The sequence below is a fragment of the Phyllostomus hastatus genome, unplaced genomic scaffold (assembly GCF_019186645.2).
Source record: "Phyllostomus hastatus isolate PE091 unplaced genomic scaffold, TTU_PhHast_1.1 phas_contig_41, whole genome shotgun sequence".
Taxonomy (NCBI): domain Eukaryota; kingdom Metazoa; phylum Chordata; class Mammalia; order Chiroptera; family Phyllostomidae; genus Phyllostomus; species Phyllostomus hastatus.
In genome coordinates, this window is record NW_025333876.1 from 10488351 (window position 1) to 10560439 (window position 72089).

The window sequence follows — 72089 nt, forward strand, 5'->3', positions numbered from 1 at the left end:
TTCTTATGCCAGTACCAGGCTGTTTTGATTACAGTGGCCTTGTGATACAGTTTGATATTAGGTATTATCATCCCTCCTATTTTACTCTTCTTTCTCAAAATTACTGCAGCCAATCAGGTCATTTATGGTTCCATATAAATTTTTGAAGTGTTTGTTCTATGTCTGTGAAATATGCCATTGGAACTTTAATAGATATTACATTAAATCTATAAATTGCTTTGGGTAGTATGGATATTTTGATGATGTTAATTCTTTGAATCCATGAACACAGTATATGTTTCCATTTGTTTGTGTCTTCCTTAAGTTCTTTCTTCAGTGTTGTGTGGTTTTTTGAGTACAGGTCTTTTACTTCCTTGGTTAGGTTTATTCCTAGGTATTTTTTTTTTCTTATTGCTATATCAAATGGGTTTTTTTCCTGATTCCCATTTCTGATATTTCATTATTGGTATAGAAAAATGTCTTTGACTTCTGAGTATTGACTTTGTGTCTTGCTGTTTTGCCAAGTTCACTTATTAGGTCGAGCACTTTTTGGTGGAGTCTATAGGATTTTCTATGTACTCTACCATGTCATCGGCAAACAATGACAGTTTTGCTTCCTCTTTTCCAATTTGGATACCTTTTATTTCCCTTTCTTCTCTAATTTCTGTGTCTAGGACTTCTAACACTATGTTCAATAGAAGTGGTGAAATTGGACAACCTTGTGTTGTTCCTGATCTTAGTGGGAAAGTTTTTAGTTTTTGCCCATTGAGTATGATGTTGGCTGTAGGTCTCTCATACATGGACTTTATTATATTGAAAAATGCTCCCTCTATTCCCACCTTGCTGAGTGTTTTTTCATAAATTGGTGCTTTACCTTATCAATTGCTTTTTCTACATCTAGTGATATGATCATGTGATTTTTGTCTTTGCTTTTGTTTATGTGATGTATTACATTGTGAATATTGTATCATCCTTACATCCCTGGGATGAAACCCACTAGGTCATGAAGTATGATCTTTTTAACGTATTGTTGGATGTAGTTTGCCAATATTTTGTTGAGGATTTTAGAGTGTATATTCATCAGCAATATTGACCTGCAGTTTTCTTTCTTTCTTATGTTTTCCTTTGGTTTTAAGATTAGGATGGTGCTGGCTTCTTTAAAAGAGTTTGGGAGTCTTCCATCCTCTTGGATTTTTTGGAATAGATAATCCAGACTATTCTTGATGATGAAAAACTTAGGTCCTTATCCTAATGAGCAAGCATAACATAAATTATTCAAGTGATAAAAAATTTAGATTAGGTTATTCTTAATTTTTTGGTCTTTCATTTTAAAAAAATATTATGAAGTTAACACATGAATACTTAACTCTTCCTCCCTTCTAAATCATTTTTATATTCTATTACTGTTTTCCCAATTTTCCCCCTTTGTCTCCCTTCATTCATCCCAACCCCTACTCCCACAGTCAATTCCCACACTGCTGCCCATATCCATGGGTCATTCATACATGGTATTTTACCAGTCCCTTTCCCTTTTTTCCACCATTTTCCCCTCCCCTCTGGTCACTGTCAGTCTGTTTCATGTTTCCAAACCTGTGGTGGAACTGGAGAATATTAAGTGAAATAAGCCAGTAGGTGAAAGACAAACAGCATATGATCTCACCTAGAAGAGGAACCTAATGAACAAAGTAAAGTAATGAACAATATAGAACCACAGTCATGAATAATTAACTTTTGACATGAATATCTTTATTGTATTACTTACTTTAAAGTTAATTTTTTTAGATAGGAAGGTATGATAAAATTACAATCTGAGGCTCTTTAACCAGTAGAAGTATAGATTGAATATCTATCTCTTTCTCTTGTGATTTTATTTTTTAAGTATAAGTAAATGACTTGTTTTAGGGAATACAGTAACATGAATTAGAAGAGATATTTTAAGCAGAAAATGTTTAAAGATATTAATGCTGGGAAAAATTGTAGGACAACTGCCTTGGGCCAGTGGCTAGTTGGTTAGGGTGTTGTGCCATACACTTTAGAAGATTCATTCCTGATCAGAGCACATAACTAGGCTGAAAGTTTGATCCTCAGTCATTGTGTGCATGGGTGGCAATTGATATATGTTGCTCTTTCACATCAATGTTTCTCTCTCTGTCTCTCTCTCTCTAAAATAAATAAACATACCCTTAGATGAGAAGTTTTTAAAAGGTGTTAAAAAATCTGTAGGGCAGACAAGGTAGAGTTCTTCATTATTCTGCATTTTGAAAGTGGAGTTCATAAAAATGTCATAGACATAGTCCTAATTGACTGAGGGATGTCCAACTTCCAATCTTATGTCATGTATCCTCAGACTTTTTTGACAAATGGACAAACACAGCACATATTGTAAGCAGCTATTAGAACCCCCCTTACATCTGTTCTACAGAGACAGAAGACTGCAGGTTTATTACAATCTATTTAGAAAATATGTACACATTTATTTCTAATCAACAGGATTATGGAACAAGAATATAACCTTAAAATTCCAAGTGAAAGATTTTATGAAAAGTAAAAGTTCATAAATTTATCATTGTTTTCAATATATATTTTATTTTCAACTTTTGTTTGATTTTATTTTTCAAATAAAAGAAAAAAGCAACAGTGTTTCTATATTGTTTGTTTTTTAAAGTAAAATCAAAAGAAAAATACAATACAGAGTAGAAATTTCTATAAATGAGGCACTCGAATTCTTAGTTTCGTATGCATTTTTTTCTGTCTGATATTATAATAAAAAATAGTTTTGGTCTTTCTTAAAATTTCTCAGTCTTAATCATGATGATATTTGCAATATTTCAAATGAGAACCATATGTTCTTCTCAAACCTACTTAACAGTGGTATCCAGATGTTTGAACACAGTATGAGAGAGCTCCAACAGCTTGCCCCAACAGTTAAGCATAATTCTGACTACTAATTAGCTCTCACAATCAATATTCACCTTGGTTAGTTAAAGAAAAAGAAAAATCCACTTTTAGTAACATAGATGCCTGAGACTCAAAATTTTTATCAATGTTAAAAGATGACAAACTTTCTTAGAAGTAGACAAAATACCTTTTAAAATATTTATTGAGTTCAGATGAGTTATGAAAACCAGTGTCTTGATTGTAATTATACTAAAGTCTGAGGAAAATTCACAATAATTTTACTATAGTTGATAATTTCCTTTAATTTCATAGTTGATAATTTCTTTTAATTTATTATAGTTGACACCTAAGGTTCCACGTCTTACTATGTAACAGCACACATAGACAAAAACTAAGGCCCAAATGAAATAACAGATCAGAGCTCCAGAAGAAATATGACTAAGCATGAAGAGAAAACCAACCTATCAAATGAAGAGTTCAAAACATTTATAATCAGGATGCTCACAGGAATGGTTGAGCATGGTTGCAAAATAGAGGAAAAAGTGAAGGCTATGAAAAGTGAAATACAGGCAAATGTACAGGGAATCAACAGAAAAGGGAAAGAAATTGAGACTCAAATCAACAGTTTGGAACAAAAGGAAGAAATAAGCATTCAGCCAGAACACGATAAAGAAACAAGAATTCAAAAAAGCCAGGAGAAGCTTAGGAACCTCTGGACAACTTTAAATGTTCCAACATTCACATCATAGCAGTGCCAGAAGGAGAAGAGGAAGAATAAGATATTGAAAACTTTTTTGAAAACACAATGAAGCAGAACTGCCCTAATCTGGCAAAGAAAATAGACTTCCAGGAAGTCCAGAAAGCTCAGAGAGACCCAAAGAAGTTGGACCCAAGGAAGCACACACCAAGGCACATCATCATTACATTACCCCAGATCAAATATAAGGAGTGAATGGTAAAAGCAGCAAGAGAAAAGGAGAGAGTTACCTACAAAGGAGTTCCCATAAGACTATCAGCTGATTTCTCAAAAGAAATCTTACAAGCAAGAAGGGACTGGAAAGACATATTCCAAGTCATGAAAGGTAAGGACCTACATCCAAGATTACCATATCCAGAAAAGCTATCATCTAGAATGGAAGGGCAGATAAAGTGCTTCTCAGATAAGGTCAAGTTAAAGGAGTTTATCATCACGAAGCCCTTATTATGTGAAATATTAAAGGGACTTATCTCAGAAATAGAAGGTCAAAAATACAAACAGTGAAATGACAACAACTATCAACAACCAAAATAACAAGAATAACAAAAATAAAACAAAAAATAATAATAACAAACTAAGCAAACAACTAGAACAGGAACAGATGCACAGAAATAGAGATTGCATGGAGGGTTATCAGTGGGGGAGGGAGGCGGGGATAGAGGAAATGGTGCAGGGAATAAGAAGCATAAATAGTAGGTAGAAAATTGACAGAGGGAGGTTAAGAATTATATATATACATATGACTCATGGACATGAACTAATGTGGGGGAATGATGATGGGAGGGGGGTATAGGGCAGAAGGGAATAAAGGGGAGAAAAATACGAAAAAAAGAAAAACATTATTATAGTTAATAATTTCTTTTCTTTTGATTCTGCAATAATTCAATAATTTGAATTTCTTTTGATTCTGCATTTTCAATAAAAGATTGCTTAATGTTAAAGGCTTTTCCTGTCAAAGCTATGAGAATATAAAACAGATTAGACATTATCTCATGAAGCAAACACCTAAGGTAAATAACTAGACATGTAACACATCATTATTTCCTTCTAAACATCAAAGATTAGATTTGCTTGTGATTGTAACTAATTGTAACTAGTTATTTACTTAGAACTATTAATAATTTGAGAAAATGCACATACTTAAGGTATACAATGATCCCTCACCTATTGCAGGAGTTACATTCCAGAGACCCCTGCAATTGGTGAAAATCCTCGAAGTAGCAGTGTTATATTTATTTTATTATTTAAATATATTTTAAGGCTTTATAAACCCTTCCCACACTCCTATAAACCTTTCCCACTCTCTTATTAACCTCTCCCACACTCTTATAAACACTTCATATGCTCTTAAACTCTTTCTACACTCTTAAACCTACGTAATTTTAACAACATATAAAATTCTATGTGGGTACTCACCAGTGAAGTATACAAAATCCCGCGATATAGCGAAAACTCCACAATACAGAATTAGATATATTTTTTTAAAAAACCCATGATGCAGTGAAGCCACAATAAGTGAACTGTGATATAGCAAGGGATGATTGTATTTTTTAAATAAACAAAGCAATAAATACTTTTATAGATGTGCTTACTAAGAGTTGAGGATTTAAGTAAGCAAAATCTCCAGCAATTACTATAAAAGATGGTATGTGACTTAGAAGTCACTTATATACTATATGATTGCGTATTTTTTAACATTTCAAAATTAATCCACATAACCGACTATATTAGCAGGATATTCTCTTTATTCAGGGAAAACATGATGAGGTAGGGAGGAATTAACAAAGAAACTACTAGAACCAAATAAGTGGATTAGCAAGGAGGATAGAGGAGGGTAAAAAGTAAGTCAATATACTGCTTTTTAATAGTAGCATTGAAGAATAAAGTGTTACCATAATATGTTCAATATTTAAAGATGAATTTAATACAATATTTGTGAGCCCTGTAGCTTCTCACAAAATAGCACTAAAAAAGCATGAAGGAACCAATGATATATAACCCAATATGGACGAACCTAAATGAAAGACAGACACAAATGATCAAATATTGTATGAATTGATTTATAGGAATTTCCTGCAAAAACTCTCTTTATTGATATTGACCATATCATTAGTTCTCAGGGCAGGTTTGGGTAAAACTGAAAGCAAATAGGCATCAAGGAACATTTTGGGAAGATGGAAGTTTTCTACACATTTGGTGTGGTCATACTTACCTGGGTGTGTACATTTGACAATCTAATACCGCCATACACCTGAAATGGCATGAACAGAAAAAGAGACAAAATTTCTATGCCTTCCTGACTTAGAAAATATAAATAGACAGAAGAAACAAATATTGCATCCAAGAAGATAGTTCACAACAATGTGGTTGGAATTTCACTTTTAACAAAACCATCCTCCCACTGAGAAAAAGTGTAAACACCAAGGGGTCATTATGGAAGGGACAAAGGAAATTCAGTGAGTAAGCCTGACACATTGTGCTACTTTTTTCCTTGGAGCATTTGAAAATTCATTAGTTTTATGGCCAGAGAGGCAAAGATCTCAGAATAAGGTAGATGCTAAAAGGAAGGAGAGCTAAGAAGATATTTCAGCAGCTGTGTGGGATGTGAGATAAAAAAATGGTAGTTCAGGTGTCCAGAGACATAGAAGGACAGAGAAAAAAAAAATCTGATGATCTGAGTCACTTTTCTCTTTTCATTAATTCTTTAATTCATCAGTTTTTAAGCAGGGTAAGCTAAGAGGAAGAAAAGTCAACTAAAAAGTGATTGCCAACAGTCTTTTTTTCTTTGTTTAATCTCTTCTTACCTATCCTCCAACCCCCTCTCCTCTGACAACTGTCAGTCTGTTCTCCATCTATGAGTGTGTCTCCACTTTACTTTATTTTGTTCATTATATTCCACATATAAATGAAATCATATATACTTGCCTTCCTGTGACTGACTTATTTCAATCCTTGAAGGGTACTGGGGAGAGGTAGAAGAGAGTAAAGGGGAGATAAATGGCAATGGAAAGAGACTTGACTTGGGATGGTGAACACACAATACAATATATCTGTGCACCTAAAACATGTAATTTTATTAACCAATATCACCCCAATAAATTCAATAAAATATAAAGTAAAAAAAAGGTGATTGACAAGAATTCATGGTTAAAACGGAGAGACTGCCAATGATAGCAGCATGGTGAAGTGATCATGCAGCTAATAGTGATAAATATAGATGATATATTAATATATAAGAATTGTGCATTTGTAGCTGACTTGTCCTAGAGTGTTCAGCAACCTCTGTGGTGACTGAGAGGAGAAATGGCAGTTAAAAATCAGCCTTACTTGGTCATGTTGGATATCACTGTTCAGGACCAGAAAAGCAGCTGAATATTTGGTAGGGGGAGTTCTAACAGCAACAGAGCTGCCAAAGAGGTAACATCCTAAATCTGAGTATAAAATCTGCCTAAATCCATAACTATCAAAAATCAGTGGTACACAAGGCAAGACACCAGAAAAGCAGACTCCTATTATAGAGGAATCTACCCTTGAAAGACATAGTTTGGTAATAATTGTGAGTTTGCTGCTTTTTAACTAAATGCACCTAACACTGTACATAGTCCAGAAAGCAGACATCTGAATCCTTACAGGCCTGATAAATCAGAGGGCAAAAGTAGGATTGCAGAATAGCTGGAAGTTAGCAGGAAAACCACAGAGAGAGTAAGCCCCCGAACATAAGTTTACTCACACCCATCACTGACCATGAAATAAACACAGGCCTAATGAAGATCCCCCAGAGGACTGGGCTACAAAAACAGCAGTTGAGAGCCATAAAAACAGATCTGAGGTATGACAGCTGCAAGCTTAGAGAAGGGAGAAGGAAACAAAGTTTAAATCTGAGCCAAAGCCTGTGATAACTAAAACAATCACCAGAACACAACAGAATACAGAGTTGCTACAATATATGATCTACTCACTCTACAATGTCCAGTTTTCAACCCCAAATCATAAAGCCTGCAATACAAAACTAAACACCAGATGTGGTACCTATATGCAGGGAAAATGCATTCAAAATGACTGAAAAAGTAGATCAACAAATCATAAAATTTTTCATTAAGCTTGAACATTCCTATGCAGAAACCATTTGGATGATTCAGAAGAACTGCAGATGTGGGCAACTGAAGATTGGCAGCTTTATCACAACAATGTGCCCACTCATGCATCACATCTTATGCAGAGTTTTTTTTAGCAAAACATCATATCACCCAGGTGACTCAGCCCCCACTACAGCCCAGATTTGGCACCCTGACACTTCTGGCTTTCTTTAAAACTAAAATCAGCTTTTAAAGGGAAGAGATTTCAAACTGGTGGTGAAATTCAGGAAAATATGGTGGGGCAGCTGATGGTGATTGGGAGAACTGTGTAAGGTCCCAACATTGAAGGAAACTGAGGGATTATTATTCTATGTACAATGTTTCTTGTATTTTGTATCTTCTTCAATAGATGTCTCTATTTTTCATATTACATGGCTGGATACCTTCTGAACAGACCTTGTAAGTCAGAAGCAATATTTGAAACTGTAAGCCAAGTATGTTCCAAACCCAATAGTACACAGACTTCTAGCATGGCCCCCAATTTTTTTTTCCCTACCAACCCATACCTTGTATACTTGAGAGTAGGTGTATTATGAATATCATGAATACCACACCTATAAAAACAATCACTAGAATATTTTTAAAATCCCCATCCATCCTACTATTGGCCTCAGCTCAGTTTATGAATGACAATCATATGCCTATTTCTATTACTTGAAATTATGGTCTGCAAACAAATACAGAGAATGCAGGTCCCAACAGAAGGAAATGTTAGAGAAACTCTGAGTGGAGAACAGAGAGAAAAAATCTTTTTTTTTTAATCTTTCAATGAACTTTTTATTGGCCTCCTGCCCTGCCAAGGGATGCCCCACTTCTGCTGCCTTCAATGCCTCAGAACTTTGGTGTCATTGACCTCAGACACCACTTTGCCATCCACAATCCTGCAGGTCATGGTCTTTTGGATGGTTTGTGAGAGGCTCTTGTCCAGGGCATCGACAAGATCGAAGTCCTCCCCTTCTTCCAGTAGGCTGCGGTAGATGGCAATTTCAGCCTCCAGCTTGACCTTGATGTTCAGCAGGGCCTCATACTCCTGGGCCTGGTGCTGCCCCTCTGCCCGGGTCTGGGCCAGCTCTGACTCCAGGTGCAGCAGGATCCCATTGAGTTGTTCCATCTGCATGGCATAGGGCGTCCCCACCTCCCTCAGGCTGTTCTCCAAACTGACCCTCAGATTCCTCATTGAGTCCAGGTCGATCTCCATCGACTGGACCACACATCTCAGCTCTGTGAGTGTCTGCTCAGCAGCACCTTTCTCAGCAGTCTGAGAGGTGACCACTGTGGTGCTCTCTTCAATCTGATGGGACCAGTACTTGTCCAGCTCCTCTCGGTTCTTCCGAGCCAGCTAGTCATACTGGGCCCGGATTTCTGCCATGTTTTTGTTACAGGGTGCAGCCAAGAGGGGGGACCCCAAATGGGCATTTAAAATGGGGTCCAGAACTCAAGGTGTCTAGGAGATTTTAGGATGTCTTCACCCCCCCTCCCCAGGTGTGGGTTGGGGGAAGGGACAAATGGAGCAGGGCCACTGAGAGCTGTTTTGCACAGCAACAGCCTTGCAGCTAACCTCTGGTGTGGTCATTTAACATATCTATAGCCTTTGGCTGGTCGCTTAGATATGTTAAATAGCTGTGGCCACGCTCTGAGCTAGGGGAAAGGAAGTAACTACCCCACCAAGACTCGACTGGGGGGCAGGTCCCCTGAGTTACAGCGCCTGTGTGGGAGCTTGGAGAAGATTGGCTCCATGACATGGGGCCACACCTGCCCAGACTCATGATGGCAGTCCAGTAAAGCTGGGAGGATATGAGTTCTGGCATGTGAAGCTGAGTGTGGGAGGAGTTGGAAATGAGGCTGCAGAGGAAGACTGGCACAGGCTCTAAACCCAGAGGCGGCAGCCATTGAGAGGGAGAACCATGCAGCTGTGGAAGTGCAGAGAGGATCACAGCTATTGAGAGAGAACCACGCAGCTTTAACAGAGTGAAGACTCCCGCAGCCCTGAGGGAGAGAATCACCACGCAGCTTTGGCAGAGTGGTGACTGCCGCCCTGCCCCCCACCCCCCCACCCCCCCGCCGCAGCCATTGTGCAGGGGGAGAAGCCGGCGGTTTTGGCTAAGTGGAGATTCCCGTGGCCCTGGGAGAGAGGAGCACATGCCTTTGCCAGAGTTGGGGCCCCCGCAGCTTTAGAAGGGGGAACCACCACCTGGTTTTAGCAGAGATCCTGGCGACTCAACTGAGAGTGCCAGGAACCCAGGGAGGTCTCCCAGTCGAGATGGAGTACTAACTGGAAATAACCAGAGGACTGCCTGAGCCATGGACTTCTATTTCCTTTCCTGAGATACAGTACTCTGGACGGGGCAAAGGGGGAAGGAAGGGAGGACTGTGTCTGTTTGTGGGTGTTTTAAAAGGGACTTTAGGATTTTTGATAAAGACATCAGGTCACTACTTTAAGTTTGTATAGCATTAAATAAACATTTCCTTTTCACAAATCTCTGGCATTGAGAGACGTCTTTCCTCGGGCAGTAGACATAACGGACCTGGGGACTTCTTTCAATAATAGTATATCGTCCCAGGCCCCCCTTGTTTGTTCTGTAACAATTTTGCTGAGGTCCTGAGATTTGGGGGCATCCATCTCCACGGTCAACCCAGAATTGGCAATCTGGTTTTGTAGACCATTCACTTCCTCCTCATGGTTCTTCTTCATGAAGATCAGTTCCTCCTTGAGAGTCTCTATCTCTGTCTCCAGCTGCAGCGGAGTGATATTGGTGTCATCAATGACCTTTCAGAGCCCATTGATGTCATTCTCCACAGACTGGTGCATGGCCAGCTCCGTGTCATACTTGACTCTGAAGTCCTCAGCAGCAAGATGGGCATTGTCAATCTGTAGAACGATGCGGGCATTGCCCACAGAGTTTGCAAAGATATGAGCCCTCAGGTCCTCCATGGTTTTGAAACAATGCCCCCAGTCTCTGACCTGGGGTCCCTTCTTCTCTAAATGTTCCCGGATTTTGATGTCCAGTGTCCGATTATCAGCCTCCAGGCTTCTCACCGTCTCCAGGTAGGAGGCCAGACGGTCATTTAGGCATTGCATAGTCTCCTTCTCGCTCTGGATGCCCCCTATGCCCACCAGACCCCCCGGCCATCCCTGCATCCAGGCCCCCGGATCCCCAGGTGCCCTGCAAGCTGGTGGAGCGGGACACGGAGATCCGGGAGCCTGAGCCCCCAGCATCTGCATCGACGCTGGCTGCACTGCTGGTCGGCTGGACCCGGTAGCTGGGCAACTGCACGGAGCCCAGGGACAGGTAGTCCGTGGAGAAGCTGGAGCATGTGCTGAAGCCCATGTTGTTCAGGGAGGAAGGTGAGAAGTCGCCGAGACTCAGGTTGAAGCTGCAGCAGAGAAAAAATCTTGAATGTGCCACAAAGAATGTCTTTGCTGCATGTCAGAAGCAGGGGCTGCAAGTTTATAGGAAGTAGGATAAACAGAGCAATTTACTCTGGTTAGCAAAGCCTTATATTTCTAAAGTACATTCATGTAGTAGAAGAAAAGTAAGAGTTACCTACCACCTGTTGCTCACCTATGTTGTTATTCCTCAATTTCTCATTGCTTCAGTTGGTGACAATTTTATTTTGGTTGGACAAATTCCTGGTAACTCTGATTGTGTCCATTGTTCTAGAAACTCTCCTTTCTTTACTCTCCAACTCTTAGCTGAGTATGTTAATAACACATCTGACTAGACTAAATGAAGCACCAATAGTGAGTCATGATTTAAATGTGAAAGAATAGAATTAATTAAATGTGTTTATAGTAGATCAAAATTTGTAGGTTTTTTATTCTATTTCAAACTAATACACAATGAAGAAAAGCTGTAAAAAGTGAAATATAAGTGAACTGAAAAAAGAGTTTCATGTTATTCAAAAGTAGGGTAAACAATCATTAGAAGTGATATTTGAAATTGTTTTTACCAATTAAAAAATTGGCTGAGTCACTCTCAGTGAACTTTAACACAATCAGTGTGTCTTTTTAGCTTGAACAACTTTTGAATTTGTGATGTCAGTGCTAATACTAAAATTTACCATATTTATCGACTAGAATTAAAAATAGATAAAGATAATCAAGCATTTCATAAGCATTAAGTAAACACATAAAATAAGTTATTTTGTCTATATGTGATTATTACCTTTCTATTGAAATATTGTTTTGGAGCTCACATTTAATGTTCTTTATCAATGTTTTTAAATCAGCTTTACTAAAGTGTAACTTAATATGAAATAAAACTACAATTCTGAGTGCATTTTCATAAGTTTTGCTATACTATATAGTCCTGTAACCACAACTACATTCAAGATATAGAACCTTTCTGAGATTCTCTGGTGCCTATTCACAGGTAATCCCCATCCCTGTCCCCCCACTGCCTCCCAATTCCCAGACCCTGGCAACCACTGGTCATTTTCTGAAATGACAGTTTTACCTTTTCTAGAATTTTTTAAAAGATTTTATTTATTTGGTTTTAGAGAGGGGAAGGGAGAGAGAAAGAGAGGGGGACAAACATCAATGTGTGGTTGCCTCTAGTGTGCCCTTTACTGGGGACCTGACCCTAGGACATGTGCCCTAGACTGGGAATTGAACTGCCAACCCTTTGGTTCACAGGCTGGCACTCAGTCCACTGAGCCATACCAGTCAGAGCTCTGGAAGTTTTTAGAAAGAAAATAATACAGGATAAGCTTTTATGTCCTTCTCCTTGTTATCAGTCACATGCTTTTTTTTTTTTTCCTTGTATGCTTGGTAGTTTTCAATTGGATAACAGATATTGTGAATATTACATAGTTGGCTGCTGGATTTTGTTGTATTCTTTTAAATAATGTTGGATTATTTTAATGGACTATAATATATTACTTGATATCAGGTAGATTATTTTAAAACTTTTAAACTTTGTTAAGTCAGAACCTGAAAGACCTTTATCTACAAGGAATTTAGCCACCCCGCTAAGGCATGTTCCTTCCGGTGGCTTTACCACCCAAGTAGAACAACAAACTACTCCCAGCCTTGTGTGGATGCTGGGGATTTTACTACATTATCTTTCCTAGTTGTTCTGTCTTTGGTCTTGAATCACTTCCTCTCATGCATACACAAATCAGTGCTCAGCTGGAGCCTCATGGTGACCCTTGTACAACTAGCCCTACAGCCTCCTCCTTTATGGTTTCCTGCCCTGCTCATTGCAGCTGTCCTGGCCACTGAGCCTTTATTTCTGTCCTGAGCTCAAGGAATTTAGGCTCTACTTGGGTTTGTTTTCTGCTTGTGCAGTCTTAGAACTCCCTCCAAACTTTTAGCTAATGCAGCCACAAGCTTTCCTTGTTTTTTTCTCTTTCTGTCTGATTTTATATTATTTAAGTTGTGAGTGGGTGTGTATGGTAGGGAAAGGGAATGGGATTGGTAAACCCAAGATCTCTTACTTCATCTTTACTGGAATTTGTTTGATTTCTTTTTAAAGTAATAAAGCTACAATTCTAAAACCACAAAAAAATCTATAATTTAGCTTTTTAAATAATTTAGAACAATCTCCAGTCCACCCACAAGTTCATAAATTTTCATCTGTGCTTTGGTAAAGTAACATTACGTGTTGTTAATTATAAACCTCCCCCACACACATTATGTTGGTTTACTACCACATTCATTTGAAACTAAAAATTAGGTTAAAAATCTGCATTATTAAATTCCTATAGACTTACTTTTACTACTGTATGTAGCACATAGAAACATAGCAGAGAGATTTCATTACAAAACAGAAACCCAGTGGAGCAAAGAGAAAGGCACATTAGAAAAGCTAACAGGGTCAGCAAGTAACAGAATCATGCATCAAGATGTATAGTAAATGTGCTTTATAATCAAAATGCTTTTCTGTATCCTGTATGTTTTCATTTCCAATTTGGAGGTAATCAGACCACCCTCTAAATGTCATCAAGAAACACATCAGTTAACCAAATTGCTACAGAGGAAATTCCTGCAGAGGAATGCAATAAAGCATTCCACACCCTCAATGTTACTCCCCTTTGGCTTTGTCCATGGGTCTTTTATACATGTTCCTTGAAAGCAGTGGTGGGAAAATGGAGATGACTGTACTTGAACAACAATAAAAAAGAATGAAAGAAAAACATTCCCCAGTATTTTTCTCTTTTATCTTTATTTAAGAGATTTACTTCAAATTTAAGAGATTAATATTCTGTGTGCTTTTTTCTTTTGTTGATTATGTGTCACTATAAAGGATACATGGACAAAACCAAGGGGGAGGGTGGAAGCAAGGGAGGGAGGTGAGTTAGGCTGGGGTAGGGGAGGAGATGGGGAGAAAATGCAGACAACTGCAATTGAACAACAATAAAGTAATTTTTAAAAACTTAGTTGGGAGAACTCTCAAAAAAGAGATTAATATAACTTAGAATTTTCAAAGTTTTACATACTTGCAAAACATCTTAATGCTTTATTCTCACATATATAATCTATACAAAGTAGAAGGAATTCATAGCCTTATTTGACAAACATCAAAGCTCAGGCTTGAATATAGCTTCTCCTACTTTATCAGTTTTCTAACAACTATGCTATACACCTGAAACCAATACAAAAAATATTAAATGTAAACTGTAATTGAAAAATCAAATTAAAATTGAAAAAATATCATATCAACCCCTACATTGGAATAATGATGAAAATAACCAGGTAAATGTAGTTATAATTATATTTTTGTTAAATTTTATAATTATTTCACATAATTTTAATATTATTAATTAAATGAATAAATTAATATACCATTTATAACTGTATATTTTATAAAGCTATATTCACAAATGAAAAATTTTTTAAAAACTGAATAATGTGATGGAAGTCACAAGTCTGGTGTTAAGAGTAATGTTTACTATACCATGAAAGCAATGATACAAAGACACTAAGACTGTGCCTACATTTTTATTGTTTCCCATTTGGAAAAAATTCTCTAAGTATTTTTAGCATGTGATTTTCATAGTACTTACTAAGATCCTGGCAGAGAAATAAAAACAAATATTTTCTAATTTCTTATATGAGTTTTAAAGTTCAAAATAACAAAACCAAATAGCATAACTATACTCCCTAAAGATAAAATTGTCAAGAATTTTTGGGAAAAAAGCTCCCTTACTATGAAAAACTTTCATTTTCTTAATTGTATCACTTTCCAGTAAGTACTGTAAAGCATCTGACTTTGGGGATCTTGGGGAAATTCCTTAATGATGCTTTGGTTTTGTAAATTTGTTTAGAGGCTCCCTTAACTTTACTGTTATAAGAAACCTTTTGCCCCCAATTTTTTATTGTGGATTTGTGTCTTAGTGTCTAAGATGGATGTAAAGGCCAAACTAATAACCTAAGCTCTAATTTCATCTCATCATCTCAAAAACATATTTTTGCACCTATTACCTAAAGGAATAATTAGAGGGAGTGGTAGTGTTGTTTAATGGTTAGAGACCTCAGCCTGAGAATTAAAGAACCTTTACTCTGACTCCTTGAGCTGACTCTGTGTCACTGGTTGACTCTTTAACTCATAAATGTAGAGTTTTCAAAAGGAAAACCAACACTTCTCCAGAGGTGGTAAGACTTGTATTTTTCAGAATAGATTCACTATGTAATGTTTTGGATGAATACAATTTATTTTGAAGTTTTTGCAATCAGAGGTAGATTTTGAGGGCTGATATTAAGAGAGAACTCATGACCTGGATTCAGCAAAGGCCCATTCTCTGAATGGCCTGGGTTTACTGTTGCATGTCAGTTAAGGCATAATGGACTCTGGGGGACTTGCTTGATTTTAGGAAACAACCCTAGTACTATGAAAGTTTGAAAATATCCATTTTATTTTACTTCCAGCCAAATCTATAATGTTCTCTTGATAGTAGCATACTATTATAACTGCTGTTCTATCCAAAAGCACAATACGTGTTTGAAGAGAAAAAGCAAAATAATATATTTCCACCCTTCCCTGTATATATTCCTAAATTCACCAAAAAAAATGAAAGAAACAAAGCACTGTTATAACACAACAGTGTATTTTTAACCAAGATGAAAAAGTTGGTTCTGTTTCTGCCTGATTTTTCAATGCTTTTGTGAAGGCATGAGAACTTGGAGTTGCCAACTCTGCTATTTTTTTCCTGACATTGCTCTTTTATAGCCACATATTGTTAAACTGTGGAGAAATGGTAATATTTTTTCTGGGGAAATATAAATTATCACCATTGGTTCAATAACAGGTAAAATAAACAAAGAACGATTGAGATAGTCATCAAGATTGGACCCACAGAGTGGATCAGCCACTGATGATTTTACAGTTAATTTCTATGAAACTTCCAAGAAATAAGTAATCCTGATTGCATAAGAAATAAGAGAGTTTATTCATTTCATGTGGGTTGGTATTTGCTAAGGTCTTTAAATAATTATGAAGTGTGGCCAAGAAAGCTTATCATGAATGTAAGGTTGGCTCAGTATTAGTCTATCAATGCTATTGACTACATTAACAGAGCAAATGAAAAAAATCAATCATTCATACAGATGCCTAAAAGACATTTCATAAAATTCAATACCCAACTTCTAGTTTAAGAGTTAGTTCATGCATATTTTATTCCAAAACAAACAGAAATCCTTATTCAGTGTGATTTCCAAGGCCAGAAATAAAGACTGACCTTGTAGCCCAAGAGCAAGCCAACACATTAACAATTTGGTGGTCCCAAGGGATGTTTCAAACATATATATGAGTTCTTTTTTTAGTAGTTTATTTTTATTGTATTTTACATTATTATTTATCCCCCTATACCCTTTTCCACCGCTACCCCTCTATCCCCACAATCAACACATGGTTGTTCATGTCCATGAGCCCTTTTACTTTTTTGCTTGATTCCTCCATCCCCCAGTTTAACCCCCACCCTCACACTCAGAGCTGTCAGTCTGCTCTCTATTTTGCTTATCTATGTTTTGCTTGTTAGTTCAGTTGGTTCATTAGATTTCACATATGAGTGAAAACTATGCTTGTATAATTAGACTGTTTTTTCAGAAATTCTTAGCCCAGAAGAGAAAGACATGTAACTAATAATTCTGTGAGGCATTGACCTCTAAAGCAAAGCTCTAATGGCAAATTTCCAGCTCTTTGAGTGTAGGAGATCATTCTGCATGGTGTGGGCCCAGCTCCTACTGAGAGATGCACAGGACCCATGCCCACAGATAGGTTCTCCCATGGGGAATGAGGCCTGCAATGCACTTAGGTCACTTTGAGACTTGCTTTTGCTAAAACTCCCTCACCCTGAATTGAGACAGCAAGTGCTTACTGTGCTTACCTAAAATCCATGCTAAAACTGCCCAGTATGGAGTATAACTGGTTCAACTACTTTTCCCTTTTCATTTGCAAATATCCTTATGTGATATGATTAGCTGCATTGGCTCCTTTGTTTTCTGTAAAAGGTAACCACCTAAAGCAAACCTGTGCATAGTAAATGAGGACCATCATGTAATGTGCTGAGAAATCCAATAAAGGCCACTCATGGGAAGGGCCATTTGCTGCCCTTGAGAGAAAAGCCATGCTGGCCCTTTTCCTCCACAGGACTCAGTAGTCCATGTGAATGTCTCGTGTCTCATCCACAATGTGGCAGACCCCACAAGCTGGGGTCCACATCATTCGAGGGTGGCAACACACTAAGTTTAAAGTACCAGTTAACAGACGGAACAGGAGGAAGCTGAAGGGTGGCTCATATAAACTATTAAAGTTAATTTTCAAAAGTAAATTCTGCTGGCAAACCAAAAAACAAATCAGCATCATTCATAGTTGAATAAATCCTAGCTCACTTTGGCTTCTGAAGGATCTATCTGCAATTATGTAGGGAACTCACATCATTTTTTTTGGTGCTTTTTCAGTGTAAATCCTGCTCAGTGTTTTTATCCACAGCCTAATGCAGGTATCTTCCATTCTGTTGCCTCTCAGCAAGCTGCTTGTGACAATCGTCAATTACAGTAAGTATTCTTAGAGCTTCCTCACAAGCACAGATCCCTGGGCAAACTGCATTACAATGCAGTTGGGAAAGGTATCCATCCATTCCCTTGCTGGTTAATGCAGACCCTCCACTTGATCTATAGGAAGAAATTTCTCCCAGGCAAACATCCTTAAGTAGCTGCCTTGAGGGCAATTGCCTCCTAAGGGACATTGAATGTGTTTAGAATTCATTGCCATCATTTAGCCTGACTGCATTTCATAAAAAGTCTTGCCCCAGAAGCCAGACCTAGGGAGCATGCAGCCTAGTCTTGGGAAAAATTGAAGACATTTCTAAATTTTACCAGTGGGAATCTGGGGAACAAATATGGAAATAAAGTTTTAGGTATCAAACAAAGAAGGATAAGTTTTAAGTTTTTATCTGGCTAAATTTATTAATATATATACAGGCTTAGCTAGGATTTGGAATTTAATGTATTGACTTAGACACTAGAGTAGCTGAGTTGGCTTATGGTTGCCCAGACTCAGTGGTGGCTTATAATCAGTGTGGTACAATGCTGGAATTCCCCTGATATACTACAGAGGAAGGTGTCTGAAGTCTCAGGGAAGTAAGAATATTGAATTAGATGGATACGTGCATGCCTGTCAACTTCCCCTATCACATATTTTTAAGAGGTCTTGAGAATACTCTCTTCTCCCAATCACTAAGAAATGCAGTAAGAGGGGCATGAAGATCCTGGGAAAGCTCTACAGTCATGCCTTCTCCAGGCTGAAGATGGTGATAAAGGATGAAACTGAGTTCCCATTTTGGTCTTTATAGGAATAGTGGATCCTGGAGTTGGAGACATCAGAGAGGAGGTGCTCAATTCCACACTAAAGCCCAGGAATCAAGGCATAATTAGAATTTTTTTACATACAGGTTTCTATGGTGATAAAATGGAGGGCAACCTAGTAAGCTGTTGCTTAATATGCACTTTTGAGATGTTATAGGTAGAATAATAATTTGATTCACTGTGGAGACCATTTGCATCATCCTATCCAGCTCACAGCAAGTAGCTTATACACAGAACTCCTTGAATGAATAGAAATTGAGTCCCATAAAGGTAAAGCCCTTTGGCACAATTAAAGGCATATACTCTAAATATTCTTGGCACTTTTTCTGGAGGATCTGCAGTTATTTGTCAGACACACTGGGGAACGGGGATATCTTGTCTTTTGGTGGGTTATTATTAGAATGTAATGTAAAGAGACACAAACTTTTGGAATCCAATAAGTCCCAGTGGCCCAGTTATCAGAGTGGAGTATTGGCTTAAGCCCAGCTCTCTCTGAGGGTAGCTTGCCTGCATCCCCAACTGTGGATCTCCATTGCAATGCAAAGTCCTGATATCATCTTAGAAACCATTGATCTTGACCTTCCAGTGAACATCACAGCACTTTATCCTATTAAGGACATTCTGCTAAATGGACAAAAGTTCAAAAAAACTCTCCAAATGTACACTCTGGAGGTTTGGGCATTTACACTACTTATTCTCCACAAAGAGGCCTTCTTTCCAGACACCCTTATGGCAAACTCTTCACTTCCATTAGTTTTTACCAAAATGTATGTTTTTCAAGAAAGCTCCCTTGATTAAACTGTTTAAAACCTTTTATGAGACAAAGATGGTGGAGGAGAAGTGGAAACTACACTAACCTCCTCTAGAATTACAACTAAATTGTAGAGAAATCATCCTAAATAACAAACTGAACACTAGCTGTAGCGAAGCCTTATAAGCAAGGATTCACAGAAGAAACCACATCGCCACAATGTGACTGATAGAGAGTGCAAAGGAGGTGTGAAAGGGCTGGCTGGACTCCCATGGGAGGAGGCAGGAGTTCCAGAGGGATATTTCAGTAGTTGGGGGCTCCCTCTGAGAAGTGTGGGGTCTAAACCCATACTTTTGAGTTTCCAAGACTACAGCACCAGAGCTGGGAAAGAAACCCAGATAATACTTAGCTGTGAAAGGTAGCAAGGTTTCTCTCTGCAATAGACAGATGGCTAGAGAACCAGAGGGCCTCTTAAAGGTCCAATGCACAAAATTTCATTTGCAACCACTTACCTGGGCTCTGGCAGAGGGAGAGCAGAGTAGACTAGAGACACATGAGGGAAGTCTGAAGCTGGTGGCTCTGTAAAGAGAGCTGAGGGACAGTCGCCAAGATCCCTGTGCTGAGTCATTCCCCTAATGCAGGAGCCATCCTTCCAGAGAGAACACTCCCTTCCAAGAGCATAGCTTGAGGGGAAACAATAGCCCCCCTGTAGGAATTACTCTACCCCACCCTGTGGCACTTAACCTTGTTGCTGAGAAGTAAACCCTGAGGCTATAACATTGATTAGGTTTAGCTAAGGCATACCTCTGGGACTTCAACAGACTACCCTCAGGGCCCAGTGCTGGTAAAAGCCAACCTTGGCATGTAGCCTGGTTCTCTCTGCACAAAATCAGGCCCACAAGAGGGAGCCACATGCTGTGGATCACTGATTGCTCCAAATTGGTTGTCCAGGGCCACTCATAGTAGGGTCTCACAAAAGCCTGTGCCAAGTCTTTGCAGATCTACATAACATAAATAAACCAATTCAAAGAAGTAGCCAAATGGGAAGACAAAGGAACAGACCTCAAGACAAAGAACAAGATAATCCTTCAGAAGAAGAACTAGATAAAATGGATGCAAGCAGTATATCTGATAAAGAGCTTATAGGAGTGATTATAAGGATAATGGCATCACTCAATGGCATGAGAAAAGACAAACTTTCTAGAAACAAATGAAAATGAACATAAGACACTCCAAAACTTACAGTACACAGTGAAGGCAGTACTGCAAGGGAAGTTCACAGCAATACAAGCCTATCTGAAAAAGATAGAAACATTTTAAATAAACAACCTAACTCTACATCTACAAGAATTGGAAGAACAACAAACAAAGCCCAGAGCTAGTAGAGGAGGGAAATAACCAAGATCAAACCAAAATTAAATGACACAGAGATTAAAAGAAAAATTCAAAGGATCAATAAATCAGGGACCTAGTTCATTGAAAAGATAAGAAAAATCGACAAGCCTTTAAACGGACTCATCAAAAAGAAAGAAGACCCAAATAAATACACTCAGAAATTAGAGAGCAGAGATTATAACTGATACCACATAAATACAAAGGAATGTAAAAAATTACTAGGAAAAACTATATAACAAGAAATGTGAAAACCTAGATGAAATGGACAAATTTCTAGAAAAGTATTATCTTCCATAACAAATGAAGGAGCAGAAAGCCTGAACAGAGCAATAAAAGCTGATGAAATCTAAGCAGTAATCAAACAACTCCTGGCATAAAAAGGCCCTTGACTGGATAGTTTCACAGGAGAATTTTACAAAACATTTAAGGAATAGCTAACCCCTATCCTTCACAGACTATTCCAAAAAAATGCAAGAAGAGGGAAGACTCACAAACTCTTTTTATGAAGCCAGCATCATCCTATTCCCAAAACCAGACAAGATATAACAAAGAAAGAAAACTATAGGCTAATATTGCTGATGAACATAGATACTAAAATTCTCAACAAAATATTGGCAACTGCAGCTAGCAAAACATTAAAAAGATCATACACTGTGGTCAAGTGGGATTCACTTCAGGAATGCAAGGATAGTATAATATTCATAAATCAATAAATGTAATACATCACATAAACAAAAGAAATACAAAAATTACATGATCATATCAATAGATGTAGAAAAAGCATTTAATAAGGTACAACACCCATTTATGATAAAAACATTCAGGAAAGTGGGAATAGAGGGAGCATATATCAACATAATAAAGGCCATATATGAGAGACCGATAGCCAACATCATATCCAATGGGCAAAAACTAAAAGTGTTCTCCCTAACATTAACCACAACACAAACATGTCTGCTTTCACCACTTCTTTTCTACATATTATTGGAAGTCCTAGTCACTGTGATCAGACAATAAAAAGAAATAAAAGGTATCCAAATTGGAAAGAAGGAAGCAAACTGTCATTATTAGTAGATAATGTGATTGTACACATAGAAAATCCTATAGACTCCACACACAAAAAAATATTCTATCTAAAAAGTGAATTTGGCAAAACAGCAGAATACAAAGTCAATATTGAGAAATTGAAGTCATTTTTTTACACCAACAACAAAATATCAAAACAGAAATCAGGAAAACAATCCCATTTGCTATAGCAACAGAAAAATAAAGTGCTTAGGATTAAACCTTACCAAGGAGGTAAAAGAACTGTACTCAGAAAACTATACAATGCTGAAAAAAGAAGTCAAGGAAGACTCAAACAATGGAAAGAATATACCATGTTCAGGACTAGAAGAATTAACGTCATCAACATGTCCATACTACCCAAAGCAATTTATAAATTCAATGACATCCTTATGAAAATATGTATAGCTTATATCACAGAAATAGAACAAACATCTCAAAAATGTCTATGGAACTATACAAGATCCTGAATAGTTGCAACAACTCTGAGAAAGAACAAAATAAGAGGGATCATGATACCTGATACCAAACTGTATTACAAGGCAACGGTAATTAAAACAGTCTGGTACAGGCACAGACACAGATACATTGATCAATGGAACAGGAAAGACAGCCCAGAAATAAACCCAAGTCTGATGTTCAATTAGTATTTGACAAAGGAGCAGAAGCATAAAATTGAATAAAAATAGCCTATCCAACAAATAGTGTTGGGAAATCTGGACACTGACATGCAAAAAAAAAAAAAAAATGAAACTCAACCACCAATTTACACCACTCATAAAAATAAATTCAAGATGGATAAAAGACTTAAATATAAGTCACAACACCATGAAAGTCCTAGAGGCAAACATAGGCAGGAAAAACTCAGATATCCCACCCAGGAATATTTTCACTGATATATCCCATAGAGCAATGGACAGAAAGGAAGGAATAAACAAAGGAGATTTCATTAAAATAAAAAGCTTCTGCAGAGTTAAGTAAAATATCAGCAATACAAAAAGGGAACTATCCCCATGGGAAAACATATTTGCCAATGATACCTCAGACAAGGGTTTAATCTCCAAAATATATAAACAACTCACATGACTCCACTCTAAGAAGACAAAGAACCCAATTAAAAAATGGACAAAGGACTTGAACAGACACTTCTCCAAGGAGGACATACAGAGGGTCCTGAGACACATGAAAGATGTTCAGTATCATTAGCTATCAGAGAGATGCAAATTAAAACCACAGTGAGATATCACTTTACACCTGTCAGAATGACCATCATAAACAAACAAACAAACAAAAAAAAACACAAGTGTTAGGTTGTGGAGAAAAGGGAACCCTAGTGCACTGTTGGTGGGATTGCACACTGATGCAGCCATAGTGGGAAACAGAATGGAATTTTCTCAGAAAACTAAAGATGTATCTGCCTTTTGACCCAGTAATTCCACTGCTAGCATTATATTCTAAGAACTCTGAAACACCAATCCATAAAATCCTATGCACCCCAATGTTCACAGAAGCACAATTTATGATAGCCAAGTGCTGGAGCAACCTAGCTGCCCATCAGTAAATGTCTGATCCATGCCATAACAATCAGTCCAATGGGAGAGCCACACAAATTTACCCAAGTAGCTGTAAAGCTACTAGTTTCTGTGATACATCAAAAATCTTAATTTCATTGTCCTTGATTTTTATGCATGTAGTTCACAAAAATAGAAAATTTACTCTACAGAAAATATGCATATATGTACATGTTTAAATTATTCAGAGCAATGTGTTTTTTTAAGAAATTCAATTTCTAGTTTTTTAATATTTATTTATTTTTAGAAGAGGGGAAGAGATGGAGAAAGAGAGGGAGAGAAACATCAATGTGTGGTTGCCTCTCACCTGCCCACTGCTAGGGACCCCACCTGACTTGCAACCCAGGCATGTGCCCTCACTGGAAATCAAATAGGTGATGCTTTGATTTGCAGGCCAACGCTGCAAACGTTGAGCCACACCAGCCAGAGTAGTGTTTCATTTACAATCCATGCATAGATGAAATCCAAAGATGTCTGTAGAGTGTTTTAATTAACCCATGGGTCATCAAAGTCAACAGAAACCTAAGGGAAGGTGACTGAGATAAGTTGTCATTATACTACTAGAGAGGATCAAGTGCTTATGGCTAATACCCTCTCTAAAAACCTGTTTCTGTACTTGTTTTCTAAATGCCCTGAGATTAGTGTTTTGTAATCTTTGAAACATCAACTACTTCCTATGGTTCATAACTTTCTTGAATAGAAGGAAAGGAAAAAAATCACATTTTTTTCACTTTCATTAATAACTTTATTGATCTGGATATTTTCAGTATGTTGGCTATCTTGCATGTGGTATAATGTTGATTGCTGTCTTTTTTTTTCTACCTGAATTATTTGTAAGTACATTTTATTGATTATGCTATTAAAGTTTTCCCAACTTCTCCCTCTTTCTCCCCCCTGCACCCCTCACTCCCCAACCCTGCAGCATTCCCCCTCTTAGTTCATGTCCCTGGGTTGTACATATAAATTCTTTGAATTCTGTTTCCCATACTATTTTTTATCTCTCCCCGTCAATTTTATTCCTACCAATTATGCTTCTTCTTCCCTGTATGTTTTCCCACCTATTCCTCCCTTTCTCCTACCCACTGAAATCTCTCCATGTCATGTCCATTTCTCTGATTCTGTTCCTGTTGTTTGCTTAGTTTTTCTTTTCATTGTTTGTCTTTTCTTTTATATTCATTTGTTGATAGTTGTGAGTTTGTTGTCATTGTACTGTTCATATTTTTTATTTTCTTATTCTTAGGTAAGTCTCTTTAACATTTCATATAACAGCCTGGTGATGATGAACTCCTTTAACTTGACTTTATCTGGGAAGCACTTCATCTGCCCTTTCATTCTAAATGAAAGCTTTGCTGGATAGAGTAATCTTGGATGTAAGTCCTTGCCTTTCATGACTTCAAATACTTCTTTCCAGCCCCTTCTTGCCTGGAAGGTTTCTTTTTAGAAATCAGCTGATAGCATTATGGGCACTCCTTTGTAGGTAACTCTTTCTTTTCCTCTTGCTGTTTTTAAGATTCTCTCTTTATCTTTACTCTTGGATAACTTAATGATGATGTGCCTTGGTGTGTTCCTCTTGGGGTCCAACTTCTTTGGGATTCTCTGGGCTTCCTGGACTTCCTGGAAGTCTATTTCCTTCACTAGATTGGGGACATTTTCATTTATTATTTGTTAAAATAAGTTTTCAATTTCTTCCTGTTCTCCTTCTGGCACCCCTATAATTCAGATACCGGAATGTTTCTGGTTGTCCCAGAGATTCCTCAGCCTCTCTTCATTTTTGAATTCTTATTTCTTCATTTTGTTCTGGTTGGAAGTTTATTACGTCCTTTTGTTCCAAATAGTTGCTTTGAGTCCTGGATTCCTTCCTGTCATGGTTGATTCCCTGAAGAGTTTGCTTTATTTCATTTTGGGTATTCTTCATTTGTTTTTCCATCCAGGAAGACAAACAACCCAATTAAAAAACGGACAAATGACCTGAACAAACACTTCTCCAGGGAGGACATACAGAGGGCCCAGAGATATGTTAAAAGGTGTTCAGCATCACTAGCCATCAGGGAGATGCAAATTAAAATCACAATGAGATACCACTTCATGCTGGTTAGAATGGTTATCATAAACAAATCAACAAACAGCAAGTGTTGGAGAGGATGGGAAGAAAAGGGAATCCTAGTGCACCATTGGTGGGAATGCAGACTGGTGCCACTGTGGAAAACAGTATGGAATTTCCTCAGAAAACTCAAAATGGAACTGCCTTTTGACCTGGCAATTCCAATGCTGGGATTATATCCTAAGAATTCTGAAACATCAATCCAAAAGAATTTATGCACCCCAATATTCATTGCAGCACAATTTTCAATAGCCAGGTGGCTGAAAGCAACCTAAGTGCCCATCAATATATGAATGGATCAAAAAACTTGTACATGTACCCAAATGAATACTATGAAGCACTAACAAAGAATGAATCCTACTTTTTGCAACAGCATGGATGGAAATGGAGAACATTATGCTAATTGAAATAAGACAGGCAGTGAAAGACACACACCATATGATCTCACCTTAAGTGGGACCTAATCAAAAAACAAACAAGCAAGCAAAATATAACCAGAGACATTGAAATAGGGAACAAGCTGACAGTAACCAGGGGGTAGGTGGGAGTAGCCAATGGGGGAGGAAAATGGGGGAAAGGGTTTTCAGGAACATCTATAAAGGACACATGGACAGAGCCAAGGGATGGTGAGATCAAAGGTGGAAAGTGGGGATGACTGGGGGAGGGGGAGGGGTGCAGGCAAAATGGAGACAACTGTACTTGAAAAACAATAAAAAAAAACTTAAGAAAGCTATGATACATTGACACAGTGGAATATTATGCAGCAGAAAGAAAGAAGGAGAGCCAAGGGATGGTGAGATCAAGGGTGGAAAGTGAGGATGGCTGATGTGGGAGGAGTGGTGGGTGGAAAATTGAGACAGCTGTACTTGAACAACAATAAAAAATAGTTTAAAAATGAAATATTGGATAGAAAAAATTAAATATTGGCCTATAATTTTTTCTCTTTGCACTGTCTTTATCTGGATTTGGAATGAAGATAATTCTGGCCTTATAAAATTAGAAGTTGTAACTCCTCTTGAATTTTTTGAAGTAGTTTGAGAAGAAAAGTTGTTACTTCTTGAATGTTTGGTGAAATTCACCTTTGAAGGCATCTGGTCCAGGACTGTTTTTGTTAGGAGCTTATTTTTTTATTTTCCTTTTATTGTTGTTCAAGTACAGTTGTCTCCATTTCCCCACCACAACTTTCTCCCTCCCCACCTACCTGCCACCTCCCACCCTCAATCTTACCCACTTTGGGCTTTTCCCATAGGTCCTTTACACATGTTTCTTGACAACCCTTCCCCTTCTTTCCACTATTATTCCCGTCTCCTCTGGTTACTGTCAGTTTGTCCTTTATATTAATGTCTCTGGATATATTTTGCTTCAAATGTTTGGAGTTTTTTGATTGCTGCTGAAATTTCACTCATTTTAATCTGTTTATTCAGATTCTCTTATTCTTCATGATTCAGTTTGGAAGATTGTATGTTTTTAGGCATTTATCCATTTCTTTCAGTTTGTCTAATTTGTTGGCATGTAGTTGTTCATAATATTTTGTTGCAATCCTTTGTATTCTTTGGTGTCATTTGTTACTTCTCTTTTTTTTCCCTTTCTTTTTTTTTTCTTTTTTTCTTATTTTATTAATTTGGGTCCTTTCTCCCTCTCTCATTTTTTATGAATTTCCTTGAAAATTTGTCAATTTTGTTTATGCTTTAGAAGACCAGAAGATTGGTATGACAACTATTTTAAATCAGTATGGAGTTACCTTAAAAATTAAACATGGAACTCTCTTTCACCCAGCAATTCCACTTCTTGAAATATATGTCTTAAGAAACCCAAAACACTAATTTGAGAGGATACATGCACCCCTATGTTCATTGAAACATTATTTACAATAGGCAATATTTGGAAGTAGACCCAGTGGCCATTAGTAGATGACTGGATAAAAACCTGTGGTGTTTTTACAAAATAGAATATTACCCTTAAAAATAAGGAAATCTTAACATTTGTGACAGCATGAATGTACCTAAAGAGTACTATGCTATAAAAAAAGTATTATGCTAAGTTAAAGCCTGTCAGAAAAATATAAGTACCACATGACTTCACTTATATGTGGAATGTAATAAAAAAAATAAACCCACAAACAATGTGAAGACAGATTCATGGATAGAGAGAACAGACTGACAGCTATCTGAGGGTAGGAGGATGGGGGCTGCTTGAGAAAAGTGAAGGGATGAAGCAAAGAAGAAAACAAAGATTTATGGATACAGACAACAGTATGGTGATAGCAATAGGGAACAAGGGAGGGAGAAGAACCTAAAGGAGGAATAAATGGTTGTGGAAGGAAATTTGGCTTGGAGTGGTAAACACACAATGCAATATACAAGTAATATATTGTAAAATTGTATACCTGAAATGCATACAATTTTATTAACCAATTTCACCTCAATAAATTAAAGAAATAAATTACCAAAGAAAAAGGTGTAAAAGAGCCCCTGCTGGTGTGGCTCAGTGGATTGAGTGCCAGCCTTTACCAAAGGGTCACTGGTTTGATTCCCAGTCAGGGCACATGTGTAGGTTGTGGACCAGATCCCTAGTAGGGGGTGCATAAGAGGCAATCACACATTGATGTTTCTCCGTCTCTCTTTCTCCCTCCATCCCTCTTTCTCTAAAAATAAATAAAATCAAGATCTTCTTTAAAAAAATTTAAAAATGTGTAAAAGATCCAAAGTGATTGGATATGATATTGTTCTTGGGGAGGTTTTTGTGATTTTTTTTATCTGTCTGATCTTAAATCAATTTCACCAACCATAAGTCCTATAATAAAACACAACAAGAAAGGTATCATGTGTGGAATATATATTGATACTTCATAATGTTTTAAGCATTATTTTTTTCTGATAGAAAACTTAAAGGAAAAGAATGTTTAAAAATCCAAGTATTGCTGGTAATTTGTAACAACATATTATTAGTAGATTTGAAATCTAAATTCAGGGAAATGGTGTAGACTAAAATGATTAACAGTAAACTTAGTGTTTAACTAGCATTTGATCTGAATTGTTGAAAGATACATTTTCAAGGTAGAGCTGGCTACAGATAAAATTGAGATGGGGAAAATTTGGGGGGTGGGGTATGTTAGGTAAAATAAGTCAGTTGGTAAAAGAAAAATATCGTACAATCTCATTTATAAGAGGAATCTAATGAACCAAATAAACAGATAAGCAAAATAAAACCAGAGGCATGGAATCATGAAATAGACTGACAGCTGTAAGAAGGGAGAGGGAAGTAGGGACTGATTGAAAGAAGGTGAAGAAATCAAAGGATCCATGGACATGGACAACGTTGTGAGGATTGACTGTGAAAGTTGGGGTGGGATGAGCAGAGGAGAGCAAAGAAGGAAAAATTGGGACAACTGTAATAGAATAGCAACAAAAATAATTTAATTAAAAAAATTAAAAATTGTACTAAGTTTATTATTTGTTGGTTTTTACAAATTATGGAATACATTTTTTTTCTGAAGACCTTTAAATAATTTGTTCATTTTTTCCTTATTGGTCTCTGGTTCCCAGTCATTGGAATGAAGTTAAAATTGTTTGGGTAATTAAGGCAAGTCCTCCCATTTCATTTATATTTGATTGTGGCCATCTGTTCACAAGTTGAATAGTTTTAGTGGAGAATTTAAAATTGTAAGTGTTTTCATTACTAAAATGTAATATAATCTTTGCTTTCCTTATTCAAAGACAGCCAAAAGTTAAGTATTTTGTTATTGTTCTTGGTATCTTCTATTTAGGAAAAATGAGATTCAGAAGAAGTTGGTTTAATGATGTCAAATAAAGTACAAAGTTTCACAACTCATTTTAAGAAGCTTAAGTTTATGGCTATGTAAAGATTAAAGTTAGGTCTGAATACTGATGCAGCCCAAGGAATATCATGCCAGCTGTGCCAACTTGCAAATTGGGTTTATTATATTTAGTTTTACATACTTATCTGCTATTTGGCAAGAGCTCATTAAGCTACCTCTAGATTTCAGCTGTATTCTGTGCTTTTAGCACAAAAAAATATTTTAAAATTAATCTGTTTACAAAGAGGAGATAGATATATACTGGGTGACCCAAAGAACTTGCAATGTATATTTTTATTAAATATTTAATTGCAATCATATTGCATTGCACAGAATTGCATTTTAGAGCTACCTAGTTTCTTCTTTTATACCCAAACATTTTTACAAATACCATACATTTTCCATTAGCTTCTGAAGTTTCTGCTTCCATTTTGAAGAAAGGTGTTATATAGTCCTCTTGGTTATTCTATTCAGCCAAAATCAATAATGCATTGATGTTCTTTTTTCTCTTTATTGTCTCTTCATTTTTGTTTTTCCTTCTTTATATTTATTTATATATTCATTTTTATAAAACCTGCCTTCCTGTTTATAAATAAACTTTATTTTTAAATACTTTTAGATTTGGAAAAAATTGAGAAAATAGTTTTTGGTTCCCACATATCCTGCATTCTTTTTCTCTTATTAATGTGGAGTTTGGGGGGGATGGGAGGAAAAGGTGGGACAACCAACTGAAAAACACTTTTTAAAAAATCTCACATTAGTGTGATATGTTTGTAAATAATTAAAGAATCAATATTGATATATTATAATTAAATAAAGTGCATAGTTTATTCAAATTCCCTTAGTTCTAATTTAACATCTTTTTCTTTTCCAGGATCATATCCAGAAACCTACATGATATTTAGGTGTCATGTTTCCTTAGGCTTTTCTGAGCTGTTTTAGTGACTTGTTTCTATAGTGTACAAAATAAAAGAGAGGACAAAGAGTAACTTTACAGTGGAAAAACCTGACAAGCACTTTCACAGCCAGGTGATGGTCAACAGCAACAGTAACAAGTGATGTTGATAGCATGTACCCTTGATAGAATGTGGTACAGCTAACCCATGTATGTACACATATTTACAAATATTTCTGTAGCCAAACATGAGTCCTTACTACTGCCTCCAACTCATCCGTAACCACATGGATCATTGCTTATCTGTAATTGCCACTACAAAAGATGGAAATCTGGCTTTCAACATCCTCCATCAATTTACTCAATTGTTCAATTCCAGTATATATGTATGGGGACATAACAATTTTCCTTTAGTAGTGAAAAATACTCCATTATATGGATACACTTCTTATATCTTCACCCACTATTGAAGGTGTCTTTGTTATGTCCAATTTTTAACAATTAAGGATAAAGCTGCTGTAAAATGTATGTGCATGTTTTTGTGTAAATATAATTTCTTTTATTTATGTTTGTTATTTTTATTTATATATTTAGAATCTGCTAGATTTTTTTTTTTTTTGAACACTGGGTCTGGAACTGAGCTTTTTCATTATTTATTATTTTTTTTTTTAATTTTTTTATTGCTGTTCAAGTACAGTTGTCTCCATTTTCTCCCCCACCAACCAACCCCCATCCCAGCTATCCCCACTCCCCACCCCCAATCCTACCTCCCTTTAGTTTTGTCCATGTGTCCTTTATAGATGTTCCTAAAAACCCTTGCCTCTTTGCCTCACATTATCCCCTCCCACCTCCCCTCTGGTTACTGTCTGTTTTTAATATCAATGTCACTGGTTACATTTTGTTTGCTTGTTTGTTTTGGTGATTAGGTTCCATTTACAGGTGAGATCATATGGTATTTGTCTTTCACCACCTGGCTTATTTCACTTAGCATAATGCTCTCCAGTTCCATCCATGCTGTCATAAAGGGTAGGAGCTTTTTCTTTCTTTCTCCTGCATAGTATTCCATTGTGTAAATGTACCACAGTTTTTGATCCACTCATTTACTGATAGGCACTTAGGCTGTTTTTGGCTCTTGGCTATTGTAAATTGTGCTGCTGTGAACACTGGGGTGCATAGGTTCTTTTGAATTGGTGTTTCAAGACTTTTAGGGTACAGTCCCAGCAATAGAAATGCTGGGTCAAAAGGCAAGAACTAACATCTTAACATGAGTCTTCATACCTACAGACATGGGTTCTCTCCCCTTTACCTAATTTTTCTTTGATTTCTTTTATCAGAATTTTGTTTTTCACTCATATAAATCTATTACATATATCAGCAGATTTATAGCATAGTTGGGGGTGTTAATATAAATAGTGTTTTTGATCATTTCAAGTTCCAGTCACTTAGTGCTGGTATATAATGAAACAATTTATGTTTGTAGATCAACCTTTTATCCTGCAAATTTGCTATACAGACATACTTTATTTTATTGTGCTTCACAGATTTTGATGGTTTTGAAAAAATATTTTATTCATGTTTTTTAAGTTAAATTTATTGACATAACATTGATTAATAACATTATATAAATTTCAGGTATAAAATTTTATAATGAAACATCTGTATACTCAATTTTGTGCTCATCACCCAAAGTCTTGTGTTGTTCCATCACTATGTATTTGACCTCTTTTACCCTCCAATCTCCTCCCAAACTCACAACCACCATTTTATTGTATGTGTCTGTGAATTTTTTTAATTTGTTTTGTTTTTCATCTGTTGGTTTTTATTTTAGATGTTGCATATGAGTAAAATTATATGGCTCTTGTCCTTTTTCATCTGACTTATTTCACTTTGCATATTGCATTTTTATGAAATGAATGTGTGTGGCTACCCTGCAAGTGAATCAATGTTGTTTTTCCAGCAGCATCTACTCCCTTCATGTTTGTGGCACATTTTGTAATGCTCAAACTTTTTCATTATTATTATATTTGGTATGGTGATCTGTGATCTTTGATGTTATTACTGTCACTGTTTCAGGGTGCCACAAATCTCACGTAAATAAAACCATATACATAATCAATACATGTGTGTATTCTGATTACTCCACTGACTGACCTTTTTTCCACCTTTCCTCAGGCCTTCTTATTCCCTGAGACACACAATTATTGAAATTGGACTAGTTAATAACCCTACATTGACCTCTAAGTGTTTAAGTGAAAGGTAGAGTCACACATCTCTCAGTTTAAATCAAAAGCTAGAAATGAATAAGCCTGATGAGGAAGGTTTACAAAAGCTGCGATAAGCCAAAAGCTAGGCCCCTTGCATCTGTTATTCTAGTTGTAAATGTAAATAATAAATTCTTGAAGGAAGTTAAAAGTGCTATTCAAGTGGGCACACAAATGATAAGAAAGTAAAACAACCTTATTACTGATACAGAAAGTTTTAGTGTTCTGGAGAGATCTAACCAGTCTCTATAATTCCCTTAAACCAAAGCCTAATTCAGAGCAAGGCCTTAACTCTCTCTAATTCTATGAATGGTAAGAGAGGTAAGGAAGCTGCAGAAGAAAAGTTTGAAGCTAGTGGAGGTTGGTTTATAAGTTTTAAGGAAAAAGCCATCTCCATAACCAAAAAATTCAAGGTGATACAGCAAGTGCTAATGTAGAGGACATAGTAAGTTATCCAGAAGATTGTGCTTAGATAATTAATGAAGGTGACTACACTCACTAACAGATTTTCAGTGAGATGAAATAGCCTCACACTGGAAGAATATGTCATCTAAAACTTTCATAGTTAGAAAGGAGAAGTCAAGGTCCTCCTTCAAAGCTTACAAGGACAGGCTGGATCTCTTGTCAGGGTCCAATGTAGCTGGTTCCTTTAAGTTGAAGCTAATGTTCATTTACAATTCCAAAAATTTTAGTGCTCTTAAGAATTGTTCTAAATCTATTTTGCCTGTGATCTGAAAAAGAAACAACAAAGCCTGAATGACAGTATGTTTGTTTACAACATGGTTTATTGAGTATTTTAAGCCCACTGTTGAAACCTAATACTCGGGAAAAAATTCTTCCAAAATATTACTACTCATTGACAATGCAGCTGGTCATGCTGATAGATATGTGCAGCAAGATCAATATTGTTTTCATGTCTGGAAACAGAACATCTATTCTGCAACCATTGAATCAAGGAGGGATTTTGACTTTCAAATATTATTATTTAAGAAATACATTTTGTAATATTAGAGTTGCCATAGATTGTGAGTCTTCTGATGGATCTGGGAAAAGAAGATTGAAAACCTCCTGGAAAGGACTTGCTATTGTACATGTCATGAAGAACATTCATGACTCAAGGGAAGAGTGGAAATATTAACAGGAATTTGGAAGAAGTTAATTCCAATTTCTTTGACTTTGAGGAGTTCAAGACCAGTGGAGGGAGTAACTTCATGTGTGGTGGAAATTGTAAAAGAACAGAATTAGAAGAGCCCAACAATGTGATCATATTGCTGAAATCTCATTATAAAACTTTAACAGATGAAAAGTTGCTGCTTATGGATGAGCTAAGAAAGTGGTTTCTTTATTAGGAAGATGGCAGTGTGGTAGGAGGGAGTGGATTCCACTTCTCCCTACACACAGGAGAAAAACCTAACCAATCTATGGCAGAACAGAGCAAATAGCCAACAGTACCCCAGCATATATGAAGATAAGAGACCAAAAATTGTAGAAGACATTGAAAAACCAGACAGTAAGGAGACTGCTTCAGGACAATAAGGTCCCTGAGACCAGCACAGGGACCAGGGCAGCTGCAGCCCCAGGCCCAGCACCTGCCGGTTCTGTCACAGGGTTCTTGAGAGAGAGCTGAGTCAATGGTTCCCTCCCCTGCCAAACAAAGGTTGAGCAGCACCAGGAGAGACCTGGTTGCTTGAAGTCGCAGAGAGGGGAGTAGGACTAAGTGGCAAACACAAAGGTGCTGTGAGCACTCACAGAGTCTGTGGACGCTGGCTGGAGAGAGTTGAGAGTTGGGCCATGATGGGCCCTGACCCAGATAGTCCCGGGTCTGGTTGGAGAATTGGCCTGTGTGAGAGGCCAGGCCTCTGAATGGAATGGCAGGCTTGAATAGGAGGGATTTCTCAAAAAGCAAAAGTGATAAAAGAGACACTGTTTGGGGACTTCTCCTGCAGCAGCTACTCCAGCCTCCTCCCCACCCAACTACACAATGCTCCTGAGGTGGCACAGAAGGCCCTGTGTGCACTCCAATAGCCCTGAAAAGAGTGAGCACCTGAACCCGAGGGACTGGAGGCACCCAGCCAAGAGTGCATGCCCACAACCCAGAGACAGTGTGCACTGTTGAAGGCGCCAAGACCATACCCAAAGCCCCAGGAAGATAGGGTCACCTGAATGTGTGGAACCTGAGGGACCAGAGGCTGCTGGGGAGCTGGTCTGGAGACTTACTAGGTGCTGATCAGAAAGGGAGAAAATTTAAACCAGTCACCCATCAGCATGCTGCAGCCAAGAAGACCAGCAAAACTGGTTTGTCCAGTTTGAAGCCAGCCAGAGGCTTTTCTTTTTAAAGTAACCCTTTTTTTTTTATCTTTCAACTCTTTTTTCCTCTCTTTCCTTCTTTATTGTTTTATTCCTTCTTCCTTTCTTTCCCTTTTTATCTCTTCTTCCTTCTTCCTCCTCCTCCTCCTCCTCCTCTTCCTCCTGCCCATCCTCCTCCTTCTTCTTCTTTTTTGAATCCCTACAAGTGAGACAAAAAAAACCTGGAACTGTGAAAACACCAGAGTCAAACCCAAAGAGGGGACATCCCAATACCTGAGACAGTGAGACAAACTTCACTTTGCTACTACAGAGAACCTGTAAATTATTGCATATTTGTATTATTATTATTTTTCATTGCTCTTAAATCTTTTATTTTATTAGTATTTTTGTATTCCTCTTCTTTCTGTTTAGTCTTCTTTGCTTAGCTGATTAAAATACATTGTTTGACTGCTTTCCCTTGTTCTCTCTTTCACAGTGCATTGTTAATTTACTGTCTCTCACTTCACTCATGTTCCACTAGCTCACTACTCAAGATACTATACTTTCTATTCTGGTTATCCAGATAACATAGATTCTGTCATACGGTTGTTGCTCCATCATTAGTGTAAATAATAGCTGTTCCATACAAATGTAAACATTACACAGCACCCCTTCCCAACCTTAGCCCACTTCACAGTGTCCTGAACTCTATTACTGTGGTGGTTAACTCTATTTTCTCATACACTGCATTTATTTTCTATCCTTTACTCTTACCTTACTTCAGAATCTTTCCTCCCACAAGCTTACTGCTTTCTAGATCCAACTTACAATCCTTCTCTCCCCAACAAGAGTCTTATCTTCTCTCCACCCTTTCTAATAAGTAGCTAATAGGGTGGAATATGGCCTTCACAGTGAAGGCCATCTTGAAACGGAGTTCATAGTGATAGAAGCCTACATAAAAAAGATAGAAACATTTCAAACAAACAACTTAACCCTATGCCTACAAGAACTCGAGGAACAACAACAAACAAAGCCCAGAGCAATGTAGAAGGAAGGAAATAACCAAGATCAGAGCAGAATTAAATGACACAGAGACTAAAAACACAATTCTAAGGATCAATGAATCCAGGAACTGGTTCTTTGAAAAGATAAACAAAATCAACAAGCCTTTAAGCAAGTTCATCAAGAAAAAATAAAGAGGACCCAAATAAACACAATCAGAAATGAAAGAGGAGAAATTACAGCTGACACCACAGAAATACAAAGGATTGTAACAAATTACTATGGAGAACTGTATGCCAAGAAATGTGAAAACCTAGGTGAAATAGAAAAATTTCTAAAAATATATATAATCTTCCAAAACTCAATGAGAAAGAAGCAGAAAGCCTGAACAAACTAATAACAGCACACAAAATTGAAGCACTAATCACAAAACTTGGGACACACAAAATTCTTGGACTGGATGATTTCACAGGAGAATTCTATAAATCATTTAAGGAAGAGCTAAACCCTATCCTTCACAGACTATTCCAAAAAATCCAAGAAGAAAGAAGACTCCCAAGCTCTATTTATGAAGTCAGCACCATCCTAATCCCAAATCCAGATAAAGACACACAAAGAAAGACAGCTTCAGGCCAATATTGCTGATGAATGTAGACACTAAAATCCTCCACAAAATATTGGCAAACTGCATCCAATAATACATTAAAAAGCTCATACACTATGACCAAGTGGGATACATCCCAGGGATGCAAGGATCCTACAATAACTGGATATCAATAAATGTAATACAACACATAAACAAAAGCAAAGAAAAAAATCACATGATCAGGTCAATAGATTCAGAAAAAGCATGTGATAAGGTACAGCACTCATTTATGATAAAATAATATCACTCAGCAAAGTGGGAATAGAGGGAGCATCTCTCAACATAATAAAGGCCATATATGAGAGACCTACAGCCAACATCATACCGAAATCTGCACATACTCATGGGAAAAAACTAAAATCATTTCCACTAAGACCAGAAACAAGACAAGGTTGTCCACTTTCACCACTTCTATTCAATGTAGTATTGGAAGTTTCAGCCACAGCAATCAAACAAGAAGAGGAAATAAAAGGCTTTCAATTTGGAAAGGAGGAAACAAAACTGTCATTGTTTGCAGATGACATGATAACGTACATAGAAAATCCTCTATACTCCACCAAAAAACTGCTCCACCTAATCAATGAATTTAGCAAAACTGTGGGATGTGAAGTCAATATCCAGAAATCAAAGGCATTTTTGTATACCAACAGTGAAACAGCAGAAGCAGAAATCAAGAAAAAAAATCCTATTTTATATAGCAAAAAGAAAAATAAAATACCTAGGAATAAACCTAACCAAAGAAGTAAAAGACCTGTACACATAAAACTACACAACACCGAAGAAAGTAATTAAGGAAGACACAAACAAATGAAAATGTATACTGTGTTCATGGATCAGAAGAATTAACATCATCAAAATATCCATACTACCCAAAGCAATTTACAGATTCAATTCAATACCAATTAAAGTACCAATGGCATATTTCACAGACATAGAACAAACACTTTAAAAATTTATATAGAACTATAAATGACCCTGAATAGCTGCTACAATTTTGAGAAAGAAGAACAACGCAGAAGAGATCACAGTATCTGATACCAAACTGTATTACAAGGCCTGTAATACAGGCCTGAAATGCTCCCTCTATTCCCACTTTGCTGAGTGATATTATTTTATCATAAATGAGTGTTATACCTTATCACATGCTTTTTCTGAAACTGTAATCAAAACAGCCTGGTACTGGCATAAATACAGACAGATAGACCAATGAAAGAGACTGAGAGCCCAGAAATAAACCCAAGTCTCTTCAGTCAATTAATATTGGACAAAGGGGGCAGCAACATAAAATGAAGTGAAAATAGCCTCTTCAACAAATGGTGTTGGGAGATGTGGACAGCTACATGCAAAAAAATGAAACTTGAGCACCAGCTTATACCATACACAAAAATAAATTCAAGGTGGATAAAAGATTTAAATATAAGTCTTGACACCATTAAAGTCTTAGAGAATAACATAGGCAGGAAAATCTCAAATATTTCACTCAGCAACATTTTTACTGATATGTCCCCCAGAGCAAGGGACATAAAGGAAAGAATAAACAAATGGGATCTCATCAAAATAGAAAGCTTCTGCATGGCTAAAGAAATCTGCATTAAAATGAAAAGAGAACCAACTATATGGGAAAACATATTTGCCAATGATACCTCAGATACGGGTTTGATCTCCAAAATATATAAATATAAAGAATTCACATGACTCCACTCTAAGAAGACAAGCAACCCAATTTAAAAATGGTCACAGGACTTGAACAGACACTTCTCCAAGGAGGACATACAGAGGGTCCTGAGGCAGATGAAAAGATGCTCAATATCACTGGCCATCAGAGAGATGCAAATTAAAACCACAATGAGATACCACTTTACACCTGTCAGAATGATCATCATAAACAAAGCAACAAATAAGTGTTGGAGAGGCTGTGGAGAAAAAGGAAACTTGGTGCACTGTTCGTGGGATTCCAGACTGGTAAAACCTCTGTGGAAAACAGTATGCAATTTCCTCAGAGAACTAAAAATGTATCTGACTTTTGACCCAGCAATTCCACTGCTAGGGTTATATTCTAAGAACCTTGAAACACCAATCCAAAAAAACCCACGCACCCCAATATTCATAGCAGCACAATTTACAGTAGCCAAGCATTGGAAGCAACCTCGATGCCCATCAGTAAATGAATGGATCAAAAAGCTGTGGTACATTTACACAATAGAATTCTATGCAGCAGAAAGAAAGAAGGAGCTCCTACCCTATGCAACAGCATGGATGGAACTAGAGAGCATTATGCTAAGTGAAATAAGCCAGGTGGTGAAAGACAAATACCATATGATCTCACCTTTAACAGGAACCTAATCAATAAAACAAACAAACAAGCAAAATATAACCAAAGACACTTTAATTGAGAACAGACTGGCAGTGACCAGGGGCCAGAAGGCAGGCAATTTCAGTGGAAAGGGGGAAGGATTTGCACGAACAAGGGTAAAAGACACATGGACAAAAACAAAGGGGGGGTTGGAAATGGGAGGGAAGTGGGGAAGGCTGGGGGGTGATTTGGGATGGGGGTAAAAGGCAGAAAACTGTACTTCAACAACAATTAAAATAAAATAAAATTTTAAAAAATCAAAAAGAAGAAATTGGTTTCTTGAGACAGAATCTACTGCTGATGAAGAACTTGTGCAATTGTTGAAATGGCAATAATGGATTTAGACTATTATATAAATTTAGTTGCTAAAGCTGGACCAGGGTTTGAGAGGATTGAGTTCAATTTTTAAGGGCATTCTGTGGTTAAATTGATATCCATTTTTCATGCTATAGAGAAATAATTCATTAAATGAAGAGTTAATCGATGGAACAAACTTCACTGTCATCTCATTTTAAGAAATTACTATAACCACCCCCACCTTCAGCAACAACCACCCTTATCAGTCAGCAGTCATCAACATTGAGCAAAACCCTTCACCAGCACAAGGATTATGAAGGCTCAGAAAATGGTAAGTAATTTTTAGCAATAAAATATTTTCAAATTAAGGCATGTGCATTGTTTTTTATAGATATAATGTTATTGCACACTTAATTGACTAAAGTATAGTATAAACATAATTTTTATATGTATTGGGAAAACAATTCTGTGTGACTGGCTATATTGCAATATTGGCTTTACTGTGGTGATCTGTATTGGAAGCCGGAATATAGCTGACACATTAATTCCCAGATAAATTTTTTTGTTAATCCCTTGAGATTTCCTATATTGATCTTCAACATTCTAGCTTTCTGCTCTAATGTTTATTATTTATGATTTATATTTGCTCTAGTTATAAATTATTCTTCTTTCTCCAATTTCTTAAGGCAGAAGACTAGATTAATAGTTTCAGATTTTTTTTTCTTTTCCAATATATGTACTTAAATGCTGTAAATTGTCCTGTGTATGCTCTTCTAGCACCCTACACTCCCTGACAAGTTACATTTAAAATTGTATTTAGTTCAAAATTTTTTTTAAAAAAATCCTTGAGCCCTGACTGGTATGTCTCAGTGGATTTAGCACTGGCCTGTGAACCAAAGGGTCACTGGTTCATTTCCCAGTCAGGGCAGATGCCAGGGTTGTGGGCCAGGTCAGGCCTCCAGTCGAGGGTGCGCAAGAGGCAACCACATTTTGATGTTTCCCTCTTTTTCTCACTCCCTTCCCCTCTGTCTAAAACAAATAATTAAAATCTTAAAAGTTTTCCTTTGAGTATTCTTCTACCCATGTATTATTTAAAAATGTGTTGTTTACATTATGCTAAGTGAAATGAGACAGGTGGTGAAAAACAAATACCATATGATCTCATCTGTAAGTGGAACATAATCAACAAAACAAACAAATGAACAAAATAGAACCAGAGACTTGGAAATAAAGAACAAACCGAGAGTGACCAGAGGGGAGGCGGGAGGGGTATAATGGGAGAAAGAAGGGGAAAAGGCAAGCAAAGGAACTCAAACAGATGAATCATGGGTTGCTCAATGGGAGAGGGAATAACAGTAGGATTGGGGGCAAAGGGATGGGTAGATCAATGGGGAAAAAGGCAGGAAAACTGCAGCTGGGCAATAAATTTTAAAAATGAGTTGTTTAATATCCAAATACAATGTTTGGAATTTTTAAATTCCAAAAATTCTATTTTTCTGTTATTTATTTATAATTTAATTCTAATATGTTCAGAGAACATACTTTATATGATTTCTATTCTTTTAAATTTGTTAAGGTGTGTTTATGGACTAGAATGTGGTCTTAGACCCAAAATAGTGGGTATTCTATGTGGAGTTTGAGCAGAAATATGTTGTGCTGATGTTAGATGGAGGATTCTATAAATGTTAATTAGATTAGATTAATTATAGTACTATTCAGGTCAACCATACCCTTATTGATTTTATTCCTGTTTAATATATCAATCAAAGAAGAGTATTGTATTCTCCACCTATAGTGGTGGACTTGTCTGTTTTTCCTTGCAGTTCTATCAGATTTTGCCTCACATATTTTGACTTCCTCTTGTTAGATGCACACATATTAAGGAGTGTTTTTTTCTTAGAAAACTGACGTTTTCATCCTTATATAATCTATCTCTTTTCCCCTGATAAATTTTACTAGTTCCAAAGTCTGCTTTGCCTGAAATTAATATGGCTATGCCAACTTTCTTTTTTTTTTTTAGTGTTAGAATGATGCACACATATTTATCCAAATATTTGCTTTCAACCAGTATCTTTATATTTGAATAAATTTCTTATAAATAATTTAATAGAAATTAATAAAAACAATCACAAAAAATATCTAAATGTGTTTAAATAAAGACTAAAACAGTGTGATCAGCATCATATTGGAGCCCAAGACACAGGGGAGAATCATGATAGTTGACCTTTTCAATTCTTAAATTTTGTGTCCTAGACAAGTGTCTCAGCCCTGGTGTAGAATGTTCAGTCATCAGAAAGTGCAAAAAAAAACATTTAAAAGTACATTTTAGAGATAGAAAACTTGAGGTGTACCAGGGACAGGATTCCCTTCTTCTATACATAGTTTAATATGATTATCAATTGAAATTCAATGTAAGTACATTAAACAAATTGTTGATTTTTTAATTAAAAAACTACTATTTCACTGAGTAAGTCTTTCTGACTTAACAATAATATTTATATGCCAGTAAATGTCTATGTATTTTTCTTTGTGGAGAGCCAAGAAGGATAATGTGTGCCCAAGGGAGTTGGAAGCAGGCTTCAGGCTCAGCACAGCTGCCCTAGGCCACAGAAGACTGCCTGATAGATTGTTGTAAGGAAAGAATGACTTGGCTGCTTGCTATATCACTGTACCAAGAAGGAACAGCAGACGTTCTTAAAAAGTAAAATGGCCCTGGCAGGCATAGCTCAGTGGATTGAGCAGGGCTGCAAACCATAGCATCGCAGGTTCGATTCCCAGTCAGGGCACATGACTGGGTTGCAGGCCACAGCCCCCAGCAACCACACATTGATGTTTCTCTCTCTCTCTCTCTCTCTCTCTCTCTCTCTCTCTCTCTCTCTCTCTCTCCCCCCCCCCACCCTTCCCTCTCTAAAAATAAATAAATAAAATCTTAAAAAAAAAAAAGTAAAATGTACCTAGCCTTGGGTTCGTCTTTCTCACGCTCTGCTTCACACCTGGCTCAATATATACAGCCTGACTTCACCAATAAACAGTTCCCTCCTCTGCATCCCAGAGAAGGGACTCCACCTGACCTTGCTTTGACTCTGTCTCTGTATTTCTCAATCCCCCATCGCCTTCCCTCAGGACCTGACTGATCTAGCCACGCTGGTTGCCGCAGATGACTCTTGGAACAGGGACCCGGGTATGAAAGCACACCTCAGCCAGAAGATGAGGGTACACTCCCGAGTGGCCATGATATAGTAAGCGGGGAGTGAAAAGGATTTATAGCAATCAGGTGTAAAATGGGGCATTCTGGGTCCGCTGAGCAGGGGCTGTATATACAAATGCTGCGCTCCATGTTACTTGCATGGGGCACTAAAGTCCCTGCCACACAACTGGAGCAATTCTTAACCTTTGTACAGCAAACTTGTCCCTGGTTTCCTGAAGAAGGCACAGTGAATGAACATAAGTGGGCTCAGGTAGGCCAGAAAAGAAGGGAGAATATAAAACAGAAGGGTGCGTGTGTATTCCAATCTTTGCTTTCACTCTGTGGACCCTGATTAGGGAAGCTCTAGATCGGGTGAAAAAAGAATGTAGGGAGCTGAAACCCTCGCTACTAGGGTGGAGGCATTTACTATTTTGAAGGCAACTGCTCCCCGGCTAGAGCCTGGTGATGAGCCACTGCCGCCAGAGTTTGAACAAGAACTGGAATGGGAAACTGCTGGGGACCAGCAGCAGAGAATGCAAGAGGATGAGTCCCCTGATAATTCTGATGAGGAGGATTCAGTAGTAGGATTAGTAAAGGAAATGTCTCAACTATCCTCTGGAGACCAAGCTAAGCTCACTGAAGTACTTTCTCCCACTAGTCCCTCATCTTCGAAATTTCCTCCTCCTTATCATAGTTCAGTAGGACTGCCAGAAACTACTCCCTTACAAAAGGCTTTACTAAAAACTGTGGATCTGGGAAAGGACATACAGGGATTTATGCTATTCCCTGCTTTTGAACGGCCTGATCCGCTAAATCCTAACAACAAAGATATCATGAGTTCCTGTCCTTTAGAACTAAAAGACTTAAAAGCTGCTTGCAGTATGTATGGGCCAACATCCCCCTTTTCCCTCGCACTTCTTGATACCATTGGCTCTGAAGCCATGGCATGGAAAGACTGGATTGTACTAGCCACAGCATGCTTATGGGGCGGTGGGGTGGGGGGTGGGTGTGGTGCTGATTACCTAATGTGGAAGTCTGATTGGTAAGAAGAAAGCTCACAGCAGGCAGATAGGAATCAAAATCATAACATACCTATTACATTTGAAACGCTTACTGGGTCTGGATTATATGAAAATTTGCAGAATCAGCTAGGGTATACCTTACAAATTTACCAACAAATTACAGCATGCACCACCAAAGCTTGCTGCCACCTTTCTTTCAACGGAGAAAAATCTCAAGACTTCACTGAAATCTAACACAGGCCAGTAGAGCTTTATCAGGATTTTGTTTCCTGTCTCCTCCAAGCCACTGGAGAGTTGACAGGGGATCCTGAGGTTGATAATATATTAATCAAACAGCTAACTTTTGAAAATGCAGATAAGGTCTGCCAAGCCTCCCTAACGCCATATAAAAAGAAGGGGAATCTTACTGATTTTATTAGAATCTGTGCAGATATTAACCCCTCCTATATTCAAGGAGTTACCCTTGGAGCTGCTCTCAAAAGAACCTTGGGGACAAAGGGTGCTTGCTTCAGCTGCAAACAAAGTGAACACTTTGCCTGTGACTGTCCTCAAAAAATGGTAAAAGGCACTGCAAATGCAGGGCAAAAGGATAAAACCCCTATTCTGCTGTCCAACAACTACAGATGTGGGAAACTGCAGATTGTCGGCAAATAACCCTGGCTGCTTATCCTGGACAAATAGGTAATCACTACCCTGTTGATAAACCCCTTTGGTTTACTCAGAGATATCCCCTTATCTTTCCAAAGAGTGTAACGTAGACTCCCATTTCAGGGGCAGTGGTATTATTCACTGATGGGTCCAGTTCAGGAAAAGCTGGGGTTTATACCCCTCAGCAAACTTGGGTTGAAACTACCTCCTAGTCATCTGCTCAGCGTGTTGAACTCTACGCTGTCTGTATGGCCTTAACTCATTTTGTTGCAGAACCTGTCAATATTTATAGTGACAGTCACTATGTCGTTCATGCTGCATGACATATTGAGTCAGCAGTCCTTGGACACATTTTTTCTGAAAAATTGTTCCACTTCTTTACCAAATCACAATCTTTAGTCCACAAGAAAGCCTTTTCCTTTTTTACTGAACATATTTGCTCTCATAGTCAATTACCTGGAACCTTAGCGGAGGTCAATCATAATGCTGACCTGCTAGTCTCCACTCTGGTGCAAACCCCTTTGCAACAAGCCACAGACATGTATGTCCAATTTCATGTCAATGCCGCAACCCTTCAAAAAATGGTCCCTATTACTAGGGAACAGGCTTGAAAAATTCTCAAAAAGTGCTCTGGCTGTATTGTGCACCTCCCCTCACCTGTTGTCAGGGTCAATCCTCATGGACTTCGACCCAACCATCTATGGCAAATGGATGTTACATGAATCCCTGCATTTGGCTGATTGGCATGAGTTCACATAACCATGGATACCTTTTCTCATTTTATATGGGATTCCTGTCACACTGGAGAAAGCATTGAAAATGTCATCTGTCACTGTCTCCAGATGTTCTCTGTTATGGGACGCCCTACACGGCTCAAAACCGATAATGTGCCTGCATATTGCAGCAGGACGTTTCAACACTTTTGTACACACTTTCAAATTGCTCATGTCACTGGTATCCATTACAATTCTCAGGGACAAGCCATTGCAGAGTGAGTTAACAGATCCCTTAAAACCTATATTGAAAAACAAAAAGGGGGAGACTATACTAATACCCCCCAAAGATAGCTAGGACTACCCTTATACACCCTTAATTTTTTAAATTGTGATAAGCAAAGGATTACTCCTGCAGAAAAACACCAGTCATTTCCTGTTACCAAGGATCTAGTTTCCACCAAGTGGAAGGATCTTGACAAAGGCCAATAGCAGGGTCCTGACCCTATATTAACAAGGGGAAAGGGATATGTGTGTTTATTCCCTAGATCTGTATCCTGACCTGTTTGGGTCACGGAGAGACTGGTCTGCATCTGTTATGGAATCCTATGAGCCTCCAGTTCTGGATACCTGGAAAGAAAGATGAAATGGCTCAGGATAAGCCCCAGATGACTCAGGGAGAGGGTGTCGAAGCTGCTGGCCCATAGCACTGGTTAGGCTGAACCTCCGACATGGGAACAATTGAAGACACTGACCAAGCAAGCATAAGCCTTGGTCAACCAACAACCTGCTCCCCGTGATACTTCTACCCCATTTGTAGCCATGTAAGCTGTCATTGCTACCCAGCAATGGGATTTTTTCAAAAAGACATTTGGCATCTTGGGACAGCCCTACACTTCATTAACAAGTCTGCAGGAAGTATATCTGACTTGGAGGTATTGAGTAAATGGGTTGCAGGCCTGTGTTCAACCGCCTTATGTTATTGTAGTAGGGAATGTAAATATTATTTTGCAGGACCAAACTTTCTTGGTCCAGTGTCATAATTACAATCTTACTAATCGTGTATCTCATTGCAATCAAAATAAGACTTTATTGATTCTGCATCAACCTCCTTTCGTTATGCTTCCTGTAAATCTGACTGGCCCTTGATATGCTGACACAGGGCTTCAAGTCCTAGAAGAAATGCAAAAGGCTTTAACCCATACACAACAAGCCATTGGGCTCATCATTTCAGGAACCATTGCTCTAATAACACTCACAGCCACTGCTAGCGCTGTCACAGTTGCACTGACACAAAGTCTTCATAATGCTGATTTTGTTAATACTTTAGCTCATAATTTATCAATAGCATTAGGAGATCAAAAATACAGATTTAAAGTTAGAGGCCAAACTTAATGCCTTAAAGGCTGTAGTCATTGGCTTAGGAGATAGGGTAGAAGCCTTGACTCTCCATTCCAAGCTGCAATGCCATCCTCAATACACATATGTCTGTATAACTCCTGTCCCCTATAATACTTCTGTATGGGACTGGCACAAAGTGAAAAACCATCTAATGGGAATTTGGAGTCATGAAAACATAAGTTTAGATGTAAAGCAATTACATTCTGAAATACTGCTAATACAGAATGTGTATCTTTCTGCAACTGACCCTGCTCAAATAGCCCATAATCTGCTACAAGAATTGCAGGGATTTAACCCCTTTAATTTGTTAAAGCATTCCTTATGGTATCTCATTGGTGTAGGTGGATTTTTGCTAATTATATTCTGTGTTTTTTCCCTTGTCTGCCAAGAACTGCAAACCCAGCTCTTCCCTCCATGAGTAAAGTTGCATCAGGTGCAATTAGAAAAAAGAAAAGGGGGAGATGTGGAGAGCCAAGCAGGATAATGCGTTCCAAGGGAGTTGGAAGCAGGCCTCAGGTTCAGCACAGCTGCCCTAGGCCACAGAAGACTGCCTGATAGATTGTTGTAAGGAAAGAATGACTTGGCTGCTTGCTATATCACTGTACCAAGAAGGAGCAGCAGATGTTCTTAAAAAATAAAATGTACCTAGCCTTGGGTTCATCTTTCTCACACTCTGTTTCAAAGCTTGCCCAATATATACAGCCTGACTTCACCAATAAACAGTTCCCTCCTCTGCATCCCAGAGAAGGGACTCCACCTGACCCTGCTTTGACACTGTCTCTTTATTTCTTTTTTTTTATTTTATTTTAATCATTGTTCAAGTACAGTTTTCTCCCTTTTACTCCCATTACAGCCCACCCACCCAACCCTCCCCACTTCTCTCCCATTACCACCCTCCCCCTAGTTTTTGTCCATGTGTCCTTTAAATTTGTTCCTGTAAACCCTTCCCATTCTCCCCTGAAATTCCCTCCTCTCCCCTCTGGTCAGTCAGTCTGTCCCCTATTACAGTGTCTTTGGTTATATTTTCTTAATCCCCTGTCACCTTCCCTGGGGACCTGACCGATCCACCTGCACTGGTCGCAGCATTTCTCTCTATTTTCCTATACACTAACACACATATTCACATGCATACATACAAATATCACAACAGTAATCAGAGATTAAAAAATAAACATATCCATCTAAAGCTTCTGGCCTACCTGTGGAGTTGTAACTGTCCTTTCCCTCAGGTCCTATCCATAACTATTCTCTTTTCAGGTTGTTCCTAACCTTAAAAATGTAGGTTAATTTTTTTAAATTTAGACCTTTTTAGCCATTTCTTTAGTCTCTCTCTCTGTCTCTTTCTCCATAATTAAAAAGGATTGATAATGTATATTCAAATACAGTTGTGTTATAAAAGAAAAGCTGTGTTTTATGTTGTATACACAGGGTAAATGATTCAAATATATATTAAATTTATATATAATGCAATATATAACAAATACATACACACATATATTGTATATAATATGTATATATTATATATTATATTGTATGTATATATATGATATATATATACATACAATATAAATGTAAATATTGTATACATACAATATAAATGTAAATACCAGAGGGTACCCTTATTATTACTAACTTCCTTTTTGTTTTGGTCCCATTACAGATCATTAAAATGTATTTGAATGTGTGAGTTGTCACTTAATGGGTAGTGGCAGTAAAAGCTGAACAGCTGTTCTCCTGCAGTTACTTGTAGGCCAGAAACACACTGAGGAAGTCCTGAGCTCACCAAACAACCTGTTGAAGCACAAGTGTCAGGAAGTAACTCAAAGAACAGTCAGTTTTAAGTGTGCCCAGATGATAATCAGGGCAACTAGGACTTAATAGTTTTCAGAACGTTAATCTCCAAAGAACTTTTGACAGCAATAATGGGAAGGGGCTATAATTATCAGCATTTTATAAGCATGGGATACTGAGAATACTTCCAAACTCACATATTTAATTCAAGGATAATGTAATCCATTTAAAATATATGGTTTTTCAAATCAAAAGATTGTCTGCATCTAAAACCAGAAAAATGTTGGCTGCTTTCAGTAACCAAACCTGCTGATTTCATTCTCTATGTCAAGCATACTTTTTTCTTTCTGTCCTGTTTTCTTAACATTCTGTAAAGGATATGGTGATTTTCTATTTTCAAGAAATTTTATCTCAAGTCCAATTTTCCCATTATCAAAAACAGTAAGAAAGGGCTTTAGTCCTGGATATATGTTATGTTATTTAGGCACATCAACCATATAACTTGAAAATAAAAATTATCACCATCATGTATAAAGGCAGAAAGCAAAGACATTGACTTCAAATATTGAATTTCACCTTTCTCTGTTACCTTGTTTGTTTGGTTTATGTCTTTAACAAAGCTACTTTCAGGACTAGCTCCACAACCTCCAAAAGTAACTTAAAGGCTAAGTATGGAAGACAAGGAGGGAAACAAAAAGGTAGGGCATGAGGTCTGATAAAATAAATAAGTGCAAGAAGATATCAAATTTAGAGCAGAGGTTTTTTATTCATAAATTACCATCTTGATGTACACTGAATACTATCAATTCAACCCACAAGTAATGCAAAGAATGTGTGTGGGTGAAAAAGCTGAAAGAAGAAATCAAGCAGCAGTGTCAGAGCTCTCAGTAGTTTGATAATGGCCTGATTTCAAGCAGATACTTAAATACATTCCTCACATAACTTAAAGTACCTGATATTAGATCTCAAAGAAAATATGTATGCATTGTGTTTTATTTCTCAGTGGAATTTTGAAAGATCTTTCTAAGTAAAACATTGGTAAGGAAATAATACCATCAATAAATGTCCTATTATTTTGTCTTTTATGTTACTGGTTGCAGATGTTCCTTTGAAAAAAATACTAGAGTCTTTTTATTCCACCTATTATTGCTGCATGCTTAACCATTGCCAAGAGAAATAGTGAACATAACACTTGGGTATTTGTGAGGTAGCTTTTATTACTATGAAGTCAAATTTTGTTGTTATTGTTCAAGTACAGTTGTCTCCATTTCCACCCCACCACGCCCCTCTACCCCACCCATTACCACCTCCCACCATTGAACCTACCCTCTTTAGCTTTTTCCATGTGAACTTTATATATGTTACTTGATGTCCTTTTCCTTATTATCCCCTATTATGCCTCTCCCTGCTCCTCTCTGGTTACTGTCAGTTCATTCTTTATTTCAGTGTCTCTGGTTGTATTTTGCTTGCTTGTTTGTTTTGCAGATTAGGTTCCACATATAGGTGAGATCATATGGTATTTGTCTTTCACCACCTGGCTTATTTCACTTAACATACTGCTCTCCACTTCCATCTAAGCTGTTGCTAAGGGTAGGAGCTCCTTCTTTCCTTCTGCTACATAGAATTCCACTGTGTTAATGTATCACAGTTTTTTGATCCACCAATTTACTGATGGGCACTTAGGCTCTTTACAGCACTTGGCTATTGTAAATTGTGCTGCTGTGAACATTGGGGTGCATAGGTTCTTCTGAATTGGTGTTTCAAGATCCTTAGGGAATAACCCCAATGGTGGTATTGCTGGGTCAAAAGGCAATTCCCTTTGTAGTTTTCTGAGGAAATGCCATACTGTTTTCCACTGTGGCTGCAACAGTGTGCATTCCCACCAACAGTGTACTAGGGTTCCCTTTTATCCACATCCTCTCCAACACTTGTCATTTATTGATTTAGTTATGATGGCCATTGTGACTGGTGTGAAGTGTTATCTCATTGTGGTTTTAATTTGCATCTCTTTGATGGCTAGTGAGGTTGAGCATCTTTTCACATGTCTCTGGGACCTGTGCATGTTGTGAGGTAGATTTTAACATATGCTTTCTTATCTCAGCTTCTTGGTATTTGTTTTCTAAAATATATATTCAAATTATTTTAGATTATAAAATAATGTAACAATGAATAGGTTGGCTAACTTTATTAAACATGAGGTTAAATGTTAACATGTTCTTATGTAAATATGACTAATATCAAAGTAAATAAATAGAGACAAAGTTTTATTCAAAATGAAATTCAAGTGAGAAAGCACAGATATCACTCAATCATATGTTTAACAGAAACACATCAGTGAAGGTCATAACACTGAATGTTTTCTTAACTGTGGGAAAATCAAACACAAGATTTTGTCTAAGCACTATTAATAAATTTATATACTTTTTCCCTGTCAAACATTTTATTTTTTTATTTTTTATTTTTTTTAATTGTTGTTCAAGTACAGTGGTCTCCACTTTCCCCTCAAGACTACACCCCCACCCCACACATCCTAACTTCCCAAATTCTATACTACACCCCTTTGGCTTAGTCCATGTGTCCTTTATACATGTTCCTTGAGAACTCTTCCCCTTTTTTTGGCCATTATACCTCCCCCACCCCTTTGGTAACTGTTGCTTTGATCTTAGTTCAATGTCTCTGGTTGTATTTTGCTTGCTTGTTTGTTGTATTGATTAGGTTTCACTTCTAAGTGAGATCGTATGGTATTTTTTATCACCTCCTGGCTTATTTCACTCAGCATAATGTCCTCCACTTCCTTCCATGTTCATGTGAAGGGTAGGAGCCCCTTCTTTTTTTGCTGCATAGTATTTCACTGTATAAATATACAATAACTTTTTGATCTACTGATTTACTGATGGGCACTTAGGCTGTTTACACAACTTAACTATTATAATTCTGCTGCTAAGATCATTAGAGTGCATAAGTTCTTTTGAATGAGTGTTTCAGAATTCTTAGGGTATAAACCCAGCAGGAGAATTGCTGAGCCAAAAAGCAGATACAATTTTAGTTTTCTGAGAAAAGATACGTTCTTAGTTTTTAGTGAAAGTCCTAGAGGAAAACTTAGGCAGAAAAATCTCAGATATTCCATGCAGCAATATTTTCACTGATATGTCCCCTAGAGCAAGGGACATAAAGGAAAGAATAAACAATTGGGATATCATAAAAAATAAATAATCTTCTGCATAGCTAAAGAAAACCGCATTAAAATGAAAAGAGAACCAACTATAGGGGAAAACATATTTGCCAATGATATCTCAGACAAGGGTTTGATCTCACAGAATATATAAAGAGCTCACAGGAGCCTACTCCAATTAGATGAACAACTCAATAAACAAATGAGCAAAAGACTTCAACAGACACTTTTCTGAAGAGGACATGCAGGGGGCAAGGAGATATATGAAAAGATGTTCAGCTTCACCAGCATGGGAGAGATGCAAATTAAAACCACAATGAGATAACACTTCACACCCGTCAGAATGGCCAACATAAACAAGTCAACAAACCAGTGTTGGAGAAGATATGGAGAAAAGGGAAACTTAGTGTATTAATAGGAATGTGGACTGGTGCAGCCACTGTGGAAAACAGTACGGCATTTCCTCAGAAAACTAAAAATGGATCTGCCTTTTGACCCAGTAATTCCACTGCTGGGATTATATCCTAAGAACCCTTAAACACCAATCCAAAAGAACATATGCACCCCAATATTCATAGCAGCATAATTTACAATAGCCAAGTGCCGGAAGCAACCTAAGTGCCCATCAGTAAATGAATGGATCAAAAACTGTGGTACATATACACAATGGAATTCTACACAGCAGAGAGAACGAAGGAGCTCCTACCCTTTATGACAGCATGGATGGAACTGGAAAGCATTATGCCAAGTGAAATAAGCCAGGTGGTGACAGACAAATACCATATGACCTCACCTTTAACTGGAACATAATCAACAAAAGAAAAAACAAACAAAATATAAACAGACAATGAAATTAAAAACAGTCTAACAATAGCCAGAGGGAAGGGGACTGTGGGGAGAAGGGTTTTCAGGAACTACTATAAAGCACACATGGACAAAACCAAGGGGGATGGTGGAAGCAAGGGAGGGAGGTGGGTTTGGCTTGGCTGGGGGTGAGTGGTGGAGAGAAAATGCAGACAACTGTAATTGAACAACAATAAAAAAATGTTTTCCCATAGTTGGTTCCCTTTTATTTTGCTGATGTTTTCTTTATCGCTGCAGAACTTTTAATTTTGATGAAGTTTCATTTGTTTTTTCTTTTCTTTATGTCTCTTGCTCTAGGAGACATACTAGTGAAAATATTGCTGTGTGGAATATCTGAGATTTTCCTGCCTATGTTCTCATCTAGGGATTTTATGATGTCATGACTTATGTTTAAGTGCTTTATCCATTGAATTTATTTTTTGGATAATGTAAATTGGTGGTCATTTCAATTTTTATGCATGTAGCTGTCCAGCTCTCCCAAAATCATTTGTTGAAGAAACTGTACAGTGATCCCTCACCTATCATGGGAGTTACGTTCCAGAGACCCCCACAACTGGTGAAAATCCACAAAGTAACAGTGTTATATTTATTTTATTATTTATATATATTTTAAGGCCTTATATACCTTTCCCACACTTCTATAAACCTTTCCCACTGTCTTATAAACACTTATATGCCCTTAAACACTTTCTACACTCTTAAACCTATGTAATTAACAACATATAAAATTCTATATGGTTACTCACCAGTGAAGTATACAGTTGTCCCTAGCTATATCGTGGCTCACTTATTAAGGCTTCACTGTATCATGGGCCTTTTAAAACCTGCAATACAGTGAAGCCGCAATAAGTGAACCATGATATAGTGAGGGATGACTGTACTCCATTTTATGCTTCTGTCTCTTTTTCAAATATTAATTGACAATAGAGACTTGAGTTTATTTCAGGGGTCTCTATTCTGTTCCACTAATCTGTGTGTCTGTTCTTATGCCAGTGACATACTGTTCTGATTCCTGTGGCCTTGTAATATAGTTTGATGTCAGGTATTTTGATCACTCCAACTTTGTTGTTTCTCTCAAAAATTATGCAGCTATTTGGGGTTGCTAATGGTTCATATAAATTTTTGAAATGTTTCTTCTATATCTGTAACATATGTCACTGGTATTTTAATAGGGATTACATTGAATCTATAAATTACTTTAGGTAATATGAACTTTTTAATGATGTTAATTCTTCCAATCTATGGACATGGTATATGCTTCCATTGTTTGTGTTTTCCTTAATTTCTTTCTTTGGTGTTCTGTAGTATTCTTAGTACAGGTGTTTCACCTCCTTGGTTAGGTTTATTCTTAGCCATTTCATTTTTCTTGTTGCTATAGCAAATGGGTTTTTTTTTCCTGATTTCTTTTACTGAACTGTCATTCTTGGTGTACAATAATGCCTTCTATTTCTGAATATTGATTTTGTATCCCACTATTTTTCCAGTTTCACTTATTAGGTCAAACAGTTTTTTGGTGGGGTCTATAGGATTTTCTATGTACACTATCATGTTATCTGCAGACAATGACAGTTGTGCTTTCTGATTTCCAGTTTGGATGCCTATTCTAGCTTTCTTGTTTTATTGCTGTGGCCAGGACTTCCAATACTATGTTGAATACAAGTGGTAAAGGCAGACATCTTTGTGTTCTTTCTAATCTTAGAGAAAAAGCTTTTAGTTTTGGGGCACCAAGTATGATGTTTGCTGTGTTTTTCTCCTATCTGACCTTTATTTTGCTAATGGATGCTCTCTGTACTCCCACTTTGCTGTGTGTTTTTATCATAAATGGGTGCTGTACCTTATCAAACACTTTTTCTGCATGCATTGATATGATCATGTGATTTTTCTTTTCTTTTGTTTATATGATGTATTACATTTATTGATATTTGAATACTTAACCATTCTTGCATTTTTTAGTTGAATCCCACCTTATCACAATGTATGATCTTTTTATTTATTTTTTTATTGATGTTCAAATACACTTGTCTCCATTTTCTCACCACCACTTTTCCAGCTTTACCCACGTCCACCTCCCACCCTCAATCCTACCTCATATTGGCTCTGCCCATGGATCCCTCATTCCTGTTCATTTATATCCCTTGCCCTTCCTTCCCACATTATTTCCATCTCCCCTCCCCTCTGGTTACTGTCAGTGTGTTGACAATTTCAATGTCTTTGATTGTATTTTGCTTATCAGTTTGTTTTGTTAATTAGGTTCCACTTATAGGAGAGATGATATGGTATTTGTCTTTCACTGCTTCACTTACTTCACTGAGCATACTTTCCAGTTCTATCCATGTTGTTGCAAAATGTAGGAACTCCTTCTTTCCTTTTGCTGTGTAGTATTCCATTGTGTAAATGTACCATAATTTTTTGATCCATTCACTTACTGATGGACACCTAGGGTGCTTCCAGCACTTCACTATTGTAAATTGTGCTGCTATGAATATTGGGGTGCATAGGTTCCCTTGAATTAATGTTTCAGGATTCTTAGGGTATAAACCCAGCAGTGGAGTTGCTGGGTCAAAAGGCAGTTGCATTTTTAGTTCCTTGAGGAAATTCCACACTGTTTTCCACAGAGGCTAGAGCAGTGTGCATTCCCACCAACAGTGCACTAGGGTTCCCTTTTCTCCACAACCTTGCCAGTACTTATTATTTGTCTATTTGTTTAGGATGGCCATGCTCAAAGATGTCTCATTGTGGTTTTGATTTGCATCTTTCTGATGGCTAGTGATGTTGAGCATCTTTTCTTATGTCTCTGGGCCCTCTGTATGTCCTCCTTGGAGTAGTGTCGGTTCAGGTCCTTTGCCCATTTTTTAACTGGGTTGTTTGTCTTCCTGGAGTAGACTCCTGTGAGTACTTTACATATTTTGGAGATCAAACACTTGTCTGAGATATCAATGTCAAATATGTTTTCCCATACAGTTCATTCCCTTTTCATTTTGTTGATATTTTCTTTAGCTTTGCAGAAGCTTTTTATTTTGATGAAGTCCAATTTGTTTATTCTTTCCTTTGGTTCTCTTGCTCTAGGAGATATTTTGGTGAAAATATTGTTGCTTCAAATATCTGAGATTTTCCTGCCTATCTTCTCATCTAGGACTTTTATGGTATCATGACTTTTACTTAAGTCTTTTACCTATCTCGGGTTTATTTTTCTCTATGCTATAAGTTGGTGGTCGAGTTTCATTTTTTTGGCATGTAGCTGTTCTGATCTCCCAACACCATTTGTTGAAGAGGCTATTTTTACTCTATTTTATGTTGCTACCCCCTTTGTTGAATAGTAATTGACTATAGAGACTTGAGTTTATTTCTGTGCTCTCTATTCTGTTCCATTGACCTATGTGTGTGTTTGTATGCCAGTACCAGATTATTTTGATTACTGTGGACTTGTAATATAATTTGATGTCAGGTATGGTGATCTCACCTACTTGCTTCTTCTTTCTCCAAATTGCTGCAGCTATTCATGGTCATTTATGGTTCCATACAAATTTTTTTAAGTGTTTGTTCGATATCTGTGAAATATGTCATTAGTACTTTAATAAGGATTGAGTTGAATGTATAAGATTGCTTTGGGTGGTATAGACATTTTGATGATGTTAATTCTTCTACTCCATGGACATGCTATATTCTTGCATTTATTTGTGTCTTCCTTAATTTATTTCTTCAGGGTCTTGTAGTTTTCTTAGCACAGATATTTTACATCTTTACTTAGGTCTATTCTGAGATATTTTATTTTTCTTGTTGCTATAGCAAATGAGATTTTTTTTACTGATTTCTGTTTCTGATATTTCATTGCTGTACAAAAATGCCATTGATTTCTGAATATTGACTTTGTATCATGCTGTTTTGCCAAGTTCACTTATTAGATAAAGTAATTTTTTGGTGGAGTCTGTAGGGTTTTCTATGTACACTATCATGTCATCTGCAAACAATGACAGTTTTACTTCCTCCTTTCCAATTTGGGTGCCTTTTATTTCTTTTTCTTGTCTTATTGCTGTGGCTAGGACTTCCAATACTATATTGAATAGGAGTGGTGAAAGTGGACATTCTTTTCTTCTTCCTGATCTTAGTGGGACAGCTTTTAGTTTTTTCCCATTGAGTATGATGTTGGCTATGAGTATGAGGTCTCTCATATATGGCCTTTATTTTGTTGAGGAATGCTCCCTCTATTCCCACTTTGCTGAGTATTCTTATCATATATGGGTGCTGTACCTTATCAAATGATTTTTCTGCATATATTGATATAATCTTGTGGTTTTTGTTTTTGCTTTTGTTTATATGATGTATTACATTTATTGATTTGTGAATATTGAACCATCCTTGCATCCCTTGGATGAATTCCACTTGATCATGGTGTATAATCTTTTTAATGTATTGCTGGATGCCATTTTCCAATATTTTATTGAGAATTTTAGTGTCTATGTTCATTAGCAATATTGGCCTGTAGTTTTCTTTTTTGTTGTTGTTGTGTCTTTATCTGGTTTTGGGATTAAGATGAAGCAGGCTTCAGAAAACAAGTTTTGGAGTCTTCCTTCTTTTGGGATATTTTGGAATAGTATATGAAGAATAGGGGTTAGGTAGATTTTCATTAAATGCTTTGTAGAATTCTCCTGTGAAAACATCCAATCCAGGGTTTTTGTTTTGGGGGAGGTTTTTTTTTTATTATTACTGCTTAGATGTCATCAGCCATTATTGGTCTCTTCAGGCTTTCTGCTTCTTCATTCAGTTTTTAAAGATTATATTTTTCTAGAAATTTGTCCATTTTACCTAGGTTTTCAAAGTTTTTGGCAGACAGTTCTTCATAGTAATTTCTTATAGTCCTTTGTATTTCTGTGGTATAGGTTGTAATTTCTCCTCTTTGGTTTCTGATTGTATATATTAGGGTCCTCTCTGTTTTTCTTGATCAGCCTGCTTAAAAGCTTACTGATTTTGTTTATCTTTTCAAAGAACCAGCTCTTAGATTTAATTATCCTTTGAATCTCTAAATTGTTTAATCTGCTCTGATGTTAGTTATTTCCTTTCTTCTACTTGCTCTGGGCTATCTTTGCTGTTGTTCCTCCAAATCTTGTAGAAGTAAGGTTAGGTTGATTATTTGAAATGTTTCTGTCTTTTTTTTTTTTTTTAGGTAAGCCTGTATCATTATGAACTTCCCTCTCAGGACTTCATTTGCTGTGACCCATGAGTTTAGGACTGTTGTGAGCTTATTTTCATTTCTTTCCAGAAACTTTTTTATTTCTTCCTTGATCTCATTCTGAACCCATTCATTGTTTAATTGCATGCTTTCAATCTCCATGAGTCTGAGTTTTTAAATTTTTTCCTATGGGTTGATTTCTAGTTTCAGTCTCTTGTGGTTGGAGAAAATGCTTGATATGATTTCAATTTTCTTGAATTTGTTGAGGCTTGTTTTGTGTCCTCTCATGTGGTCTGCCTTTGAAAATGTTCCATGTGTGTTTGAAAAGCATGTGTATCTTCCTTCTTTGGGGTGAAATGTTCTACATATATCATTTAAGTCCATTTTATCTAGGGCATTCTTCAATGCTGCAATATCTTTGTTCATATTTTGTTTGGATGACCTGTCCATTTTTTACAGTGGGTTGTTAAAATCCCCCAGTATAAGTGTGTTGATGTCTATACCTTTCTTGAAGTCCTCCAATATTTTCTTGACATATTAGGATGCTCCTATGTTGGGCGCATATGTGTTTATAATATTTATGTCTTCTTGACCTACCTTGAGTATTATAAAGTGACTTTCTGGGTCTCTTTTTATGGACCTTGTTTTAAAGTCTATTTTGTCAGTCATAAGTATTGCTATCCTGGCTTTTTTTCCTGTCTATTTGCTTGGAATATTTGTTCCATCCCTTCACTTTCAGTCTGTTTAGGTATTTTGTTTTGAGATGGGTCTCTTGTAGGCAGCTTATGTGTGGGTCATGTTTTCTTATCTATTCAGCTTCCCTATGTCTTTTGATTCAAGCATTTAATCCATTTACATTTAAGGTTATTATTGATAGGTAGTAATCAATGTCATTTCAGTCTCTTTGTACCTTTGTTCTCTTCTCTCACTCATTTTGGTCCTCTTGTTAAAGTAGTCCCTTCAGCGTATCTTGCTGTGCTAGTTTAGTGGAGGTGTATTCTTTGTGGCTTCTTTTATCTGAGAAGCTCCTTATTTGTCCATCCATTTTAATTGAGAGCCTTGCTGGATAAAATAGTCTCCATTGTAGGCCTTTGTTTTTCATTACTTGGAATATTTGTTGCCATTCCCTTCTGGCTTGTAATATTTCTGTTGAGAAGTCAGCTGCTAGCCTTATTGGGGCTCCCTTGTATGTCACTTCCTGCTTCTCCCTTGATGCCTTTAAGATTCTCTCTTTGTCTTTACATTTTGCCATTTTAATTATGATGTGAGTTGCAGTGGGTTTCTCTTGATTGGGACTCTCTGTGTTTCCTGGATTTGTTTGACTTTTTCTCTCATCAAATTAGGGAAGTTTTCCTTCATTACATTTTCAAACAGGTTTTCTATCCCTTCCTCCTCTTCTTCTCCTTCTGGTATGACTACTATACAGATATTATTATGTTTCACGTTGTCCTACATTTCCCTTAACCCCTCTTCATTTTTTTTTTCAGTCTCTTTTCCTTTTCTTGTCTATTTTGGGAGGATTTTTTTCTAGTTTGTCCTCAGGCTCACTGATTTGATCCTCTGATTCATCAAGCCTGCTTTTGATTCTTTTTACTGTGTTCTTTAATTGAGAAATTGTATTTTTCATTACTTCTTGGCCCTTGTTGATAGTTTCTATATCCTTTTTTATGTTGATATAGTTTTCAGTAAGTTACTCATAATTTCTCTGTACTTTTTGGTAGTTGGCACTGCATTCATTAAGCTTCCTTATAACCATTGTTTTCAACTCATTATCTGATAGTTGACCTGCCTGTATTTCATTTAACATACTTTCTGAGGACTCTTCCTTTCCTTTAGATTGGGCATTGTTTTTTTTGTCTTCACACTGTTTGTGGGACTCTTCTTGTTTGCTTTTGTTTGTTAAATTAACCTGCTTTGGCTTTCTGACATTGTGGTGTAAACTTCTATGGTGAGAGGCCTTTGAGATACAGTGGTTAGGTCCTTGATCACCTGAACTTGATATTCTTATGATGTTCTTTATGCCTTTTATTTTTTTTTAATGTAATTGGGTTTAGATCATTGTTGGGTAGTTTTTTCATGACTCCTCCCCTGCCACTTTTGACTGAGGGGCACTTCACCCACCATGTTTTGTGTGCTATTGTTACAGAACACAGGACCAAGGAGGGTAAGATATACCCTACTAGTAGGCACTAAAAGCACCCCCTACTAGATTTGCATTGTCCTCTGCCAGAGGAAAGAGATTTCTCAATGCCAGAGATTTGTGAAAAGGAAAGGAAATGTCTATTTAAAGCTATATAGATTTAAAGTAGTGACTTAACGTCTTCATTAAAAATATCAAAGTCCTTTAGGATACCCACAGATGCACAGAGCACTTCCTTCTCCCCCTGCCCTAATTTTGGGTACCATATCTCAGGAAAAGAAGTAGATTCAAGCTCTTTACACCATCAGCTGTGTTGTTGGCCTGGATCAAGCCACATGGCTCTTTTCTACAAAGTTGTGGGGGTCTCCACCCTTGCCAAACTTCATGGTTCTCCTTGGCAAAGCTGGGAGGAGGTCTCCACTCTGCCAAGACCACGTGGTTCTCCCTCACATGGCTGTGGGGGTCCCCACCCTAACAAAAACCACATGGTTCTCCTCCTACTGAAGCTGCAAAAGGGTCTTCACTCTGGCTAAAGCCTCGTGGTTCTCCCTTTAATGGATGCCAAGTCTGGGTTTAAATCCCCATGCTAATCTTCCTCTGTACCCCATTTCTGACTCCTTCCACAACTGGCTACACTTGCCAGCACTTCCCATATCCTTCCAGCTTTACTGGGCTGCCATAGTGGGTTTGGGCAGGCATGTCTCCATGGAGTGGAGCCAATCTCACATAGGCACTATAACCAGGGGGAGTTGCCTCCCAGTTACATCTTGGGTGGAAGTCATTTCCCTCCCCCTGGCTCAAAGCATGGGCACAGCTATTTAACATATTTATACAACCAGCTAAAGGTTATACATGTGTTAAATGCCCATGCCAGAGGTTAGCTGCAAAGCTGTTGCTGGGCAAAACAGCTCTCCTTGTTGCTACTTCATGTGTCCCTTCCCCTAAATCACACCTTTGTGGCAGTGAGGACATCCTATATATCTTTCTAATATTTCCTGGACACCTTGAGTTCTGGACCCCATTCCAAATCCCTATTTAGGGCCCCCCTGTTGCCTGCACACTGTTTCACTATTGTGTAGGTGCTGCCTGAAGAAAACCACAGAGTCCAAGAACAAACCCATACCCACACATATATCTCCCCCCAACAATCCCATTATCAATAGCAAGTGAGCCAGTATTAATAAGGGTGTAAAGAGATTAAGACTATTATAAGAAAAGAGAGTAGATATGAGATGACCTACTGAAAGAGAAATGATTTTGAGAGGGTAGAGGGAAGAGCACTAATAAGAGTTGAGAGTTGGAGCAATTGAAGGAGAGAAGGTAAAGTTTACCTTACTAATAAAGAAAGGGAATGAAGAGTGTGGAATGGAATTTGAGAAGGGAAGAATATAACATTAGACTTAAACAGAAATTAAAATAAAATAAAATGAGAGAGAGAAAGAAAAAGGAAGTAAAATATTAAATAATTAATAAAAACATAAGGGCCAAATTGGAGAGAAAGACCCACCAGAGTGCTATCAACAACAAATCAGCTAAAAATAACATAGATATAAGAGGGGGGAAGAAACAAAGAAAAGTCTAAGAGATGTTTAGAGGAATGGGAAGTGATTTTGTAATGATAGCGGGAGAGGGATTACTAAGAGTGAGGGACAAAAACTAGAGTAAGTGAGGGTAAAATTAAAATTTGGGATGTAAAGGAAAAAGGAGAATAAGAAAAAATTAAAAGGAAGGATGAAAGAGAAATGCAAGAAGGATAAAAAAGAAAGGAAAAACAGGGTAAGATGGCATAATTAAAATTTGAGTAAAAAAAGAGTAGCAGAGGGGTCTAGTAAAATTTTTTATTTGAAATACAGAATTAGTGAAACTCTAGAGATAACATTGGAAAAAAATGCAAGAACAGCTACCCTACCCACAACCAACTATCAAAGTTTATTACAGGTATAAAGAGAACACAGGTATTTTAGTAGCTGGGCAAAAGAATATGAAATGACCCTTAACAAGAGAATTCATTTTGAGTGTCTGAACAGGGGAGAAATAGTGAGAGTGTGGAATGGAAACAAGTTGTAGCTAGAGAGAAAACCAAATTTGAAATGAGAATATTGCAAGGAAAGAGGAAGGCAAGATGGGTTAAGAGAAGGGAGGGGCAAAATGTGTGGATTGAAATACACTATAGTATAAAATTACTGACATATACAAATTCACTGGACAAGAAGTGAATGTTATAAAGTCATACAGGAAAAAAAATCACAAATCATTTAGGAGACCACAGTGGCTTTAATATCAGTAGTCTCTTGAATTTACCACTGTTTTTTTTTTCTTTCTAGATCTACCTCTGGTGATGTCAGATGTTGACCCTGTCTGACCTTAGGCAGCCTGTTTGATATTTCCAGTGATCTGTTGTCACTAGCTGTCTCTTTCAATTGTTAATATGGTCCTCCTGCACTCAGCAGTCAGCCTTGAGCACCATAGGGCAGGGCAGAATCCCTCCTGTGTTGGGGGCTATTGTTTCCCCTCAGGTAGCTGCTGCTTGGAGGGGAGTGGTCTGCCTGAACAGCATGATTGCTTTGTATGGGGGTTGGCTCAGCACCAGTCTCAGCAGCTACTTTCTCAGTTCTCTCCCCAAAGCCTCTGTCCCCAGTCTCTCCTCAAATCTCTCTAGTTCACTCTGCCCCTCCTTTGCCAGTGATCTAATGTCTCTGGCTTTCTCCTTCTGTTGTGTATCTGGTCATTTCCATTCACTCCTCTGCTATCTTTCCTCCTAGGTATGATCTTTTTAATGTGTTGCTGGATGTGGTTCGCCAGAGTTCATTGAGGATTTTAGTGTCTATGCTCATCAGCAAAGTTGGCTGACAGTTTTTTGTTGTTGTTGTGTATTTATCTTGTTTTGAGATTAGAATAATGTTCACTTTATAAGAAAAGTGGGGGGGGGGGGGGGTCCTAAGATGGAGGCTTTGTTGGAGGGAGCATGATCCCCTTCCTCTGTGCAGGGGAGAGAAACTCGTTGATGGGCAGAGGAACAGAGCAAGGGGCCTAGGTTATCGAAATATTTATGAAAACAGGATATCAAAAATTATAGCGGACATTGAAAAACCAGACAGTAAGGACACTAATTCAGAACAACAGGGACCCAGGGATCAGTGCAGGGACCAGTGGGGTTGCAGCCCCCAGGCCCATTGCTCCCGGGTCTGCTTCAGAGCACCCAGGAGAGTGGAGTCGCTGCTCCCTCCCTGGACAACAGGGGCTGAGCAACACCAGGGGAGGCCTTGTTGCTTGAAGGCACAGAGAGGGGAGTTGGACTGGGAGACAGTCTCGCAGGGGCTGCAGGCACCCACGCATAGCCCTGGGAGGGGTGAGTGCCTGTAGCCTGCGTGACCACGGGTGGCCTGGCTGTGCGCCGGAGCCCCCAACCAGGTGAGAGTGTGGTTCTGTAGAAGGCCCCGACCTCGCAGCCCTGAACAAGGAAAGGGTGCGGGTGTTCACAGGTTTCTGGAGTCTGCAGTGGTGAACTCGGGGGAGCATGCACCCCTCCGGGATTTCTGACTCTTGCGCTGTGAACCCAGAAGAGACACAGCGCTTTGGGGGTTCCTGGAGCTCACAGTGGGGAAATTGGTGGAAGTGCGTGCCCCTTTGTGCTCCCTGGAGCTTGCACCATGAATCCAGAAAAGACACAGGTGCTTCCCAAGAACATAGAGCCCACCACAGTGAAATTTGGGAGAAGGGCCCATCTCCTTGCAATCCCCAGAGCTTGCACCATGAACCCAGAAAAGACACGGGAGCTCTGTGGGGCCACGGAGCCCAGTAGGCAGCAGCAGTAAGCTCCGGAGAGAGTGCTTGGGAGCGCCCATACCCACAGCCAAGGTCCTGCAGGGGGACATTGGTTTGGCTCTGGGGAGAGCACCCTGCTGGCCTTGGGGACAGTACCGAAAGAGACTGACTGAGTTCTGACTGGGAAGAGTGAAAAGCATTCCAAATGCCCCTCAGCCCACTGAAGCTGCAAGACCAGAAAAACTGGTTTGGCCAGTTAGAAACCAACAAGAGGTTATTTTGTTTGTTTGTTTGTTTGTTTGTCTTGCTCTTTTTCTTTTTTTGGCTGTTGTTGGATTGATTTTATCTTGTTTTTTAAGCTTTTTATTTGTTAATTCTTATTACTTTTATATCTTTCAATTACTTATGTTTCTCTTCCTTTCATCCTAGTATTATTCCCTCCACTCCAAATGTATCTCTGTTGCATTCAATCTTCTGCTTTTTTTCCCTTTTTTTTTTTTTGAGCCGGCAAGTTATTGCAAATTTGTATTATCTTTTTCTCACTTTTCTGACATTTTTTATTTTAATAGTACTTTGGTATTCTTTTTCTTTCTGTATAATCTTCTTTGCTTGGCTGGTTATACTGTCATTTGATAGGTTCCCCTGTTATCTCACTCACAGTGTGTTGATAATTTGCTGTCCTTCATTTGTGTTCCATTAGTACACCTCTCAAGGTTCTATATGCCTTATTCTTGATATTTAGATCTCATAGATTTTGCCACATGATTGTTGCTTCAATATTACTGTAAATAAGACCCAGTTCATACAATTGCAAATACTACTCAACACCCCTCCCAGATCTCAGCCCACTTTGCAATTTCCTGAACTCTATTATCGTGGGGGTTGTCTTTATTCTTTTACACACTACTACTATTTACTATTCTTTATTCCTACCCTACCTCAGAATCTGACCTCCCACAGCCTCACAGCTTTCTAGATCCAACTAACAATCCTGTCCTCCCCAATAAGAGTCTTATCTTCTTTTCATCCTTTCTAAAACGTGGCTGGTGGGGTGGAAAAATCACCTTTAACACTATATGTAGCCAAAGGATATCACATCTCTTCTCTACTGGCAGTTAATATAAATATCATAGAATACTGTCTGGCTGTCTTAAACCATTTTGCCTTGCTCCTCCAATTGATCACAGAAAAGAGTAAGGGGAAGCTGTGAACACCAGGATAAATGAAGGAAATTGCACCACTGAATCTCACAGGTATTCTACCACAGCAGTTCACACCATAATCACAGGAAACCAGAACAGATCAATTTAAGAAACAGAGGCTAACAAGAAGAGTCTCACTAACAATGAGAAGACAAAGAAACAGTCCCCACATGAGGGGAAAAGAGGAAGCCCCAGAAAGAATGCTAAATGAAATAGAGGCAACTCAACTATCAGATACTGAGTTCAAAACAATGATTATCAGGAAGCTCAATGAACTCACAATGAGCTACCAGAAACTACAGGGAAACTATAATGATCTCACTGCAAACTCTATAAACATGAAAAAGGAAATAGAAACTATCAACAAGGGCCAAGAGGAAATGAAGAATACAATTTCTGAACTGAAGAACACAGTAGAAGGAATGAAAAGCAGGACTGATGAAGGAGAAGATCGGATCAGCGAGCTGAAGGACAAAGTAGAAAAGAACACCCAGAAACAGCAAGAAAAGGAAAAGAGGCTCAGAAAGACTGAAGAGGGATTAAGAGAAATGCAAAACAATATGAAACGTAATAATATCCATAAAATAGGGATACCAGAAGGAAAAGAAGAAGAGCAAGGGATAGAAAACCTATTTGAAAAAGTAATGATGGAAAACTTCCCTAATTTGATGACAAAAAAGGTCACAAAAATCCAGGAAACTGAGAATCCCAGTCAAGGGGAACCCAAAAAGGCCCACCTCAAGACACATCATAATTAAAATGGCAAAATTTCAAGACAAAGAAAGAATATTAAAGACAGTAAGGGAAAAACAGGAAGCAATATAGAAGGGAGCCCCAATAAGGCTAGCAGCAGACTTCTCAACAGAAATATTACAATCCAGAAGGGAATAGCAAAAAATATTCCAAGTAATGAGAACCAGAGGTATGCAACCAAGGCTGCTTTACCCAGCAAGGCTTTCAATCAAGATAGAAAGCCAAATAAGAAGCCTTCTTTTTGCTTCCCAGGCAAAAGAAGTCTAAAAGAATACACCTCCAACAAACCAGCTCTGCAAGAAAGGCTAAAGGGACTGCTTTAAGGAAAGGAAGGAAGAGAGAGAGAGAGAGAGAGAGAGCAACACACGTACATAAAAGACAATGAATAAGTACCTATCAATAATAACCTTAAACATTAATGGATTGAATGCTCCAATCAAAAGACATAGAATAGATGAATGGATAAGAAAAAATGACCCACACATATGCAGTCTACAAGAGACCCACCTCAGGATAGAAGACAAACACAGGCTGAAAGTGAAGGGCTGGAAACAAATTTTCCAAGCAAATGGACAGCAGAAAAAAAGCTGGGGTAGCAATGCTCATATCAGACAAAACAGACTTCCAAAAAAGGGCCATAAAGAGAGACCCAGAAGGTCACTTCATAATACTCAAGGGAAGAATCCACCAAGAAGACATAAATATTGTAAATACATATGCATCAAACATAAGAGCACACAAATACATAAAGGGCATCTTGGAGGACTTCAAGAAAGATATTGACACCTACACAATTACAGTGGGGGATTTCAACACCCCACGGTCAAAAATGGACAGATCTTCCAAACAAAACATCATTGAACAATACCCTAGATGAAATTGACTTAACTGATATATACAGAGCTCTCCATCCCAAAGAAAACAAATACATATTCTTTTAAAAGTACATGAAAAATTTTCAAAGATAGACCACATGATAGGACACAAAACAAGCCTCAACAATTTCAAGAAAATTGAAATAATAACAAGCATTTTCTTGGATACCAAGGGACTGAAGCTAGAAACAAACCCCAAGGAAAAAAAACCAAAACACTAAAAATCACGGAGATTAAATAGCATGCTACTAAATAATGAATGGGTCAAGAATGAAATTAGGAAAGAAATCAAAAGGTTTCTGGAAAAAAATGAAAACGAACTCACAACAACCCAAAACTTATGGGACACAGCAAAGGCAGTCCTGAGAGGGAAGTACATAGTGATACAGGCATACCTAAAAAAGGTTAGAAATTTTTCAAACAAACACCCTAACCCTACATCTATAAGAACTCAAGGAACAAAAACAAAGGCAGCCCAGAGCAAGCAGAAGAAAGGAAATAACCAAGATCAGAGCAGAATTAAATGACATAGAGACTAAAAGCACAATTCTAAGGATCAATGAATCCAAGAGCTGGTTCTTTGAAAAGATAAACAAAATCGACAAGCCTTTAAGCAGACTCATCAAGAAACAAAGAGAGAAGACCCAAATAAACACAATCAGAAATGAAAGAGGAGAGATTCCAACAGATACCACAGAAATACAAAGGATTGTAAGAAATCACTACAAAGAACTGTATGCCAAGAAATTTGAAAATCTAGGTGAAATGGACAAATTTCTAGAAAAATATAATCTTCCAAAACTCAATGGAAAAGAAGCAGAAAGCCTGAACAAACCAATAACAGCAAAAGAAATTGAAGCAGTAATCAAAAAACTCCCAACACACAAAACCTCTGGACCAGATGGTTTCCCAGGAGAATTCTACAAAGCATTTAAGGAAGAGCTAACACCTATCCTTCACAGACTATTCCAAAAAATCCAAAAAGATGGAAGACTTCCAAACTCTTTTTATGAGGCCAACATCATCCTAATTCCAAAACCAGATAAAGACACAACAAAGAAAGAAAACTGCAGGCCAATATCACTGATGAACATTGACACTAAAATCCTCAAGAAAATACTGGCAAACCGCATCCAACAATACATTAAAAAGATCATACTCCATGACCAAGTGAGATTCATTCCAGGGATGCAAAGATGGGACACTGTTGCAAATCAGTAAATGTAACACGCCACATAAACAAAAGCAAAGACAAAAACCACATGATTATATCAATTGATGCAGAAAAAGCATTTGATAAGGTATAGCACCCATTCATGATAAAAACACTCGGCAAAGTGGGAATACAGGGAGCATTCCTCAACATAATAAAGGCCATATATGAGAGACCTACAGCCAACATCATACTCAATGGGCAAAAATTAAAATCGTTTCCACTAAGATCAGGAACAAGACAAGGCTGTCCACTTTCATCACTTCTATTCAATATAGTACTGGAAGATTTAGCCACAGCGATCAGACAAGATAAAGAAATAAAAGGCATCCAAATCAGAAAGGAGGAAACAAAACTGTCACTGTTTGCAGATGACATGATAGTTTACATAGAAAATCCTATAGACTCAGCCAAAAAACTGCTTGATCTAATAAATGAATTTGGCAAAACAGTGGGATACAAAGTCAATATCCAGAAATCAAAGGTATTTCTGTACACCGACAATGAAACAGCAGAAGCAGAAATCAAGAAAAAAATCCCATTTGAAATAGCAAAAAGAAAAATAAAATACCTAGGAATAAACCTAACCAAAGAGGTAAAAGACCTGTATTCAGAAAACTATATAACACTCAGGAACGAAACCAAGGAAGACACAAACAAATGGAAACATATACCGTGTTCATGGACTGGAAGAATTAATATCATCAAAATGTCCATACAACCCAAAGCAATTTACACATTCAGTGCACTACCTACAAAAGTAACAATGGCATATTTCACAGACATAGAAGAAACACTTCAAAAATTTATATGGAATTATAAATGACCCTGAATAGCTGCTGCAATTTTGAGAAAGAAGAGTAAAGTAGGAGGGATCACAATACCTGACACTAAACTATACTACATGGCCACTGTAATCACAACAGCCTGATACTGGCATAAAAACAGGCACATGGACCAATGGAACAGAACAGAGAGCTCAGAAATAAACCCAAGTCTCTATGGTCAATTAATATTTGACAAAGGAGGCAGCAACATAAAATGGAGTAAAAATAGCCTCTTCAACAAATGGTGTTGGGAGAACTGGACAGCTACGTGCAAAAAAAAAAATGAAACTTGAGCACCAACATGCACCTTATACAAAATAAATTCAAGGTGGATAAAAGACTTAAATACAAAACATGACACCATTAAAGTCCTAGAGGAGAACGTAGGTAGGAAAATCTCAGATATTTCACGCAGAAACCTTTTTACTGACTCATCCCCCAGAGCAAGGGACATAAAGGAAAGAATAAACAAATGGGACCTCATCAAAATTAAAAGCTTCTGCACAGCTAAAGAAAACAGTATCGAAATTAAAAGAGAACCAACTGTATGGGAAAACATATTTGCCAATGACACCTCAGACAAGGGTTTAATATCCAAAATATATAAAGAACTTACAAGACTGCACTCTAAGAAGACAAGGAATCCAATTAAAAAAGTGGGCATAGGACTTGAATAGACACTTCTCCAAGGAGGACATACAGAAAATCCAAAGACACATGAAACGATGTTCAATATCGCTAGCTATCAGAGAGATGCAAATTAAAACCACAATGAGATACCACTTCACACCAGAGAGAATAGCCATCATAAACAAAGCAACAAACAAGTGTTGGAGAGATTGTGGAGAGAAGGGATCCCTAGTGCACTGTTGGTGGGACTGCAAACTGGTACAACCACTATGGAAAACACTATGGAACTTCCTCAGAAAACTAAAAATGGATCTGCCTTTTGACCCTGCGATTCCACTGCTGGGACTCTATCCTAAGAATACTAAAACACCAATTCAAAAGAACCTTTGCATCCCAATGTTCATAGCAGCACAGTTTACAATAGCTAGATGCTGGAAGCAACCAAGATGCCCATCAGTAAATGAATGGATCAAAAAACTGTGGTACATTTACACAGTGGAATTCCTACGCAGCAGAAAGAAAGAAGGAGCTCCTACCCTTTGCAACAGCTTGGATGGAGCTGGAAAGCATTATGCTAAGCGAAATAAGCCAGGCAGTGAAAGACAAATACCATATGATCTCACCTTTAACAGGAACCTAAACAACAAAACAAAGAAGCAAGTAAAATATAACCAAAGACACTGAAATAGAGGTCAGGCTGACAGTGCCCACAGAAGAGAGTAGAGGGAATTTCAGGGGACAGTGGGAAGGGTTCAGGGGAACAAACTTAAAGGACACATGGTCATAAAGTAAGGGGAGGGTGGTAATGGAGGGAAGTGGTGAGGGGTGCAAGGGGGGGCTGGATTGGGAGTAAAAAGGAGAAAACTGTATTTGAACAATGATTAAAATAAAAAAATATATAAAAACGGATTGTCTTACGTAAAGCTTTCAGTCTTATTCAGAGTGCTAAAACTATTTATAATTTAGGTTGGAAAATACAGGTAGTTTTATTAACTGGGAAGTGCGATTGCAGGACACATTCTTCAATTTTGATTTCTTTGAATGGTTTTATAACATTATGGCAAGAAATAAAAGTTTTGGTTAACATTTTCACTTTCCTATATTAACTAAAAGGAAAATTTTTAATTGAAGCACTTAATTCCTCTGAGAACTCTTTGCATTTAATCAAAGTAACAGTGTACATATATTCAAAGAGTATTATTAGTGTGATAATTAAAAACACAGTTTTTTGAGAAAATGATGGTTTTGTGCTCATTCTCCCATTTTGTTTCTACCCATTTGTATCTTTCAGCAGTGTCTGTCATATACAAACATATTTCTAAATAAAATGCTCTAAAAGCTATTTCTTCATTTAAAAACTTTAAATAATATATATCACTGTCTTTATATTGAGGTCAAGAACTAGCCTATTGTATATATCCTCTCTTCTCATAATTATATAAATTAGACCTGATGAACTTATACCACCCCTTTGGTAAATCAATAATCAGAGGATATTTTAATATAACTGTGGAAATATTACTTCAATTAAGCCACGTAGTGCATTATGATTATATTCCTTCCATCTGCAATTTTAAATTATATAATATTAACTGAAATTAAATGCTGGTTTGTCATATCTTGCAAAAAATAATCAAAATGTTATGATTTCAAATACAGTATATGAGTAATCCAGCCTTCAGAGACTTTTTCTGATGCCTAAAGAATGTTTTTAAAAATTTGTGTTACCCTTCAAAGACTATTCCAGAGAATCCAAGAAGGGAAAACTCCCAAACTTTTTAAAATTTTTTTTTATTTTAATCATTGTTCAAGTACAGTTTTCTCCCTTTTACTCCCATTCCAGCCCACCCACCCAACCCTCCCCACTTCCCTCCCATTTCCACCCTCCCTTTAGTTTTTATCCATGCGTCCTTTAAATTTATTCCTGTGAACCCTTCCCATTCTCCCCTGAAATTCCTTCCCCTTTCTCCTCTGGTCACTGTCAGCCTGTTTTCTATTTCAGTGTCTTTGGTTGTATTTTGCTTGTTTCTTTGCTTTGTTAATTAGGTTCCTTGGTTAAAATGAGATCATATGGTATTTGTCTTTCACTGCCTGGCTTATTTCGCTTAGCATAATGCTTTCCAGCTCCATCCAAGCTGTTGCAAAGGGTAGGAGCTCCTTCTTTCTTTCTGCTGCGTAGGAATTCCACTGTGTAAATGTACCACAGTTTTTTGATCCATTCATTTACTGATGGGCATCTTGGTTGCTTCCAGCATCTAGCTATTGTAAACTGTGCTGCTATGAACATTGGGATGCAAAGGTTCTTTTGAATTGGTGTTTTAGTATTCTTAGGATAGAGTCCCAGCAGTGGAATCGCAGGGTCAAAAGGCAGATCCATTTTTAGTTTTCTGAGGAAGTTCCATAGTGTTTTCCATAGTGGTTGTACCAGTTTGCAGTCCCACCAACAGTGCACTAGGGATCCCTTCTCTCCACAATCTCTCCAACACTTGTTTGTTGCTTTGTTTATGATGGCTATTCTCTCTGGTGTGAAGTGGTATCTCATTGTGGTTTTAATTTGCATCTCTCTGATAGCTAGCGATATTGAACATCGTTTCATGTGTCTTTGGATTTTCTGTATGTCCTCCTTGGAGAAGTGTCTATTCAAGTCCTATGCCCACTTTTTAATTGGATTCCTTGTCTTCTTAGAGTGCAGTCTTGTAAGTTCTTTATATATTTTGGATATTAAACCCTTGTCTGAGGTGTCATTGGCAAATATGTTTTCCCATACAGTTGGTTCTCTTTTAATTTCGATACTGTTTTCTTTAGCTGTGCAGAAGCTTTTAATTTTGATGAGGTCCCATTTGTTTATTCTTTCCTTTATGTCCCTTGCTCTGGGGGATGAGTCAGTAAAAAGGTTTCTGCGTGAAATATCTGAGATTTTCCTACCTACGTTCTCCTCTAGGACTTTAATGGTGTCATGTTTTGTATTTAAGTCTTTTATCCACCTTGAATTTATTTTGTATAAGGTGCATGTTGGTGCTCAAGTTTCATTTTTTTTTTTGCACGTAGCTGTCCAGTTCTCCCAACACCATTTGTTGAAGAGGCTATTTTTACTCCATTTTATGTTGCTGCCTCCTTTGTCAAATATTAATTGACCATAGAGACTTGGGTTTATTTCTGAGCTCTCTGTTCTGTTCCATTGGTCCATGTGCCTGTTTTTATGCCAGTATCAGGCTGTTGTGATTACAGTGGCCATGTAGTATAGTTTAGTGTCAGGTATTGTGATCCCTCCTACTTTACTCTTCTTTCTCAAAATTGCAGCAGCTATTCAGGGTCGTTTATAATTCCATATAAATTTTTGAAGTGTTTCTTCTATGTCTGTGAAATATGCCATTGTTACTTTTGTAGGTAGTGCACTGAATGTGTAAATTGCTTTGGGTTGTATGGACATTTTGATGATATTAATTCTTCCAGTCCATGAACACGGTATATGTTTCCATTTGTTTGTGTCTTCCTTGGTTTCGTTTCCTGAGTGTTATATAGTTTTCTGAATACAGGTCTTTTACCTCTTTGGTTAGGTTTATTCCTAGGTATTTTATTTTTCTTTTTGCTATTTCAAATGGGATTTTTTTCTTGATTTCTGCTTCTGCTGTTTCATTGTCGGTGTACAGAAATACCTTTGATTTCTGGATATTGACTTTGTATCCCACTGTTTTGCCAAAT

At 37.6% G+C, this 72089-nt stretch overlaps 1 pseudogene; it reads right to left on the reverse strand.

Annotated features, from left to right (window-relative positions):
• Positions 1–8519: 8519 nt before the first annotated feature.
• Positions 8520–11099, reverse strand: LOC123822780 (annotated as a pseudogene).
• Between the last annotated feature and the right edge of the window lie 60990 nt (positions 11100–72089).